The 71,758-nt window shown below is 31.7% G+C and overlaps 7 protein-coding genes across 8 annotated transcripts; 3 read left to right on the top strand and 4 right to left on the bottom strand.

Annotated features, from left to right (window-relative positions):
- The first annotated feature begins 13,648 nt into the window (after positions 1 to 13,648).
- LOC123229838 (probable alkaline/neutral invertase D) lies at positions 13,649 to 19,400 on the top strand. The gene is made up of 5 exons (XM_044655820.1): positions 13,649 to 13,805; positions 14,244 to 14,636; positions 15,215 to 15,646; positions 17,504 to 18,062; positions 18,718 to 19,400. Exons 2-5 carry the CDS (start codon positions 14,259 to 14,261, stop codon positions 19,011 to 19,013), a joined length of 1,665 nt encoding a protein of 554 aa, XP_044511755.1. The 5' UTR covers positions 13,649 to 13,805; positions 14,244 to 14,258; the 3' UTR covers positions 19,014 to 19,400.
- A 557-nt stretch (positions 19,401 to 19,957) lies between these two features.
- Positions 19,958 to 21,786, top strand: LOC123229052 (50S ribosomal protein L18-like). Its single transcript, XM_044654620.1, has 2 exons — positions 19,958 to 20,163; positions 21,262 to 21,786. Exons 1-2 carry the CDS (start codon positions 19,987 to 19,989, stop codon positions 21,655 to 21,657), a joined length of 573 nt encoding a protein of 190 aa, XP_044510555.1. The 5' UTR covers positions 19,958 to 19,986; the 3' UTR covers positions 21,658 to 21,786.
- Positions 21,787 to 23,723: 1,937 nt separating this feature from the next.
- LOC123228958 lies at positions 23,724 to 25,025 on the bottom strand. Of its 2 annotated transcripts, none has more exons than XM_044654484.1 (2): positions 24,853 to 25,025; positions 23,724 to 24,151 (listed from the first exon to the last, which is right to left on the bottom strand). In XM_044654484.1, the coding sequence occupies exons 1-2, from the start codon at positions 24,923 to 24,925 to the stop codon at positions 23,937 to 23,939; spliced, it is 288 nt and encodes a 95-aa protein (XP_044510419.1). In that variant the 5' UTR covers positions 24,926 to 25,025; the 3' UTR covers positions 23,724 to 23,936. The 2 variants fall into 2 exon arrangements, with proteins under 2 accessions (XP_044510419.1, XP_044510418.1); XM_044654483.1 differs by having other exon boundaries at positions 23,724 to 24,163; positions 24,853 to 25,024.
- A 10,317-nt stretch (positions 25,026 to 35,342) lies between these two features.
- On the bottom strand, positions 35,343 to 39,173 carry LOC123230169. The gene is made up of 5 exons (XM_044656316.1): positions 38,563 to 39,173; positions 37,592 to 38,050; positions 37,005 to 37,382; positions 36,852 to 36,919; positions 35,343 to 35,786 (listed from the first exon to the last, which is right to left on the bottom strand). Exons 1-5 carry the CDS (start codon positions 39,034 to 39,036, stop codon positions 35,567 to 35,569), a joined length of 1,599 nt encoding a protein of 532 aa, XP_044512251.1. The 5' UTR covers positions 39,037 to 39,173; the 3' UTR covers positions 35,343 to 35,566.
- A 9,411-nt stretch (positions 39,174 to 48,584) lies between these two features.
- LOC123229979 (transcription factor MYB8-like) lies at positions 48,585 to 50,068 on the bottom strand. Its single transcript, XM_044656050.1, has 3 exons — positions 49,669 to 50,068; positions 49,450 to 49,579; positions 48,585 to 49,249 (listed from the first exon to the last, which is right to left on the bottom strand). The coding sequence occupies exons 1-3, from the start codon at positions 49,799 to 49,801 to the stop codon at positions 48,703 to 48,705; spliced, it is 810 nt and encodes a 269-aa protein (XP_044511985.1). The 5' UTR covers positions 49,802 to 50,068; the 3' UTR covers positions 48,585 to 48,702.
- Positions 50,069 to 56,683: 6,615 nt separating this feature from the next.
- Positions 56,684 to 63,385, bottom strand: LOC123229977 (O-fucosyltransferase 9). The gene is made up of 10 exons (XM_044656049.1): positions 62,730 to 63,385; positions 62,114 to 62,186; positions 61,122 to 61,189; positions 60,687 to 60,775; positions 59,881 to 60,078; positions 58,866 to 59,070; positions 58,621 to 58,788; positions 57,545 to 57,712; positions 57,269 to 57,459; positions 56,684 to 57,070 (listed from the first exon to the last, which is right to left on the bottom strand). The coding sequence occupies exons 1-10, from the start codon at positions 63,117 to 63,119 to the stop codon at positions 56,941 to 56,943; spliced, it is 1,680 nt and encodes a 559-aa protein (XP_044511984.1). The 5' UTR covers positions 63,120 to 63,385; the 3' UTR covers positions 56,684 to 56,940.
- A 3,524-nt stretch (positions 63,386 to 66,909) lies between these two features.
- LOC123229730 lies at positions 66,910 to 70,221 on the top strand. The gene is made up of 2 exons (XM_044655655.1): positions 66,910 to 67,652; positions 70,002 to 70,221. Exons 1-2 carry the CDS (start codon positions 66,910 to 66,912, stop codon positions 70,219 to 70,221), a joined length of 963 nt encoding a protein of 320 aa, XP_044511590.1.
- The last annotated feature ends 1,537 nt before the right edge of the window (positions 70,222 to 71,758 follow it).

Genomic DNA, 71,758 nt, shown 5'->3' with positions numbered 1-71,758 from the left:
TCATAAATAGTCATATGAAGTTTTATCAATATGATGGGAGAAAACATATTTTCACATCTTAATTGTCACATTTGCTTGAATCTTTCGCAAAGTCTCATAACCTTATATGCTTTCCACACTTGCTACATAGATCACAGTGTTACAAAATAAGATCATGACATTATATACTCTCCAAGTGATAAAGTTAAAAATAAATAACTAATGTTGGGGTAACAATCTAGTTCTCTAAAATTAAGGGGTTTGACCTGTTCCTAACTTGACAACTAAAAACCCCCGTAAATAAATAATAATCAAAACCTTTAAAGTCTAATGCATAAATTGCATTTGTTTTGCATGAAAAAGGATTTTAAGTCTATGTTAAGTTCATCTTTTGCCATTTTTAGTCTTCTTTCTATCTCTTTCTCTACATAACTTATCTTCTCATTTAGTGGCACACTTTTTAACCTTTATATATAGCCATTTACACATCCAACTTTCATGAATTCAATTTCATAGTCTTTTTGGTATATCGATTAAGCCAAATAAATCGATGAGCTTAAAGGGAGAAGAACTATAAGAGCTTAAAAAGGGCACTTTATGGTCCATGTTAGTGGTCGTGATCATGAATTTAAAAGGCTTGTAGTTCCTATGTCTCCCATGAAGGTCCCTATTTTCTAATAATTGCTACATTAAGGGTTTGCTTTTTTAAAGGCAAAGGACAATCATCAACCAAAATTTTAGCTCATTCTCAAAAGAACATATGTAACAGTTCAAAAATTTATATACTCACCCATAAGCTAACTTTTGTTAAAATTTTTTATCAAAGATAAGGGTAAAATTTTCATTTTACCACTATATCATTTTACCTCTACAATTTGAAAAACTAACAATTTCTTTCTAGGATTAAGTTTTAAAAACTTACCATTTCTCCTTTAGGGTTCGAAAATCTTTTCCAACCAACAAATCCAACGAGTCGTCGATAGTCGAAACGATAAGAAGACGGCGTCTAGATGACGAAGCGTCATCTCTAAATCAACGAAGCATCATCGATCTAGATGATGTGGAGAAGCGTTGTCCAGATCGACCTTGCGTCATCCAAATCTATGACACTTCTCGACGAAGCATTGTCCAAAAGAATTGTCAGTCTGAAGATGATACTTCATATGAACGATGAAGCATTGTCCTTTGGTGTCTAGACGATAGATGACATTTCGTCGTCCAGACATTGTCCTCCTGTCATTCTGACCATCGACGACTCGTCAAATTTGTTAGTTGAAAAAGATTTTCAAACCCTAGGAGGGGAAATAGTAAGTTGTAAAAACTTGATTATGGGAAAAAATTGTTAGTTTTTCAAAATATAGAGGTAAAATGATATAGTTTTGTATGGTTTAATGGTAAAATGATAATTTTACCCTTATCTGTAACAAAAAATTTTAATAGAATTTAGTCTGTGAATAAATATTTGGATTTTTGAACTATTATTAATATACTTTTGAGATTGAGCTAAAATTTGAATGAAAAATAGTCCTTTGCCCATTTTTTAAACAACAACCTAATCATTCTACCTTGCAATGAACTTGCGTTTTGATGTCTTACTAAACTTCTTTCTAGACATACTTAATAGTGTCACCCCTAACAATGTTTGATACTTAATAATATTTGTCGGTTTTTCCGCATATAGTATGTATGTATGTATGCGTGGCAAATGAATTGTATAAACAATAGCTTGTAATAAGCCAACGAATGTGATAGTGTAAGTTATTGACTATCTGTGATACCTTTTGGCGAATCCCATATCGACAAAGCACGGGAGAGATGTTGGGTCTATCTATGTATCCCACATTGGTTAGTGATGAGAGAATTTGGTTGGTTAAATAGTCTGTGAACTCTTTAACTGTTAAGACGTGTTTTTGGTTGCAAAGCCCAGAAGCAAACCTATGATGGACTGTGTGTCCAAAGTGGACAATATCTTAATAATGGGCCGGATTATTGGACCAGGGATGTTACACTATCTATGTTAATGTAGCATGGATCACCCAAACAATTGCCATCGATATATCACATTTTTCTTCCTTTGGCAATGTGTTGATCTAATGGCTTAAATTAAATTACCACTAAATTTTAAAAAATGAAAAAAGAAATGGGCCCTTATCAGTTTTAATTTTAGGCTTCGGAAAGGCCTCCCATTTGTTTCAACATTAGGCTGAAAGATCCAATTATTTGACCACACCCATCAGGCCTTCTGAAATTAATCCAATGTATCATGAATTTGCCACTGTAACAATATAACCACCAATTTTTTATTAAAGAACATTTTTATTTATTATAAAGATGTTTTTCTCAAATTAATAGAATAAATTTAGTTTTTTCACAAGCTTGGTTGGACTACAGAATGTATTTATTGAAATAAATAAAGCAAAACAAATACAATAATGTCTGTATTATTGTATGATTTAACACTTAAACATATGATACTATATTTTTATTAGAATCCATATTAGTTATTATTATAAGTGTATTAATATTCATTTAACCGATACGGAGAAGCTATCAACTACTCAACAGCCAAACCTAAAGATTTGATTTACTAAAATGGAAATTTTTCATTCATTAAATTTGTAAAAGGCAAAATCTCGCTTGTCATTCACTTTGTTAGTGTTGATCTTAAATGAAAGATTGCATAAATCTTTTTATTATATTTTTCTTTTCAAAATGACTTATATTTGGAGATTAATTATAATTTTTTGAAAATATTAAGAGTGTTAACGAAAGTTTTTAAAGGAATTTAAATTTTAAAAAAGTTCAAGAGTATTTTTGAAAATTTAAAATTTTAAAATATCCCCTCAATAGTTTCAAAAATGACAACTAAACCCCAAAAGAACACAACATTTCAATGTTGATTAAAGTTTTAATATTTTGTATAACTCATAAAAATATAATTATAATTCGACATTTATATTTAGTATTACTGGTAATTTCATAATTTTAATAAAAGGATAAACAATTATTTCTAGAAAAAATAAAATAAAATTCACTAATAAAAATAGATAATTGATAATAATTTACTTTTTTGAAACTTATAAAATGGGAATTTATCATTTCATCGAACCTTGTAGAAGAAATAATCATTTGGCCTTATTTTTTTCAATAATAAAATCTTCATATGTCCACATTTTCATCCAATATTTATTCTTCAACTAGAAGAGAAATAGAAAACAAAATACAATTAAATGGTGAGATGATGAAAGTCAAATTTGTAATGTAGGTATCAATTAATTAATTAATTAAGGTATTGTAAAGTTAGAATATTTCATAGACATAAATGATGAAACATGGTAGCATGCTCCCCACGTCACCCTTTAGAATCAAATATGGATAACATCTCCACTTCACCTTTAGCTGTAATCTTTGATTTCTCCATTCAAACACTCTTCCTATCTCCAACCTTTTTCTTCCTCCTTTAATTTATTCTTTTTATTTATTTTTCCTTTTTCTATGAGGCAAAAGTTGAAGTCGTGTTTAAAAGGAACTTTGAATGAAATGACATAGATACTACAATACCACCCATATATTTATTATGTATAGTTAATTATATACACCTTTAGAGGAAGAATAAATTGGAAACGCCACAATAAATAAACAAAGAAATTATTAAATAATTAATATTTTTTATATTTAATTTCGACACAATATTTTATTTTTAAAATTATTATATAACTTTAAACTAATAAATTAAAAATAAACTTTTAAATATCTAAATTATATAAAAAATTCTTATTTCTTTTTGTGTAAACTTTGCCTTTCTTTTTTTCTTCTATAGTTATACATGTCTTTATTATATAATTGTATATCAATGGGTGAATTATTATTTTAAAAATATTAATAATCTTTTTGAAAATTTTAACGGGTTATTAAAATTAAAAAAAGTTTAGGGTCTTTTGGTAATTTTGATTTTTAATTTGTCCCTAATAGTTTTAAAAATGACAATTATACCTTATGGAAATGAACAAAATATAACAATTATTGGTATAAATGTTAAATTACAATTATTAGGGTTATATAGTAGTTTCAAAATATACAAAGGTTTGAAAATTTTCAAAGATTGATTTATGAGCTTTTAAACATTTTTAAGAGTTAAATTGTTATATTTAAAACGTTTAGTTTAATAGAAAGCTATTGTTTTTTATTTTTTCAAACCTAATGAATGGTAAAATTACTATTTTGCTTTTATATATTAGTCTTTTTTTTAATAAAGTTTGAGTTTAGGTTAAAAAATTTTATTTTTTAAAGTCAAACCTTAAAAGAGAAAATGTAATTCACGTGTGTGTATGTGTATATATATAGTGTAAATCATTCTGTTGTGATTCTAAACTATTCAAATCCTAATTTCAATTATAATTATTGTGAATACGAATTTAGAATTTTGTTAGAGTTAGGGTTAGGGTTTTTATTTTTTTTATTTTTTCAATTAAAGATAGAGGTTTAAGTGATAAATTTAAAAGTTGGTAGGAGAAATATTTTATTTCTTGATATTAAATATTTGAGAACTATTATTTCTTCAAATTTCTTAATAAATTGTTGGAGTAATCAAAGACTTTTAGATGAATTTAATGAATTGTAGGAATATAAACAAAGGATATTCCATTATCCGAGATCTTATATGTGCATGTTTATTAGAAAATGAAGATGATGATGTAAAAATGCATAATAAAATTTTTATCATAGATTACTCAATTATGATGGTAAATTGCAATAAATGGATAAATTAAAGTGATAAATTAACTTTCATTATATTGATTAAATTTTGATTTTCTTGTACCAAGAGTAATTTTGTATATTTAATTAAATAAAATATAAATATATAATTTAATATATATTAGAAAATCAACAGAAGACAGTATTTAGCTTTTTTTTTTTTTAATTTAATGGGTAAAAAATAGCCTTTGACTGATGGAAAAATATTATTTTTCTAAAATTTAAAATATGAAAACTTGTTATTTCAGCAAAATTTAAGTGGGAAATAACCTATCTCCCTTCTGAAAAAAAAAAAAAATTGGAAACATGTGACATGTCACATATTTTAATAAATAAAAAACAACAAAAAAATAAAAATAAAAAAAGCGAGTAATTGAAGAAATAAATTATAAATTATTTTTTGGTCTTTTGTCTTTGATAGGCTGCTCTGCTGCAAGGCTTGAACATTTTGAAGGGGCCCAGGGTCTCTTCAACTGTAATTGTTTCTGTTTACAAATTATAAATTGTTAGGGGAAATATGAGATGAAATCTAATTGGATTGAAGTTTGGTCAATTGATAACGAAAACTAACAATTAAATATATAGGTACGTTGTATTATCAGATCAGACTGATAGGTCGTCGGCCAATTCCACGTGATTAAAATATGCGCAAGACCTTTTCCACGCGTGATTTTTTTGTTTTTATCATGCGAAAACATTTTCTTGTCTATTAAATTACAAATTTGAATAATTAAGGGGACTATTAAAGATCTCCACCGCCTTGCTAATTGTGGTTGGGGAATATTAAATTATACGCTCATTGCCACTTATTTGAGGTTGATTCTAATAATGAAGTATCAATAGGTTAAGGGTGAAAATATTATTTAGTAAACATATTTAAAAAAAATTAAAAATTTATCACATTTCTCTCTTAAATTTAAGAATTTAATAATTTTTTTTTCACTCAAAGTTTTAAAAATGATCATTTCCTCTTATAATTTTTCTAGTCACCACTATCGGTGGCAGGAGGCAATGACCACCGTGTTCTCTCTCTCTCTCTCTCTCTCTCTCTCTCTCTCGACTTTTCTCTTTATCTTTGTTCATCCTCAACTATCACTAACCGAATGAAGATGAAATCGATGATGGTTAGAGATAGACCAAGATGGAGAGAAAAGCTGAGAGGGAGAGAGAACGTGATTGTTGTCATTTTCGACCGTTGGTAGTGGTGACTAGAAAAATCTTAGGGGTAAATGATCATTTTTCAAACTTTAAGTATGGTAAAATTGTTAGATTTTTAAACTTAAAAGAGAATATGATAAATTTTTAGTTTTTTTAAATATTTTTTATTAATAACATTTTTACCTTTATTCTTAACAATAAATTTTAACAAAATGATAAGTATTTGAGTTTTTGAAAATTAACAAGAGACTCCTTCATGCGAAGTTTCATTTCAAATTCAATTTTCATTTCATAATCAGAAAATTGTGAGAAAGTATTATATTTCTCTTAATTGTAAAATTATAAAATCAGACAATCAATATAGGAGACTATGCTGGCTCTTAGATATATTATAAATTATGGCATATATGAAAAAATTAGGTTAATCTTAAAATTCCTTGTTTTATTTTTTTTTTCAATTTATTTAAATAATGTATGGATACAGATTATCATGGGCTTCCATAAGTTTTTAAAATAGACACAAAGCTCCCTATAAATTTGTGAAGTGACCAAGAAGTGTAACGTTACGTTAGAATCATGCAGATTCTGTTACATTCATACAAACCCATAAATTGACAAAGGCAACAAAATCATTGGTGGTTATCTTAACTGAGATCACATCTCACCAATTGACAAATACGTGAGACAGCTACATAAACAATATTATAAATCAGCTGCTCTTTTGCATGTCTGTCAATTTGGAATAATGAATTTATATTTAGTCGGGCCAAACCACTATGTATCACCCAAGGTTTAGTGAAATAACAATTTTCACTCTTTAAAGTTTCAAAAAACTAAATTTTTATTTGTCATTTACTTTCACCAATGAATTATGTTTGGTTTTATTAGAAATGATTTGTCGGAAATATATATTGGGTTTATAAGTATGAAGATTGAAACTCATATTACATAAAACTAATTGACTTGTGTTAAGGTCCAATATACAATATTTATATACCACTTTTTATGTTCTATTCATTAGATGTGAGACTTTTTTTTCTTTTTTGTTTGAGTCTCCAACACCCCCGCTTAAGTGTAAACACCTAAGTTGTTAGATCTACCATTTGGCTTAGCCGGTTTATGGTTAGGTGTATTATCATTTGTATCTAAGAACACTTAGACTGTTAAACCTGTCGTTTGGCTCAACCGGTTTATAGCTGAGCTCATTGTCACTTGTATCCAGGAACATTTAGACTTTTAAATCTGCCGTTTGGCTCGTGCTCTGATACCATATCAAAAATATATATTGGACTTACAAGTGTGAAGATTAAAACTCATATTACACAAAATCAATTTGCTTGTGTTAAGATCCAATTCACAACATTTATATACCACTTTTTTTTATTCTATTCATTAGATGTGAGACTCTTTTTCTTTCTTTTTTATTTGAATTTCCAACATGATTGTTTCGGCATTTTGTTAAAATTATGATACTTAATAAAATTGAAAGTCAAATTATAAACATATTTTTATTTATTTAAAAATTTATTTTCTTAAACCCTTAAAAAAATTTAATATTCTAACCTTAAAATATTATATTTTGTTTAGATTTGTAAGGTATAATTGTTATTTTTTAAATTACTGACCAACACATTAAAATTTTTTAAAAACACCTCTAAATTTTTTTCAAATTTTGATGTCTTGGTTTTGCCCTTTAGTTTCCGTTGTCTTCTTTTTATGATTGAGCAAGTTTAGCTTGTTTTTGTCCTTCTTTGGAACGTTGTTTTTGTTTTATTCATTCCTTTACTTGGCAAAAAAAAAAAAAAAAATTCTAAAAACTCCTTGAAAAATTCTTTAACACTCTTAATACATTTAGAGCAGGAATAGATGATAAGAGAGAATATGATTTTTTTGAAACTTAAATGATAAATATTGTTAGTTCAACAAAGCTTGGGTGGGAAATAGTGTTTTGGCCTTCAATAAATACAAGAAATTAATTCTCTGGTTCCTTCAAGTTTAACAGTGCATTAGCATTTATTTTTGAAAAACTGTGTAAAAAATCCCAATAAGACTTTAAAAAATTATTATCTTTTATCTCTTCATAAAGTATCAAATTTTATATATATTTATAGTCATATATAGTTTTATATATTAAAAACCACTTATTTTAACATTAAGTTACATATGATTAAGATGTCTTATGGAATTTCCATAAACGTTACTACGCATGTCTCACACTATAGAAAATAATCTTCATGGGATTTTATACTATTCATCAAATTATACTTTATAAATATACGCGCCGTGCGTGTATATATAATTACTGTTTCATGAAACAAGGACTAATCAATATAAGTTGGTATCATTATTAATTAAGGGATGGTCATTTAACCATGATTAAGCATGTTAATTCAATTAATTACAGCGATTAAGTCATCGCCTATCAATACCTTCTGGCACAAGAGAAAGACTTTCCAGTATTTGGACATGGCGTTGTGGTTCCGCATTCACAAGTGGGTCAAAGTATGTTGGTAGCATGCCCTGCCGAGTTGATGCCTTCCTAAGTAATTCTTTACGTGGGAATCATTTTAGATTGCGGAAGATTCTCTTCAGACGGGTAATTTCGTCATTTCACATAGATTCTCCCCTAATATTATTTTTCAATTAGCCACGGTATATTCCTAAATATTCCATAAGATTGGGATTTATTTTATTTATTCCTTTTAAAGCAGAAGAAAAACATAATAATTTTGTTTTTAAAAATGTCAAGGATATTTTTACTTATAAAATCATAATATATGAAAGTATAATTTCATAAATAATTTATTTATCAAATTTTTAGTGTTCATCCTTTCTATTAATTATTTATATATTAATCTTGTGTTGGATTTTAAATTGAACCAGTAAAAAAAGAGCCTTGTAATGTATTCAAGAAATAAAATAAGAAAACTAGAATAATTTTCACAAAGTAATTAGATAGTAAATTACAGAAACACCCTTGGGCTTCTCATTCCAGAAATGTGATGCACTAAATAATGTGAAATTTCAAGTCAACTTGGCAACTTCTTCTTTTTGTGGTCCATACACATTTTAGCTCAACTTGTTGTTTTAACATGAACAGATGGTACCTTCACTGTCCTGTTAGTGAAAAACTATATTATATTTTAGGTCAAAAACATATTCCTACCTAAGATTTACTTCACTATCAAAGTACTATCATTAAGTTTTCAAAACTTAAATATTTACCCATTATCCAACTTCTATTAAATTTTACTATTAGTAAAACAGGTAAAACTATTATTTAGTCAGAAAAAATTAAAAAAAATTAAAATTTTATTATATTCTCTCTTTTAATTAAAAAAACAATTTTCTATACAAATTACATTATATTTTTCTTCTTTAACAATATCCCGATCTGATTAACGATGACAAGAAATAATCTTGGCTGTTTATTCACATCAGTGTCACCCAAACTTCTCTCACCTTTCCCTCTACCCGAGTCGTCAATCTGTTCAAACTTGGTCTCGTTGGCTCGTTGACTGAACAGCCTTGCCAACACTAGGAGAAAACCCCCAATAAAGAACAAGAAGAGACCCTCAAGGCAAGCTGTGAAAATCGCAACAACCAAGATTAGAAGTTGGAGGGGAGGATGACGATTTTGTGAATGAATAGACAAGCAAAGTTGGTGGGTCAAGAGACCCTGAGCCAATCCACTACGGTGACTGGCAACGCAAAGGTCACTGTTACGACTTCTAATTTTAGATCATTTTTATTTTACTTGAATAAATTTTGATTGGAGGATTCCCCATTGAAGAACTCAATTGAAAGATCAATTTTAGTATATTTTTTGTGGATGTTTATGATTTTGACTTCATTTAATTGCTAAATTTACTGTCTTTTGATGATGAAATTCTGGTTTATTTACAGTTATACGTCGATTATGGAGAGAATTATATTGTGAAAGCAGAAAATGGAAATGGCTTACTGGGGTTGCTGACCAAACAAATGTAATCTATTATTTGCACTCCTTCTACCATTTCTTCGAATGAAAAATTGTAAATTTTTTAAATTAAAGAGGTTATTTTAACATTTTTAATTAAATTATGTTTTTTCTTTTATACAAAAAAAAGATTTAACAAAAATTTGATAATAGATAAATATTTAAATTTTTAAAATTTAATGGATAAAATTTTGATAATAAATTAAAACGTTAGGTGAGAATAAATCTTTTCACTGTATATTTTAATATTTGCAATAAGTTGGAGATATCAGAACTGGCCATATCATAGGTTATGTTATATTTTTATAATAAGATTAAGAATTTAATAATGATACATTAAGCTTGATTTTAATTTTTGATATATGCTCACGAGTCACTACTGTAGCATGAACCATATGAAATAATAATATATAATGCTTGAATTTCTTACATTTTGGTCATTAAACAGTTTTGACTAATTCAATTCATAAATCATATACTTTTCTTTAAAACTTATTTTTGTTAACAAAAAAAATTCTGACACCATATTAAAAAGTTAAATTATTAGATTATTTCTAATATTTTTTGTTATTATTTTTTAAAATTATCATATTAATTCTAATTAATAAAATTTTTAATAGAAAAGATTAAAATTGTTTTTTACAGATCAAATTTGTTAACAACACTTTTTTGTCTTTTCACTTTCTCATTCTTTTTATTGCGTATGGTTTTGATGAGTGTTGATTTTGATAGATTTATGATTAGATGGGCGACAATTTTAGTGTGATTAGGTTTAAATAGATAATGATTGTGATGGTTAGGGTTTTGCCGATTAAATTTATAATCTCATTTATAGATTTTTAAATACGTAAAAGTCCTAAATTATATAATTTATTATTACATAAAATGTGTTCATCGTAGTGACCACCTTCAAAATCTATCCAAAATTATGTGTTTAGTTTAAATAATTTTTTATTTAAAAAAATAAATATTATCACAAAAATAAGCTTACCTATTCGATAAAAAATGATAAGTATAAATTATTATTTTGTTTGATTAAATTTAATATAAAAAATTAAAATATTATTTTACTTAAATATTATAAATATTATTTGATATAATTATTCAAAAATATTATTGGTCAATAGATTTATTCCCACCCAATGATTACTACTTTTATTTTTAAAATTACATCTCATTCCCCCTTCTCCCTAAATATTAAAAACTAATAATTTTCTCTTATTTTTAAATTTGAAATTTGCCCTTACTTTTGCAATTTATTCTCTTCTTCTCCTATGATCGGAGTTGGCCGAGAACCCAATTCTCTCTCCATCCATCAACAACAACTTATCGAAGAAAGACGAAAAGTTAGCGAATCGACCGATGGCCAAACACAAATCTTAAGGCATGAATGTATTTATTCATGTCTTAAGATTAATTGAAAATATTGTATTATTTATTATATTATTAAAAATAAAAATAAAAAAAAAATATAATTAATTGTAATAAAAAATAAAAATTAATGATAAATTGTAATAAAAGATATTATAATTTATTAATTATTTATATATAAATCAAAGATTAATAATAATTATTAATAAAATTATTATTTATCATATTAAATAAAATATAAATTTAGATATTGATGACAAGTAAAATCTAACTGCATAATTGTTTAAGTAAAGTCCAAGGGGGTGGCGCTGTTGTTTAAGTAAAAGGAATATTTAAAGGAATAATATTTGAGCAGGTTAAAGGGAATTACCAATTAAACTCAAAATTCTTTATAAGCAGATGGCCGAAGCACTCTTTTCCACCGAAGTTTAGATATGTTTTCAAAGTCATATTCACGAAGTTTAAAAAACCTAAAGTCTTATCCATTTATTTAAAATCTCAGTTAAGATTAAAGGTAAAATCATTATTTAATAAAAAATTTAAAAAACTAAAATTTTATTACCTTTACCTCCCTCAATTTAAAAATCTCACAATTCCTCTCCATTTAAAGTTTGAAAAATTAATATCCCCCATAAGGTTTGCAAATCATTACTGGAGATGATGAAATTTGTCTTCTCCAACTACATTGGCTCTTTCTCTCCGCTTATCTCTCTCTATCAATCAAATCTCAAGCATCAACAAAACCTATTTTCTTTGACGAAGATGACTATTGAAGGTCTCAGACAACTACGTCGTCTTCGTTTGAGACCTCTGATGGCATCTTCATCCGAGATGAAAACACTCCGATGAAGACAATTTCTTTTTTGTCAAAGGTAATTGGTTCCACTAGTGTTTTAGATTTTATCAGTAGAGAGAGATAAACTAAAAAAGAGAGCTAACGTGATAAAAGACAGTCTGCTCTGATGATGGTTTGTAAACCCTAAAGGAGAAATGTTGATTTTTCAAATTTTGGGTGAGAGAAAAATGTGAAATTTTTAAATTGAGAGGGGCAAACGTAATAAAACTTTAGTTTTTTAATTTTTTATTAAATAACGATTTTAGTCTTAACTCTAACTGAAATTTTAGATAGATGGATAAAATTTTGAACTTTCAAATCCTATGAATACAATTCAGAGAGCATTCTTAAACTTGGGTGGGAACTAGTCCTTTGGCCTATGCATATCTCAAAGTTGTATGAATTAAATTGGCCAAACGACTATTTCCCACCCAAGGTTTAGCGTTTTCTCAAAAGTCTCCCCTTTAACTATGGAAACACCAAACACCCACCCATGGCCGGTTAGATTTAACCAAACCCTAACGGCTGAAAATTTTATCTCCTTTTGCCCCCCTAAACTTTAAAAACTGAAATTTTCCCCCCGCCTAAGTTTTAAAAAATGACAGTTTCACCCTAGGGTTTGGTTTTGAAATCTCCGGCGACCTCTCCGGCTCCGTTGTCGACGGCCGCTCCCTCCGGAAGCAACCTCTCCTTCCGGCGATCTCTTTCCTCCCATTTGGAGGTTCGATCGGCGCCCAGAGACGCCGTGGGAGACGAAGACTTCGTCGGGAAGACGAAGTTCTTCGTCTTCCCAGACGAAGCCGACGCCGTCGTCTTCGTCTGGGAAGACGATCGTCTTCCCAGAGGTCTCCTACGGCGTCTCCGGGCACCGATCGGACCTCCAAATGGGAGGAAAGAGATCGTCGGAAAGAGAGGTTGCTTCCGGAGGGAGCGGCCGTCGGCAACGGAGTCGGAGAGGTCGTCGGAGATTTCAAAACCAAACCCTAGGGTGAAACTGCCATTTTTTAAAACTTAGGCGGGGGGAAAATTTCAGTTTTTAAAGTTTAGGGGGGCAAAATAGATTCTATTTTAGTTTATTTTTAATATTATAGCTAAAATGACGATTTTACCCCTACCACCGTTAGGGTTTGGTTAAATCTAACTGGCCATGGGTGGGTGTTTGGTGTTTCCATAGTTAAAGGGGGGACTTTTGAGAAAACGCTAAACCTTGGGTGGGAAATAGTCGTTTGGCCAATTAAATTAGTATTTTCCCATCAGACTCAGCCATGGGTCATTCATGACCCCCAACAACCTTGCTTGTACAGCCAAAATCAAAACAAAGCCTTATTTAATTAACGTAATTAAATTCTGATTATCTCACCCAACCAAAATTTATTAGTCAAACGGATAAAACAATCCCAATCGTCTTGGCAGAACCGGCGTCGTTTTCTCCACGTCGACGCTTCTCATATCTCTCCTCGTGCTCCCACCGGCTATTCCCAGTCACCCACCTTCTCTCCCATCTGTCTCTTACTTACAGCATTTTGGATTCAGCTGGTTGATGGTCTTAGCTTCCTCCCCTGTCTCACTATAAATACAACCACTTCTCAGCATGTTTCCTTTTTCTCTCTTCTTCCACTTCTCTCTCTCTTATTATCGTTTGCCTCCTTCGTCTCCTCTCTTTCGCCGACCCTTCTCTGGAAAAAGGGCCGGTCGAAAAACTCTTTCACTCCTTCTGCGCTTTCTCAGGTTCGACTTGTTTTTTTTTTTCTCAGATCTGAGTCAATTTTCTTCGCTCTGGCAAATTCTTGATTGTAGATCTTGCTCTGTTTTATTGAATTTTTATAATATAATGCGTGTTTTTTTAAATATGAAATAATAAGCAGATGATTTTCGTGAAAGAGAAAATATTGCAGCTAGGACAAGCGGAAAAAGTTACATCAACTTATGAATCATTTAATTTTTTTTTTTCGTTTTAAAATTTGCTTGAGAAATGCAGATTTCTTATCCATTTAGGCTTTAGTGTTGTATTTAAGACTTGCTGAATATGAGTTAATAGTGCTAAAAATAGAATAAGATTTCAATATTTCTAAAAATAGTTTTTTTTTTAACTTTTTATGTATTAGGGTAATAATATTATCAAGTGTTCGTTGTTGAATTGTTTGATTTATGTGAGAGTTGCTGCAGGAGGCATAGTTTGCAATGGAGGAATTGGGACTGAAAAATGTGAGTTCACATTGTTCAATATTTGAAATGGACGACTATGATCTGTCGCGCCTTCTTGATAAGCCAAGGCTGAACATCGAGAGGCAGAGATCATTTGATGAGAGGTCACTTAGCGAGCTTTCCATTGGCTTAGCACGTGGAGGCCTTGATAATTATGAGAGCACTTACTCACCTGGGGGCCGGTCAGGGCTGGACACGCCTGCATCCTCTACTAGGAACTCGTTTGAGCCCCATCCCATGGTGGCTGAGGCCTGGGAGGCTCTCAGAAGGTCCCTTGTGCATTTCAGGGGTCAGCCTGTTGGTACCATTGCTGCATATGATCATGCCTCCGAAGAGGTTCTGAACTATGATCAGGTAGGATTTTGATTATTTTAGAGATTATGGTTTGTGTGAAATATGCTATCTTTTGATAAACCAGATAGAGAGTTATGAATTTGGACTGACAGCAAATTAGTTTGTTTTAATTATTTCTTCTAAGTGGATCATGAAAATTTTATAAGTTCTGAATGGTGTGATTTGGGGGATTTCAAAACTATATGTCCAAGTAAATGATACTGAAACTTTTCTAGTTTAATTTTGATATTTGTTTTTGCTTAAAATCTGTCTGAAGTATTCCATATTTTAGAAAACATGGAGAGATTTTTGTAGAATTGATTATTATGATTTGAGTTCAAGGAGTCATATAAACCATTATGTTATAAAGGCTGATGAATTGAATGATATATGGTTGGAAACTCTGATTGAAGTTAAATGGTGTATTAATTATGATAAAGTGAAAGATGGATTTGGAACTACAACAACATAAGAGTTGTTGAATTGAATGGTTTATTCCCCTTATATTTTGGGGATAATTTAAAATTGTTAAGTTCACATTTATTTGTTCAAGTAAATATTGGAACTTTTTTATTTAAAATTGATGTTTTTTAATTTAGGTTTTTGTTCGAGATTTTGTGCCCAGTGCTCTGGCCTTTTTGATGAATGGTGAGCCTGATATAGTGAAGAACTTCCTCTTGAAGACTCTGCAACTTCAAGGATGGGAAAAAAGAATAGACCGATTTAAGCTTGGAGAAGGTGCAATGCCAGCTAGCTTCAAAGTTCTTCATGATCCGGTTCGGAAAATAGATACTATTGTTGCAGATTTTGGTGAGAGTGCAATTGGAAGAGTTGCTCCAGTTGACTCCGGTTTCTGGTGGATTATTCTGCTTCGTGCATATACAAAGTCAACTGGGGATTTATCTTTGGCAGAGAGACCAGAATGTCAAAAGGGGATGAGGCTGATGTTGACACTCTGTTTGTCAGAAGGTTTTGATACATTTCCGACACTGCTTTGTGCTGATGGATGCTCAATGATTGATCGAAGAATGGTAAGCTTCCATCATGATCTTATTTAGATTTGTGTGAATTGTGCATGTGATTTCTCTTTTTTAGCTGTCGTTGGATCTAATGATTTTTTGTCTGGGATTTTATTAAATTTGTTTGCATGTCAAGTTTAAGTGTGAATCGTTGAACCTTTATAAAGAATTACTTTGACTTGTTGATTAGGACCATGCTTGCTGATTTGAGTACTTGGTTTGATTTAAATATGTATACAGTTTAAAGCAACAAATGATCTTATTACTGCAAAATATTGACGATACACTCCTTATTTATAATGTCTCAATAATTAGGCTAAATATTAACACTCATGGTATAAATACTCCATTTTGATTAATTAACCTCTCTTTTTTTTTTTTTTTTGGTTTTTATATGAACAACAGCTATAATGCCTAATGAGCACTAAATTCTTGTGACTGAGAACAGGATTGTGTGTGACCCAAAAAGGATTGTGCTTGTTTATTGCCCCTAATGTGATGTTTACTCTAATCATATCAATAGGATTGTGTCATCTTGTGTCTGAAGTATGTCGTGGACCTGATCTCTTGTGAATTGAAGAAAAGCTAAATTAATTTGCATATTGCTGGATAACTTTTGTGTTTATGTTCTATCATTTTTGTTTTCTTCTTCTTAGTTATTCTAATTTTTGGTCCTGCACCTCTGTACTTGATACTTAAGTGTGAGAACTTGCATTTGATGATGAGTGGGCATGGGGAGAAGGAACTTTCTTATGCCACTAAAAGTATCAAACAGTTCACTTACACTTTCAAGGAAAAATAAGTTAGCATAAAATTCAAAGAATTATGGGGCCTATATGGTCAGCTTTATTTGCTAATTTTCAAAAGAATCACAACACATGCTTATGTGAAGGAAAATGTAAATGTCTCATCAAATTGCAACCTTTAATTCAACAACTGTTACTTAAAACTTACAGGTTTCACCTGTCCCCTATGACTTCAACAGTATTTGTATAAGTAGCAATTCATTGACTTTTTTATCATTCTTTAAATCGGTAATGCTGTTACTGTTTTTTTTTGTCTCATACTTTCAACTGTCATGTTGACAATCAACTTTTTTATTCTTATATTTTTCATTGTAAACATTTCTTAAGCTATTGTGTATTCCCCATCAACATTGAATGTTTAAAATATTTCTTATTGTTTTTCTTTCTTGTTACATTTATAATTTTAAATTGTTATGCCATACTAGCACAAACTTCTTCCAAATTTGCTCAAAGTGTCATTTAATAATTGGTTTTGTTTTCATTTTTTTGGACGGTGAATGTGTTCAGGGGACCCAAATTACATCTTTATCAAAACATTTCTCATGAATAAGTAACTGTATGCAAGAAGTCTTAAATGCACTTAAAGCAATGCCAGTTTTTTTTCTATTGACAGAGAGTTTTCTTGTGTTATTCACTTTAGACTGTCCAATTGATGCAGAAATATTAATGCTTGTCACCATTATTAAAATAAGTTAAAAAATGAACATAATATCCATAAGAATAAGCCACAAGTTTCAGCTCAATATTTGTCTTATAGCCATTTATTCAAGTAAATTATCTAAGTGTTGTTGCCATGTCGAACTTCCCCATAACAAAGACTGCAGAAGCCAAGTGGTTATATAGAACTGTATTCTATTGTTGACATTCTAGTTTGTGCTGCTCCTCCTAAATAAAATAAATAAATAAATGAGAGATAGCATTAATGTTCTCACCATTATCTGAATGTTATTCAACTTTTAGCTATCACTTTTTCTTTTTTAATGTTATTGGATTCTCTTCACTTTTTAAGTTTCAACTAATTTTATTCTTTTCTAAAGTTTTTTATTTAAATTTATTTTTGCAGGGTATTTATGGTTATCCTATTGAAATTCAAGCACTTTTCTTTATGGCATTAAGATGTGCTTTGACACTGCTTAAACATGATGCTGAAGGGAAAGAATGTATTGAGCGAATTGTAAAACGTTTGCATGCCTTGAGTTATCACATGAGAAGTTACTTCTGGCTTGACTTTCAACAACTAAATGACATATACAGATACAAAACTGAGGAATACTCTCACACTGCTGTCAATAAATTTAATGTTATACCTGATTCAATCCCTGAGTGGGTTTTTGACTTTATGCCAACACGTGGTGGCTACTTCATTGGCAATGTGAGTCCTGCAAGGATGGATTTCCGGTGGTTCGCTTTAGGTAACTGTGTTGCGATTCTATCTTCGCTTGCAACTCCTGAACAATCAATGGCAATTATGGATCTTATTGAAGCACGTTGGGAGGAGCTGGTTGGTGAGATGCCAGTAAAAATAACTTATCCTGCTATAGAAAGTCACGAGTGGCGGATAGTAACTGGTTGTGACCCCAAGAATACTAGATGGAGTTACCATAACGGGGGTTCTTGGCCAGGTCTGTTTCTTCCTCATTGATGTGTTTAAGTTGATGGTTTAATATTGGGACACACTTTTTGGATGATACTGAGGTCCTGAGGACAGTTGTCATAGTCCTTTTTATTGATTTTGTTTTATAATTAGGTTATGGTTTAATGCCAGAATATTTTAACTAAGGCTGACCAGCTTTAATAAACTAATTAGCTCTGCTTGCTGGTTTAGATGATCTTGGTCCCTAATTTAGTTGCATGGTGAAGTTTCCTTACGAGCATAGAAATATGGTAAGATTTTTATGGTACTTATTAACAGGCAGTGAGAATGTTGGTGTCATTATGTGAGACATTTCCTTTTTAATTATTTATTTCTGTTTTGATGCCAAGCCTCATTACTGTACAAGCTATTTTATATAATAATGATGGTCTTGTCTTGACTAGTGCTTGATGTGTTCATTTCAGATTGTAATTGATGAAGTTTTCTCTTGTTTACTATTCTTTTGCCATTTCTTATGATTGACTCTTCTACCTTGTTTCTTTCGCTAAACTACTGGTTAGGAGATTGGATTCACAAGCATCTTTTATTTTTTCTCGAATATTGTAGTAAAAATATAAATTTAATGGTTGTCAGCTTTTGCATAATTCAACAATAAAATTTTCTTGCGTTTATCTTAAATGCAGTGCTTTTGTGGTTGCTAACGGCTGCTTGCATCAAGACGGGGCGACCACAAATTGCAAGGCGAGCAATTGATCTTGCTGAGACCCGTTTGCTAAAAGATAGCTGGCCAGAATATTATGACGGGACGCTAGGAAGATATATTGGTAAACAAGCAAGGAAGTACCAAACGTGGTCGATTGCAGGATATTTAGTGGCGAAGATGATGTTGGAGGATCCTTCACACCTAGGAATGATTTCCCTGGAAGAAGACAAACAGATGAAACCAGTAATTAAAAGATCATTTTCCTGGACTTGCTAAACAGTGTAAGTGAGCAAGAGCAAAAGCAAAATTTGAAGAAAAAAGGATGGTGAACAAACTCAGAAGACTAAAAGAAATCTAAAATGTTATTATAAAAAACGGTATTCTTTCGGATCCATCATCCTTCTAGATCAGATTTTGAAAATTCAGTTATTCTGTACAATCGGATCTGCTAAGGTGAGACTGAAGTCTCTACTTACCAAATAAAAGATACATTTTGCTGTTTGTGTTTAAAGTTTTAGAAGTGGCATTATCTTGTGAATGCCATTGTTGTCAAGAAGTTTCATGAGCCTTCAATGGGGAAAATGAAGCAAAATATAGTGTTCATTATTGAAGACTATTTGGAGTGGATAAAAATTTTTACCCATGGACACATTTTGGGATTCACTTGTCTTTGTATTCTTTATGTTAGGGAGCTGTGCTTTATTTATGTTCACTTGTCATGCTAATTCTAATACAATTTTCCAAAGTCTGCATGGCTGCATTATTAGCATGTAATTTACTTGATGTACCATGATGCAACATTGCATTAAGATGATTGGATAAATAATGTTACTCCATAATTTAGCAACCAAAACGATTACTGGAAAACTTACCTTTTGGTAAAGGAAATGATGACCCCTTAATATTATAACACAAATCACTAGTTATTATTTTGTATTAATTTTTAATTTTATATAAAAGAAGGCTATTTTTATTTATGTATTAACTTGAGTTTTATGTAATTAAGTAATTTAAATTAAAAATCAAATAACATTTAATTATATAATAATTTATCCTTTTTTTTTTAGTATTATAGTGGCTTATCTTTATTGATATACTTCTAAAAAATTCAAATAATTTTTTGGGTGGTGATAGAATTGGGCTAGGCCCAGTGAAACAATGGTTGGGGCCCATTGAAACTTGTTGGGCCAGTCCAATCAAACTATAAAAGTAAAAGGGACTAAATTCAGCTGCTGGTTCCTTCGAATAAATGGCGTCTACTTCGTCTTGTTCCTCTTTCTCGTTTGGGTTGCCCCCCAGTCGCTCAACTACGTCTGATAAACTTAAACTTACTTCTCTTTCATGCATCTCTTCATTTCCCACTCTCAGTATCTCCATCAACGTCAAATCTCCACCCCCCATTCACTCCAGCAACAACGTCAACAAGGTATCTTTCTTTTCTTTTTAATTACAATTTTCTAGTTTTTTCATTCTTCGTAACTCAAGGTTCTTTTTTTTTAACTGCTCGTATATACTCTGATTAATTCATTGAATAGAAAAATACTATAACAAATGCTAAATTTAAGCTATGTTTCTATGTCCCATCAAAAACTGTATCCCCATTTAGTAATTGGAATTAGTTAGCATTTTGATGTATGAGAAATTTATGAGATTTAGGTTGAATAGATGAAATTTGAGGGTCCTCAAATGAGGAGTAATTGGATATAGATTTTAATTTCAGAATGCTAAAAATGAGCGCTATTTAAACTAGTTAGAGCTCGTGTATGGTACAGGTGTTGCAGATTTTTTATAAAAATTTTATTTTGTGGGCATTTTGTTTTGGAACGAGAGACGTTTGTGATAGATTTTATGCTTGCTTTGGATTCACAATTTTGTAATTGCTATGCCTTTCTTTTTTTTATCACCAAGTACTAATAAGTTATTTTCAAATGTATTTCTGTGTTGATTCAAGAAGTCATTTTTTCATTTGATATGTAGAATTTTTTACAGTAATGAGCATCAGCATTTGAATTGAATTTTATAAAGGTCTGATTTAGGCTTTTCTAATCTTCAAGCAATGCATACAGAATTAACTATTAGTTTGAAAACCTGAAGCTTTGATCTCCGTATATAAGTGTTAATATTTTAATCACTATGTTCTAAAATGTTGAAGTGCATCCTCATGGCCGTTGAAAACCGATCTTGATGTAATTCAACATAAATATTTACTCGATTCTTGTGATTGGCTACTCGGGGAATCATAGTTTTGAATGGTATAGTTGTTGATTTCCAAAAGAACAATTTTCAATTCAGCTTTGGTTGATTATTTTACTAGTTGTGAAGTATTACAATTGTAGTGGTCCTCTCTTTCAAATCTTTCAATCTTTGGTAATGACCAGATTCGATCACGGGTGTTTGTATGATGCTGAGAGATCTTAGCAGTAAATCATCTGGACCTTCTAAAAATAAGTTACATGCCAATTTTTTCTAAACCAAGGATGAAATTAAGTAATTAACTAATTCTTTTATATGCAACTTCCTTCAGGATTCTTTTATTCAGGCTGCCTGGACTCGAAGATCTCAGGGTGAACTTGCAAAGAGACCCAACAGGAAATCATGGAAACAAAGGACAGATATGTATATGAGGCCCTTTTTACTTAATGTTTTCTTTTCTAGGAGATTTATTCAAGCAAAAGTGATGCATCGGTCTACAAGCAAAGTGATATCAATTGCTAGCACAAATGCCAAGGATCTCCGGAACACTTTACCATCTCTAACTGATCATAATGCATGCAGAATAATAGGGAAGCTAATTGCTGAGCGATCAAAGGATGCTGATGTATATGCAATGTCATATGAACCGAGGAAGGATGAGCGGATAGAAGGTAAACTTGGGATTGTTCTTGATACCATTAAGGAGAACGGTATCATATTTGTTTAAGCAACTTCCTAATCATTGTTCACACCTAGTAAGTGAAAATCAAACCAGAAACATGGACTGTTCCCTAATGCATTTTATGTTAAAAGAAATGACATCAGAGAAATTGAGTAAATATATAATTACTCATCACATCATAAACTCTAGTGGTAAAGCAATGGCTAACTAACATTTGGGAATTTTTATTATTTCTGAAATTTTAGTAGACCATAAACTGCCAAACTTTGGATCTTGTCAATTGTCTTAGTGCAGGATCAAACTTCGTTTTGCTCCTATTTTATTTACCCTAAACTTCTACAATTTTTACGACATGCTATAACTATTTGATTCTATGAAAAGATATGCGGATGGATTATCTCCTTTTTTAACTAATTGAAAATTTCCGAAAGATGTTTCTTAAGGGTTTGTGGTTTTCTTAATTTAGTTTGAACTTGCACTTATATTTATCTCTTTCTTACGTTTGGTATGACTTGATCAATTTTATCATTTGTGTCCAAAATCTTAATTCTGACCTACATTACGTTATTGAATATTGGGTGTGAGCATGGTTTTAAAAACTGGTCCAAAATGGGCAGTTGGACAGGTCGAATCGGCACCGATTAAGAAAAACTATTTTGAGAATTAGACCGGATTAAACACTAGTTTAACCATTTGAATTGCCTCGGTTTGTGGTTTAACTGAGTAAAAACTTGGATTGGACCCTAACCCATCAATTTAAAGCATGTAGACTATTAAACTAAGTTTATTTTTATACTAAAACAATTGAGATTTATTTTTTTAATGTTAATTATATAAAATTATTTTGAATGTTAATTTTAATGTTTACTTAATCAGGCCACTGGTTGGTTCGAACCATCCCTTCACCAGTTTGATAGATGGTTTGGTTAAGAAATGTGAGTTAACATGGTTTCAAAAGAAGCCTGACTCCTAATTTCGTTAAGGCTAAAAGGTTTTTTCCTACCCAAGCTTTGGTTAAATTCCGAACTTTTATCTATGAAATTTTAAAAACCTAAATACCTCCTCTTTTATTAAAAATTTCTGTTAGAGTTAAAAGTAAAAATTCTACGTAACTAAAATTAAAAAAAATACTAAAATTTATTATATTTCATTCTCTTAGTTTAAAAAAGTTAATAATATTTTTTTATTCAAAATTTGAAAAGTGACTAGCTCCCCCTTAAGGTTTGATTTTTTCAATCACCAATTTTCAGCGTTATCTTTGGCTTGGTCTCTCTCCCCCTTGGCTTTCCTCTCCCTCCGGTCTTTCTAGTTTAGTCTCTAGTCTCTCTCATTGGAGATGAAGATTCGTTTCAAATGAAGATGAGTAGACTTCTCTGATGAGAGAGATTGAAGATGAGATGAGAGGCTGGGGGAGAGTATGCGGTTGGAGATAATGTTGAAAAGTAGTAACTAAAAAAATTAAACCCACAAGAAAAAAATGATCATTTTTTAAACTTTAAATTAAGATAAATTATTAATTTTTTAAATTAAAAAGATAAAATATGATAAAATTTTAATTTTTTTAATTTTTTTAATTAAATGTTAACAGATGTTTATTTGGCCTAACGTCTAAACAGACCAGGCTTTGTTTGTTACTAATGAAATATGGTAAAGAACCAAATTTTTATTCCGTACTTGGCGTTCTCTCCATGACAAAATTATTATACCACTCGTTCAAGGTGTGGACTTGGGTTGCTTTAATTATATTTTAAGCTAAACTACAGAAGGCTTTCTTCTGGCAGTTTGTCTATATAATAAGATTAACGAAAATTATACCAGAAGAAAAGCCTCAAAGAAGTATCTCCAGCAAAGACTTAACGGTGCTAAATATATCAGTCTATTCTGAACCTCAGTCATCCGTAATCCATAGAATATGCAACTCGCTGATAAGGCAAATTCTATAACTATGACGAAGAATTCCAGCAGGAATTTCATTTCCTCGGGGTAAAAATCCTTGACAACATGCGCCTGTAAAAATCAGAGCAACCTCTCCATTGCTGGGGATCAATGCATTATTTGGTTCTAAAACAACATACATAAGAATACATGTCAAGCATCGGTAGAACCCAACATTCAATCCAAATTGGATCCAAGATTTGACATTATTATGAAAGCAATATAAGAAATCCTATCAACATTTAACAAAATGGGTGTAGAGCAAAGAAAAGGGAAGCCCCTGAAAATTGTAATATTGTCATCAACTCAAATCATTAACAACAATCAGCAATAGCTGTGTTTCCGAGTTATTTCTGTTATTGCAACCAAGAAAATAAAACCATTGTGACTTAGCTGGAAGCAGCCTTTTTCTGCTGGAAAATGACAGCATACACAGGAAGGCCAACACCAATGCTGAAGGCAGTAAAGACAGTAAGAGACATCTTCAATGCTTGATGTTTCATCCTATCTAAGTTATACATGTGCTTTGCATGCATGTAGAATGGTTCATCATGCCCGTGTCCTCCCATCCTCTTCACCCCAGTTGAGTGGAAACCCCGGTTCACTGTCAATACACCTTAATTCAGACAGATCCATCATAGAATTTCATAACCAGACAATCAAACACAAGATTATTACAAATTTGATTTAAAGCACTAACAATTCTTAAAGATTATTGAGAAAAGGTACATTTTCTATTCGTTAAGCGTTATTTTCAAAGCCTTGAAGCAGATTTTACATTTCACTGGTTTTCACTGATGATTTAAAGCATCAGTGTGAACAATTTGTTTTTTTAACTATTCTACAGATTATCTAATCACCAAGGAAATTATGCTCCTTTTGGGATACTATTGTTTGGTTATTTACAACATATATATATATATATATTTTAACACCTTTTTTCTAAGCATAACCACCACAAAATTTTCAAAAATGAAAATTTCAGTCAACGAATCTTCATAATTCCAACCAAAAAATAAACTAGGAATAATGCTTAAATAAATAAAATTTGATTAAGAAAACTCATTTCTAAAATTTTAATCACGCGTATGATCATCCCGAACAAATCCTTAAAATCTTAACTCAATCGCAACGCAAAGAGTGAACAATCCTTCAATTAATAGATTCGCACATTATGTTCAAGCGCCAAAAAAAAAAAAAAATGATGGCAAAACCTTCCATAGTTGAATGAAAAGAACAAAACATAAATCGATCGGCTGATAAAATTGAATCTAAAGAATGAAAAATCACAAAACAAAAAGTGACCTGAGTTGGAGAGAAGGGATTGAGAAGAGGAGACGAGCTTTGAGGCTGATCTGAGGCCATTGTTCAAAGCCATAGCTGTAGATTTTTTCTACAGAACAAACGAAATCGAGATGTGTATTTTTCTCTCCGTTAGGGCACACTGATGCTAAGTAGACCAAAAGACGCTTGCATGGTGGGCCGAAGTCGGCCCAATTTCTGTTTTTGATTCATTTCATCATATTCACAAAAAGGGCAACGGCGGTCTTCATTATGATATCTTAAAAGCCGAAATTCAGATTTCCCGCCCGGACTTTCCTACAATTTCCCATTTAAGTTTGAAAAGTATATTTTCTGATCCAACCAGTAATTCTGTTTTCTTACCGATTGCACCAAGATAAATTTTTGAAAGATTATTACATATAAATTATTATTATATTTGATAAAAAATTAGTATATATAAATAATTATTGTGTTTAAGTAACAATAAAATATTTGTTGGATGAGTAAACTTAGGACATAGCGATCGGATCAATAATCACTACATTAGATAAGTCAAAGTTTCACATGTATAAAAGAAACTCTAATATAAGTTTTTATCTTAAAAGTTATATTGTTTCATTAGTTTTACTAACCCTTGGAATCTACCTCAATGCTATTTAAAAGACTATTGAGTGTAAATTAATATTGTGTTTCACATTTTCTTTTTGTTCATTGCTCAATTTATCTTTGTTATTAATTGAATCAAATCACCCAACGACAAATGGGTTTTGACAACTGAAAGTCATTAAAACTTTTTAGTTTAACCCCCAAATTTCCGTATTCTCCCTCCTAATTGCTATATTCAACATGGTAAATTTCATATTCAATCGATTCCTTTTCTTGGTCGATCATTAGCTTAATAAGTTTATTGGAACTAGTCAATTTACAATTTTGGGCCATTGTTATGTTCGAGGTTATCATCTCTCTTTAGTTTCTATAAGTCACTAAGTCAGCAAACCCCTTTCACTCTTATTTTTCACAAAATTGAGTTTGTCTATTCTCAAAATTACAACAAAATTGATGTCAAATTTAGAGGTCGAGCACAAATATTATTAATATTTGAAAGAAAACTATCTAGGTTCTCAATTAGCCAAAGCTACCCAAAATACCTTAATAATAATATTTTAATCTTCTTGAGTTAATCACTAGTATTTATCCTACTTAATTAAATATTTTTTAATTAATAATAATAATATTATTATTATTATCCAAGACACCTCCTCGCCCTCAAACCTTCCATGTAGTAAATGTGGTCTTATTTTGGAGCTCTTATTACTCTATATCACATACCAGGCTACTTTCAAGCCATGGATTAAGGTCGGGCCAACATATGAGATGCTGGAAGAAAAGTTCCAATTAGGGTAGGTTCTTTTGCATCCTCTATATTGGGTTCGAGTTGACCCATCATGGGTCAACCCAATCCAGTTTGTTTAACTGCCAAATTTTTATTAGTAGTTGGACTCTTGTTTAAAGTTCAAATTACCTCCCCAAAGAGAATGATGCTATTTTTAATAATAGAAGAAAATTTTTCTTTTCTCTGGAATAAAAAACACAGAGAGATCTCATCTCCCAAAAGGAATGTAGTACGTGGGTAAATGAGTTGTGGAAATGACTCACCTCAACACCTCGTGCTGTATTCAGATGAGTTTTGTTGCAAAATCGAAGCTAGGTACATCGAATTTGATATTTACAGGATTTACATAATTCAATTTGGTATGTTAAATTGTTTTTAACATTGGTATCAGAGCATATGTTACGACTATACCATGTTTTCTGTGAATTAAATTATGTATATTGTCAAAATTATAATTTGAATTTTGATTTTGTGATTGCAATTTTGATTAAAATTCATTTTGGACATGAATTAACTTGGACCAAAATTGCATGAAAATGGAAGTTAGAAACGTGCTAGAATGATTGTTGGACTTATTATACATGTCTTGAATTGAAAAATTGCATCGAATCTAATTTGAATTAACAGTTTTAGAGCCAAAAGTCGTGACTGATGCAACACCATTCAAGCTACCATTTTGTCGGATTCCGATGACATTGGAGGTCACTGTCTATTCGAGAAGAACGGCTGACTACAGAGCTTCAAAAACCCTATAGTGTTGCCACCGATAATTGGCTGGAAATGACAAATTGGACAAAAAAGTTAAGGTTCTTCGTTACAATCGGGTTGGCAAAACTTGATGACCTAACTTGTTTGGTCAACGGGTCAACCCGTGGTCAATCAGGTTCAACTTGAACAGATTAATGCCCACCCAGGTTAGTTGATCGATCAACAACCAAAGCTTGATTGGTCAACAATGGTCAATGGTCAATTTGTAGTCATCGACATATGTAAGCACATGCCAATGTGTGAGAATCTTCTACCAGCGCATATGGCTCACTCTCGATGCATGAACATGTGTGCATATATTGTTTCAACATGTAGAGGCGCGTGTGATGTCGATATGATGCACGAAAGCATGTAGGATCATATTTTGGCACGTGACTCTTTTCGACATGTTTGGGTGCGTAAAACCATTTTTTGGCACTTGATAGTTCTGTGATGCTTGGATTTATGCATGGAATGTGTTCCATGGGTCCTACAACATGTGAAGATATGTAATGCCTTATTCTGACTTCTGAAAACACATTTTGGTGTTTCAAAAATATATATTTCTAATTCATGCAAGACTTTTTACTAGGGATCATCACATTAAGTTATGATGTGATCATCTGATGATCTAATAGTGTATGTTAGGACTATATATATAATTAGTAGTACTCTCTTAATTGGAAAATAGATAGTACATAGTTTAATAATATCCATACATGACTATTAGCCCTATAATCAATAATCTTGTTCGAGATAAAAATCTGAAAAACTTTTGGGATTGAATGGATGCATTACTGCTTGCTAAAAAACGATACTTAATAATGTATGAGAGAAAACCCATCGTTTTGGTGTTATTCACAAATTAACGAAATACGAGATATTTGATCTACCATAAAATTTATAGAGACTTTATCTTAGATAAAATGACTCTGAGAATGATATGGGTCGATGAAATGGTCTTAGTCATAATAAATGATGCATTTATTGTATTGTATATTTAATATATGTGAAATATGAGAATTTTGAGATTAGTAGAATTTAGTGAAATTTTCATCCAAAATTCATATTAGTGTAATTAGATTGAATTTTAAATTATTAAACATTTAAGTCATGGAAGATGATTGAGAATATAGTGAACTTTCAATTTTGTGCCTTACGTGAGATATTTTAAATTTTAATACGTAATTATGATAACTGATGTGTATTTGATTGCATTGATTAAGTTGTATCTAATATATGTTTCTGTGATCTAGTTAACCTATAACATCCTAGGACATGATGACATTTTGAATGAAAATGATACTAAATAGAGAAATTCTAACATATGATATTTAAAATGCACAATATCCTAAATAAGCAAAAGGCTTTAGAGGCCGTAAATTATGATAAGATAGAGTAACAATTGATTGAGGGATAGAGACCCAAATGATGCATTACACAAATGTGTTATGGACACACATCACATATGTAAGAAACATGACTCACTTTGTGCGATATCTTGACTAGTTCCATGAATAATGATTTGGTATATAAGCACCAACAATGCTCAATTGCATATGCCATATGTATGGTTTTGATAGAAAAGTTTGGAGAAACTACAATCCCCAAATAAAGGTAGTTAATCGTTAAATTTGATAGAATGTTAAATATGATTATGAAATTGAAGTCAATTAGGCGTAACTTGACAAATGAACAATAGGTTGATGTTGTAAAGTGATCTCTTCCTAAAAGTGGGAGTGTCTAAAGCTACATATGATCCACAATAAGAATATAAAGACTTTTGTTAGTAGTTCTTTCCACATATAACTAGAGGACAAACACCATTAAGGTAGTCAGACTTGGTACTTATGTATATGTTGCAGAATCGAGTTCTAAAAGTTTCAAAAGTAAATGGCCTAAGTTCAAGTAAGGGAAAAAGGTCATATAATGCTCAAAGAGCAAAAACAAAAAATTAAAACAGGAGAGAGACAAACATATTGGAAGACGAGATGGAAATAAGATGAATTATTACAATAGAAACAACGAGAGTTACTTCGCCTGTGAATGAATAAAACAAAAAATGATAATCTCATTCCACATAAAGTGATGAAACTTTATTTTCTAGTACTATGATATTTATTGAGTATTACCCTACGTAGATTTTAGACTAAGAAGCCACTAAAAAATAGCTCATGATAGAAGATCTTTAGTAGATTTCTGTCGAATTTTGAAAAAAGTGAATTGAATATATATAAGTAACAACACAAGAGGAGTAGACATAAGTAAGTGAGTTTTGTAAGGTAGGTGAATCCTATACATATATGATATTTATTGAGTATTATCCTACGTAGATTTTAGACTAAGAAGCCACCGAAAAATAGCTCATGATAGAAGATCTTTAGTAGATTTCTGTCGAATTTTGAAAAAAGTAAATTAGATATATGTAAGTAACAACACAAGAGGAGTAGACATAAGTAAGTGAGTTTTGTAAGGTAGGTGAATCCTATACATATATGACATTCAATATACGCTAAATATTCAATGAATTTTGGTCAAAATATTTGTTTTTCTTAAACTAGAATATAATTTGAATTTCTTTGGGTGTTTTATGAAAATGTAATATAACTGATTTTTATAGATTTGGTTTGTTAGTTGAATGATTATATGAAGTTTGTCATTATTTGTTAGTTGAATGGTGATTATGATAATATTGGTTTTTCATTATTTGTTTTTCTTATATGCATGAATATGAATGCAAATATGTGACATGCTAAATTACGACACGTTTGGCCAAGATGAATTGAATAAATTGGCCTATGAAAATTTGTAAGAAACTTTTATATAAATATAACTGTTTATGTGTGTGCATTTTGCCCAATTAGAAAAAACTTCTAAAAAGCCATTTGACAAAACTTTAAGAGTTTGACTTCCTTTGCAATTTATATATTTAGGTATATGTTTTCCTATGCCATCATTCGATGCATCAGCTTTAATCTGAAATGGCTGTTTTAGATCAGGTAGCACTAGTACCGGAACTATACAAAGACGATCCTTCAACATCTCAAAGGATTCCTGAGCTTGTGAAGACCATCTACAGCAGTCCTTCTTGAGTAGATCAGTTAGAGGTTGAGCCAACTGCCCATAATTTTTAATAAACCTTCTGTAGTAACTTGAGAGGCTTAAAAACCCTCTTAACTGCTTCATAGTCTTCGGAACAGGCCATTTCCTTACTGCCTGCACTTTTTTGGAATCAGTAGTGACACCCTTCTTGCTGATAACATACCCCAAATACTCAACACTAGATTCCCCAAAGGTACACTTACTCTTTTTTGCAAACAGCTGATGCTTGTGAAGTAACTTTAGCACTTCTTCTAAGTGTTGTAAATGCTCAATTTTACTCTTGCTATAAACAAGTATATCATCAAAGAAAGCCAAAACAAATCTCCTCAAATATGGTCTGAAGATGCAATTCATGATGTTTTGAAATGTGGAATGAGCATTTGTGAGTTCAAATGGCATAACCAAGAACTCATAATGCCCTTCATGTATCTTAAAGGTTGTTTTCTCAATTGAAGACGGATGCATAAGTATTTGCCAATATCTTGAACGAAGATCCAATTTTGAAAATATGGCAGCCCCACTCAACTCATCCAAAAGCTCTTTTATCAAGGGAATGAGGTATCTATCCTTGATAGTCACTTTATTCAATGCCCTATAATCTATACACATTTTCCATGCACCATCATTCTTCTTAACTAACACCACTGGACTTGCATAAGGACTAAAACGATCTCTAATCACCCCCGCCTCTAACATCTCTTTAACCATTTTTTCTATAACATCCTTTTGCATTCCCCCATATCTATAAGGCTTAAGATTTATAGGTTATGCTCCTTCTTGAAAAATAATCTTGTGGTCCTGGAATCTAAAAGGTGGCAGCCCTTTTGGCTCCTCAAATATCCCTTTATATGTGTCCAACAATTTTTCTAATTCTTTCCATTCCCTTGCCCCTGCAGGTTTTGTCACATGGAGTTCATACAATTGTCCTTCGTCTGTTTGACTTCCAGTCCACAATAGTTGAATCGAAGCCAATTAGTGTTGTTTGCAAAAAAGTTTACATAATTGAGGTTCTCTTAGAACACTTAATTCTTCTTTTCTTTCTCCCTGCAAATGGTATTATTGTCCTTCCACAATAAACCTTATTGTTAGTGCTTCAAAATTCCATATGATATCTCTCAATCCGGCCAACCATTGGGTTTCTAATATCAAGTCATAACTTTCCAAGGGTAGTGTATAAACTATGATGGATAACATCTGCCCTTGCACGCTAACATGCAGCCCTCGACAAAGTCCTCTACATTGTAACTTTTGCTCATTGGCCACTGTAACATGCACACCAGTCACCTCTTGAATGGGACAACCAAACCTTTGCGCAGTCTGCTCACTGATAAAATTGTGAGTACTCTTCGAATCCACCAAAATATATAACCTTTTCCTACCGTGCATTCCATTAAACCTCATAGTTCTAGCTCCCATTGATCCTTGTAAGGCTTCCTATCGTGCATTCCATCAACCCATGCTCTTTTAGGACTGATTCTTGTGGCCTGATTTCACTCATTGCTTCCATATCTTCATTACCTTTTATCTCAACATGCAATTGTATCACATAGGCTTGCTTCCTTCTACATTTATGGCTTAAAGTATACTTCTTATCATACCAAAAACATAGTCTTTTACTCTTTTTTTGTCAAAGGTTCTACTGGTAGCTGACTTGGAATTTGTAGGCTGTGGTAGTTTTGGAACATTTAGGTTTGGTAGTAAACCCGTAGAGTTATAGGACTTAGTTTGTGCAGTTCCTACAATAGAATTATGATTTGCACTCTTTAGAGTCGTCAGGATTTAGGGGGTTTTAAATGCAGGTCGGGGTTGGTCATTCACAGTTGCCAATGTAATTTCCTGAAGCCTTGCTAATGAGTAAGCTTCTATTAGCGTTTTTGGCTTAAACATTCTTACAGGCATCTGTAAAGAGTCTTTTAAGCCTGCCAAGAAGAAACTCAAGGCCTGGTCTTGTCTAATTCCCATCCTCGGATATAACTCTTCAAAAGCATCTTGGTAATGTTGAAGAGTGCTCACCTGTTTCAAATTCTTCAAGTCCGACAATGGGTCATCATATCCCTGGTTGCCAAACTTGGCTCTCATTGTCGCAGCATACTCCTCCCATCTCACCGGTGCTCTACCCTTTGCTTTCATGAAACTCTGATGCCACTGAATTGCCTTACCCTCCAGGTGTAAAGCCGCTACTTTCAATCTGTCGTCATTAGGAGTAATGTCAACCTCAAAGTAATATTCTACCTTCAAGATCCATCCCTCAAAATCCTCACCACCGAACTATGGAAAATCTATTCTCATTTGTCTTTCCTATTTTTTCCTCGGATCATAACCACTTCGTGCCCCCCTCCATCTCAGCGATTAGTCGTAGTTGACACTGCCTCAGTATGTTGTAAACTAAAGCCAGTAATCAAATTCTTGAGGTCCTCCATGGATTGCTGCATGTGCATCTGAACCTCCTATAATTTATCTTGCTGTCACGTCTCAGCTTCAGTAACCACTTGGGAGATCATCTGTGCAATTTCCCCACGAAATTTTTGATTACGAGTCTCTGCCATAGCCAAGATAGGAGCTCTGATACCAATGATGCAGCTTACTATAGAATTGACCCAAGAACACACACACAGAAACACAAGAATAACAGAATAAGAGAAAGAAACACAAGACACAAAGAAGAATAAGAGAAGAAGAACAATTTTATTATCCGCCAAAAAAACTGTTTTTCCCACTTCCTTTCTCTACAATTTGTAATGGCCAAGACACAGCATCAATTACATGAAACGATGTCACACACTAATTACAATTCATGCTCCAAACGACGTCGCGCACTATATTCCTACTCAACGACAATGATTTCTGCGTTTTTAGTTTTATTCAACTGCTTCTTCTCTTTATTCTACTGCTCAACTGCTTCTTCCCTTCATTCCACTGCTTCTGCTTCACTGTTTCTACTTCCTCTATCGTTCAGTTTGTATCATTATCGTTGTAGCACTAAGCTCTTGTTGGCTTCTCTTCTTGAAACTTGTTTTTATAGGAACTTTGATAGACGTTCAAAAGGAATTGGCCTCATGCTGTATAGCTTATTTTTGGTAGTTATGCCAATTGTTAACTTGCTCTTGCTATCCTTTGCTTATGAAGGATGAGCTTAGGTTGTTCTCGGGTGTTCCTTGGCCCTTTGTTTTTTGTTTATATGTACTTATTTACCCAAAAAAGGAAAATAAGTTAGAGACGATCATGCTATTGACACACCTATTTTTAGAAAAAAATTTACTTTCACCAAGACTGATTTCATTGCCAAGTATTTCCTGCACACAAATGATACAGCTTTAAGATTATCTCTTATTGCATTTCCACACTTCCAGGCATTTCCCTCCAGAGTTCATAGAGCAAATCATTCTTATAGACCAAGGATGCTGATTGACATGACACAACATTTGCAAGGACGAAAATTTTCAAGTGACAGCAGAATTTTCTTTGCTGTGGTTTCCTCTCAATTACAAGATTAGTTTTCTGCTAATATATTTTATAGTGATTACTTATAACTTTACCTAATGGATTTAGGTTGGGTTTCTTCAGGCAAGTGCTTGGGAATTCAAACTTTTGAACAAAGTGAGAATGATAACAAAGGTAATTGATCTTTTACTTACATGGCCTGCCCTTTCAAACTTGTATTCAGGAGGATTTCTAATGTTTGTTCAGTTCAATTACCGCTAGATCATATAAATCAAAGTGCTAGTGGGCTATCAAAGCTAACTATTTCAAATATATTGCATTGCTGGAATCTTATAAATTTGTTTATACTTGATGTCACTTGTACCTATAATCCAAATTTTAGCTATAAGGTGAGTGGTTGAAACATTTCATTATGATACGGGCACTGAAAGGATTTTATAGATAATGGTAGTTTTGCAGTTCGCCCGATTGAAATGTACCTGCAGTATGTTAAGCATCGATATGAATTCATCAACAGAGTCTCCCGTTTATTGCCTTCTTCATCCAGATAATTTGTAATGGTTGTTCAGAATACTCACAATCCAACAATATATGTTTTTGACAAGTCTATATTGAAGTTCCCGTGGCAGATTCGTTTATTTTGGATAACTCTGAAGGATCCAGTTTAAACACCAAGAAGAAGCATAACATGCCTCAATTCTGGAGCAAAAAACAATATATGTTTTTGGTTCAGGTTTTGTATCTGTTGATGCTCTGCGAAAGGTCGTAATTGTATCTCTTCCTGCTCTTCACATTCAAGAATTACCTCATTCTAAAATTACAAGTGGTAGCAGCACACTGCTGCTGAATCATCTTAGGGAAGATTCTTTCCATTTGAAGACTCTTGACAAATACTATGATGAACTTGGTATGGAAGCTAACACTGTTGTAGAACAACCAACTTCCCAGCCAATATGCATAAAAAGTGTTCTCTCCAAATATCCAGTCCCAATTTTTAAGCCCAGTAAGGTACAGTAGTTGATAGATTTGAGAAAATTTGAAAATCCTAATTTGAACAGAAATCAATTAAATGAAGGAGTTGTAACTGATGAGATATTGCTTCCTCATTATGTTTTTGGTAAGATTATATACTATAGCTGGTTACTGAATTCAGGTAAAAGGAAACCAGTAGACAATCTCAGATTATTCATCGAGAAGGAAGCACAGTATGTTAATTCATATTAATAGAAAGCATAAAAAAAAATAAAACGATTTATGTTCAAAACCTTCCACCTGGATAATAATCTCATATTGTTTCTGTACTAAGAAAAGGGGTGATATTAAATTTCTTGCCTAAGCTGCTAAGCTGGATTATTGTTTGGACGGTACTTTAGATGGTGATACTTGCCTTGAAGGAAGGGCTGGTAATATTGTAGAACCATTGCAAATGGCATCTGAAACATCTTTATTACCCAATGAAAATGTCTTTGTAGCCGAGGCAGATAAGTGATTAAAGGAGAAAAATTCTATTATGTTTTGAAATTTCACATTCTTGAATATTACTCCTAAGAAACAGTCTGGACAATTTCTGCTTTGCTAAATTTCTTCATCAGTCTTCTCATACTTGGATATCATGAACTGCTTACGATATTTGGTAGCATACTAAAATAAAGTACATTTCCTTAATATTATATCATTTTAAACTTTCAATTGCTTTTTATTTTAAGTAATTACTTGATAATATAAAAAAGATAAAATTTTATTTTACAAATCAATACATGTTAAGAGAAGAATGAGCCATGAGGGCAAAGAAAAAAGTAATGTTAGAGCCCTTGCAATCTCAAACCACTGTCAGAAAACAGAAATTTATAGAACATGATAACAGTACAACTTTCACAACAAATCAGCAGATCATCATCACAGCATTCACCAGTCAACAAGTTTTTTCTACATCTCTAAAGGTTAAGGGTTAACTTTCTTACATTCACATGAGAATTAGACAGCTCCTACAGACAATCTCACAAACACCGTTTTAAACAAATCTAGGTTGAGGGAAACATGCTACTAGCAACTTCATTGCTGACCAGACATGATTGACATGGCGCGTCTGAAGTCCAGAGACCTGAGGGCTGACTCTGGGAAATGTTTGCCATCTGGTAACCAAAATCCACCTGTATTGGGAAGCAAGACTTGTGGTTGGGTACCTTTTGCTCCACCTTCAGCAGGTTGTGTGGGTTGATCTTCTTTCTTTTTCTTCACAAATTCAAAAAATTCTGCAACTTGGCGGGCATACCTTCACAATATGCAAATTATGATGCTTTAATTTACAAAAATATGGGATTAGGAATCGAAGTATACAGATGCTTCAGAATATATCAATTAATAAACATTTCAAAATTAAGAATGATTTAAACTCCACTCATGTAGTCACAGATCTGCTGGCATCAGATTTCTAAGAAAAAATGCTTTTATCTATATATTCATTTGCCAAAAGGTATAGTGTATCGATGATTCTTAGTGAAACTTAAAAATAGAGACATAAACACCCAAAAATCAGTGATAAGCCCTTCTAAAACTCGTGAATGGTTCCCAAAGACTATAAATGGATAAGTATTGTTTATTCATAAGACAGGTAGGAGGCAAAGCCCAAGAGATATTCAACTGTTTAGCTCAATTATAGCACAACCAACCAGCAGTGGTTCATTGAATGTGATTCAAGGGAACATAAAAAGGTAAAATAGGTGCTTGTTTAAGCTTGGCCGAAATGCAGACATCTTGACCAAAGTTGAAATTGAAATAGAAAGAAAGTAGAACTCATTTTATAGCTAGACAAAAACATGCAACTCTAAAGCACAACCATAAATGGAATTTCCAATAGATGGCCAGAAAAATCTACAGCCATTTCGAAACAATGGCAACCCAAAAAAAAAAAACGCACCATATGATTGGTATAAACATGATTCTGCAAACAAATACTGATGAATACATTCTACATAAGAAATTTTTTTTTCAAAAAATGTAGTAAATCGCACAAATCAACCAACAAATTGCACACACCTATGCTACTGTTACTTGATAGAATGACAAACAATGGAAGCTTATTATTCTGCTTTATCGAGAAACTAAAAAAAATCCCCCCAGCTATGCAGCAAATAGAAAAGAAACAAATTCGGCAGTATCATCAACAAATAGTCCAAACCACAACAATGATTCATCAAAACATATTCATGGTTACACAATGTAGGGCGACACACCACAAAAAATGATTTGTGAGTAGCAGTAAGGAAAATTGATCCAAACATATTGTTTTATTAATGCAGGTAAGAATCAAAAACTTAATAGGGCATAATTATCTTACTTCTCCTTTGCTTCAATATCTCTACTGAAATCAATGTTGGGTTCACAGTCGAGAACTAAAGCAGGAACCTGGTCATACCAATAGAAAAGTAAGCCCAAATTCATTCAGAGAAGTTATACGAATTTCACAAAATAAAAGATGCATAAGCAATACCTTCTGAATACTGGAATGCATATGTGCACCCTCTAAATAGAATACACGGTCTCTTATCTCAGGATGCAAAGAGTTGTCCATGTGCAGAGGGAGCTTACTGACAGACAAAACCCCATGATTGCCACTTTCAAATGGGAAAAGCCAGTTCTCATGCTTTTCATGCAAGGAATGCAGGTAGTCTAGGGAGACTCCACCCTCTTCTGCTCTCTTACGCAGCATCATTCTCTTATGGCAAGTATCAGGGGTTGCCCTAAGATATATGAAGCCGTCAGGGACAAGACCAGGCAAGACTGATACAACAGGATCAAACCATGAATCATAAATGCTTATTTCCATCTCATTCATATATTTTGCTTCATGAACAGCACGAACAAAGACCTACATTAAGTAGCCATGAGAAAATAAATAATCAGCAACTTAGTTCATATCTTTCTTCCGATTAAAACAGTAAACAAACTAAGGAAATATGATTTCAGGTCTATGATGCTGTGTTATAAAAGTAAAAGCCAACAACAACAATAAAAGATGTCACACCATAACATTGTTATATTTCTTCAATTGTGAGCAAAAAAATAACAAATTCTTACCATCCTGTCACTGAAAACACTCCTCTCCATAAGCCTGAGTGGCTTAATTCCAACAGATGACTCCCTCTCCTGCATAACCCTTGTAACAAATACATAATTCTGGAAGGTATAAGCATACCTTTCTGGCTCGTCATAATAAGCACCTAATATATTAAAGTGATCAGGTCCAACATTCTGCCACTTATCAATTGGCTCAGGAACAATCTCAACAAGGTCACGAAGCTCAAGTGTTTCATTTGCTATCCTCTGAAGGAAAGTAGTTTTCCCAACACTAATATTTCCTTCAACACAGAGAGTGATTCTTTTTCGGGGATTGGGCTTATCATCTGAGTTTGAATCCTTTAGCTCTTCATCCACACTCTCTTTAATGAAAGTTGTTATACTCTCAGCATGATTTTTGTGGATAATCCCCACTGAACTCTGTAAATACTCCACCATCTTCCCACTAGCCTTCCAGAACTGAACTAAAAAAAAGCCTTAGTCAGTTACTCAAACTCAGGGTTTCAACATCATAGCAAAATAAAACTAATTTTGTATTGCAAAGGGCACCAAAGTTAAACACGGTAATAAAAATCGACACAATTCAGGACAGACCTATTTCCACCCCATAAAAACTCTCAATACCCGTCTTCCAATCACACCAATCATTTTTAAGCGTATCCGAAATGTGTTTACTATAATAGTCTGAAACGATATAAGAACATGAAAACAAATCTTTTATTATTATTACGTAAAACTATAGATAAACAACAAAATTAAGTACACAAATATTACACATTTCAAGACAAAAAAAAAAAAAAAGAAGAAGAAGCTAAGTAAGCGCTACCTTCTATTACGCAAATTTAAAACAATTAAAATTTTATTTCTTAATTCCATCATCATGAACAATAATACATGTGAGTTTTCTGACACTGAAAAGTTAAAAATACTAAGATATACAAAAACAAAAAATATATTTAAAAGATTTATACCTTATCCTTATACAACTGCTTGAGTTCAGCAACTCCCCCTATTCCATTGTCAACAAGCTTCCTTAAATTCCTTGGACCTACCCCTGGAATTGTCAACAAATCTGGGTCTAACCCACTTCCACTCTTTTGCCTTCTATTATTCAACTTCAAGCCCTTCTCTTGACTCTTCTCGTTCTCGGCTTTCACGCCCTCCGCGGCCACCGTGTGGTACCACGCCCGTCCCTCCTTCAAGACCACCCAAGCCCTCGTCGACTGCGTTTTGTCTCCCACCGAGCAACGGAAGTTAAAGCGAGAAGAGATAGTGGGTTTTTTACCCGCCGACACGGCGACGGCGAAAGCTTTGGCGCCGCTGGTTGCGGCTGCCGTTAGGGGCATTTTGGGAAGTGGGTTGCGATTTAGTTTGGAGAAAGAGTAAGGGGTGGACTTAGTGCAGAGAAAGGCGCTTGAAGGGTTTAGGCGCAGAAGCTTCTGCATAGCTCAATAAGGGCATTTCAGTTGGGCTGAGCGGGAAGCTGAAGAGAGTTGGTGTGTCTAGCTGTAAGCCTTTGATGTTTTTAGGCAAGTTTCAAAAATGAAGGAGAAGGTTTTCATGTACTGCTCACTGCTAAAAGCAGAATGATTTTAGGGGTTTTTTTTTATTCCAATAAATTATTACGATTTTTGTCGACCTCTAATCTAGGGTTAAAACATTTTTACCTGCCGAAGTTTGGGGAAGAAATTGAACCCCATGTATTTTAAATTGACTTTATAATTCACATATTTAAAAAAATGCATTATAACCCTCTCGGTAGGGTGTCAGCTTCGATGTTTGTTCATATAGATAGTTTATAGTTTGGAATTATTGAATGATAAATGAAAAAAATTAAATTTGTTTCAATTAAAAAAGAATCTAAATTTTCTATTAATTAAAATTGGATAAGTTATTTAATTGATTGCGACAATTAATTTATTTCTTTTATAAACTAATATTTAAAACAGGGGTTTAAGTGTCACTTTTTAAAGTCATGAGTATATTCGGTAATTCACCAACCTTTTGAAAGCTGGTGGACAGTCCCACGGATTTAGCAAGAAAGATATTTATCAATATTATTATTAAATGTTCTCCCTTAAAAGGAGTGATTATACCGTATAACACGTCTCTATCACTCACCGTGCTGCGCGTTTTATCTTTCTTATACTACTTCTCTGATTGGGTAATCCTCACTATGCGATACGCCGCTCTTCAGTTAAATCAAACTATTTAAATATAAATAGATTGGGTTCCCGCCACACTAGATTCTATCCCTGGTTGCACGTGTAACCATTCAATCTTTTTAAATATAAATTATTTTGTTTTTATTAAGGAAGTTATCCTGCAGATTGGCCTTGATAAGTGCCAATAAATTTTCCCTTTCCTTTTTCTCAATGATTTAGGGTCGAAATAATCATTAAATTATGTTAATTATTACATATAAAATAATAATAGTAGTAATTAATACACTGATATACTAATTTTTATCTTTTAATTTTTTAAACTTGATTTTTAACCTATTCAAAATATAAATTGTACAACATTTAAAAATACACAAAATTAAAATATATGATATTTAAAAAATTATTAAAATATGTTAAATACTACTAAATTAAAAAAGGATGAAATATTATTTGAAAATTTTCCATCAAGAATAAAAATGAAAAATCATGATTTGTTATGGGTTCTTTCTTTTTAAGCCGTCAAATTGAAATTTAAAATGTTGGTTGGGGCTTTACAATATGGGCTACTTAAATGGATTTTGTCCATGAAGCCCATCAAAGAGGAATTAAATAAACTTTGGGCTTCATCAATAGAGAGCCTATACACTATTCTACTATTAATAAAACTATATATATTAATTTTTGGTATATAATTCATATATATATATAAATAATATGATATATCATTATATAATTAAATAATTTTTAAATTAATGATAATATAAAAAATAAATTCTTTTTTTTAGTGATATAATTAAAAAAAATTGTCTAAACTTGAAATTCCGTCATCCTAATTATCTTCCAATTGTTTAGAATTAATTATTGTCAATACTTTAATTAGAATTTCAAAAGTAGTTATAACTTCAAACAAACTCTTTTAATTAATAGAAAAGCAAAATCAAATAAGCTCTAAATTTTTTTTTTGAAAATCCTTTATAAAACTTAAAAAAAAACCCGTAATTATATAATAATTTCCAAAAATTGTGAAGTGTCAAAAGAATCGAACGAGTCTTACCCATATTTTAAAAAGTAATTAATTTGAACTTGGCACTTATAATATAGAAATATAAATATGGATGACACAAAATCCAAAATAGAAAGCAAAACTTTATATGTTAATTGGAGAAATAGTGATTTGAACAACTTGAGTTAGGTTTTCATGTGATTAGGTTAAAAGTAAATAAATGATTACAAAAGGAGTTGTCTCAATCTATAATTTGGCTAGAAAAGGCCAAATTAGGTAAGACCAACGTGGGTCTTGCCCACCCCAACCCTTCTAGAATCCAAACCTACCTTTTCCGTTGGGATTTTAGCATTATATTATATAAACTATAATTTAATGGAAGATTAGATAAAATAGTGGCCGTGGATTGATGAGAAGTGACGGAATTAGTTGCAAAAAAATTTGTCCAAGCCAAACACTTCCTATTCTCATTGTGTTTGTCTTTATATTTATTTTTGTGGATGCTGTCTCAGTGCTTTTGCTTGTCCCCCATTGCTCTCTCTTTCTCTCTCTCTCTCAATCTCAGTCTCAACTTCTCATTGTGATTAATTTTTTAAAGTTAAAAAAATGTACATATAATATTGTTTTCCTAATAGTCATAGATTGAAAACATGAATTAAATTTTTTGAAATAGAATCGCTTACTGGTTTTCAATAAACCATTATAAAGGAGTTCGAGTGTTAGTTGATTAGTTATATATTAGAATGAGAAGGTTTATTTTGACCATTAAAAGTAGATAAGCCATATATAATATATCATGAAATCCTTTAAAATAAGTAGAAGGATTTCAAACTTTACATTAGTGTGGATAACGAGTACTTGAAAGGGTAAGTGTAAGTTTAACAACGAAAGATCCCATAGATGTAAAACTTCTATTCTAATAAAAAAAGAAATCTTTCTTATAGCATTTTGTGTGAACAACAAAAGAATATTTTATGATATTAGTTAATACTTTATAATTAAACAATCAAAATAATAAATATTGATTGATGTATTCGAATTAAAGCAAGAGTAACAGTAAAGCATTTCTGTCAATTGCAATTCTATGCTGGAATCCCAATCCCCTACTCATGCAAAAGTTTTGTACAACAATTATGTAACCTACTACTATTTTATATATTTTTTAAATATAAACAATAAAGTAACTATTTTACTCTTATTTCTAACAGAAAAAATTGACAAAAGTTAGAGTATAGGTGAGAATTTGGGTTTTTCAACTACTGTGAGTGTGATTTTGAATTTCAGTTAAAACTTGAGTGGAAATAGTCATTTTCCCAACTATATGTATCAACAAAACTCTAATATAAAGTTTTGTCTCTATCAATATCAATATCTCATTTATAGTATCTTAACGCTGAAAACATGAAGTCAAACAATAAAAAACATTACATCTTAAAGTTAAGACATCCATTTCTAAAATGAATATGTATTGTTATCATGTTGATTAATTGTTACTGTGCACGTGATTTGCTTAATCATAACAAAAATGGGCAACATTACTTGTGTGCAAGAAATGAGTGTAAACATTTTACATTAAGAGGGGTGAATATAGGGGTAAGTGCACGAAATTTACATCAAGAGGGTTTATTAATTTGCCACTTGGCATATTATTTGCAATTAGCACAAAATCTTGGGTTAACTACTATTGCTAGATTCATAAAAATGACAAATGTGGTTGCTTTGGTTGGGTACGAAAGATAGTGAACAATGATAAAGAATAATATAGTAAACTATGTTGGAGAAAAATAGAAAATAATTAAAATCAATCATAATATGGCATACAATGGGTTGGTTAAGTTGTTGAGATACCATTTCCGTATTGATCATAAACATGATTATATCCATGAAGCTATAAAACCTAAAAACTGAAATAATGAGATGTCTTACGAAAGGTTGGTTAAGTTGTTGAGTTACCATTTCTATATTGATCATAAACATGATTCTATCCACATAGCTATAAAACCTAAAAACTGAATTAATGAGACGTCTTATAATGTCAAGGATGATGATGATGTTACTTATAACATCACCTTTTCTCAAAGATGAACAACTTTATTCATCTATTTGTATTAGTTGCTCTAAATTTAAGAATAAAATCACTAGTTCTTGGTTTCAAAGCAAAAAGATTTTGAAGTGATTACAATCTATATAACGGGTCAATACATATGATTGTTCAAACTGCCAATCTAGTTCATGGGGAACAATATCAATTTCTTGTAAGGATTAATATTGAAGATGGTAGTGAATCTTAACGAAATTAACAAAGTGAGAGTAATGCCAATATTGATGTCCTTTGTGTTTGGTTTGGGGAACAAATGTTCCATTACTTAGAATGGGTGTCCAAATTGTTTGGTCATAACAATAGGTGTTCCTTTGATTGGAACAATTGTTACATTAGAAATGATCATTTCGAGGTAACAGAACAAGTGTTCCAGACATCTTACCAATCAAAGTTAGTCAAATTTTGAACAACAATTGAAATGAGATCATTTCAAAAGGGATTTTGGAGAAGGGAATGAGCATTCTCTCTTCAAAATAGGTGTTTCACGTTTCTTATGAAATTCATAATGCAAAAAAAGACCACATGGAATTGTTGTTCCATGTGAAACAACTATTCAATCCACTACAAACAATCATTTAATTTGGAAGTATGACTGTTTTTATGAATAGAATGACCATTTTGCCTTTAATGAATCCCTCTTGCTATTCCATTGGATATGTACCTGCAAAACTAGCCAAACACAATCCAATCTTCCAAAAATATATCTCATTAACCAAAGAGATTATGAGAATGAATTTTGTTTTATTGATATTGTGGAACAAAGAACAATTTGTGGCAATGCTGCAATAACTAATTTACCAGTCCAACCAAGCTTCAACTTGGTGTTGTTGCCACAAGAGAAAATCTCCCCGATCACCCTTTTTTAATACATTATTTTCCCTACCCTAAAAGTGCAGCCTAATTATCTAGCTTTTCCCTTCCTAGTGTTGTCATGTTGCTTGCTACCACATTGCTCAAAGAATATCCCTAAACAATTTTTCCTTTCTCCACTTTTTTCTATTGATATGCCTCTTTATTTTTTGTAGAATAAACCTTGAGAGATCTATCAATATTCTCTCGACTAGTTTGATCTTGTCCTAAAGCTAAAAGTTTGGAAATTGATCATTGATGGTGGTAGAATTCTCCCATGAACTTTCAAAGTTTGGTAACCCCTACGATTGAAAAAGATCTTGTACTATCCCTCTTACCCTATCTCTTACAACCTTTACAGTTGCTAATTGAAGTTTCAACTCCATGTCACTAGAGAGACAAAAGGGTAAAGGCTGAGTTTTATGTTGACTTCCAATGACATTTTTAAGTTGGAAGAGTAATATGGAAATAGACATGGAAACGTGGAAACACATTTTCTAAAAAATATAGGAAACAGAAACATAAGAAAACTTATAAGTATAAAAAATATAAAGATTTTTTTTTTATAAATACCAAATTTTTTATAACAAAAATACATAAACTTATATAATACAAAAATAAATAATAAAAAAATGAAGAGGGAAAATATTATAAAATAGAATCATAGAATTTATTGTAAATTGTTTTTGCATAAACACATATAAATATTTAAAAAGAAAGCAATAATACATATCAATCTATATAACATGTTAGAGAAGAGATGGGTAACACATCAAAGAGTAAAAAATACATGAATTCAGTATGAGATTTAAAGACATTTGGAGTTTGAAAATATAAAATATGTGTGTTTAATTGATTTCACGAATTTTCTTTTAAAAAAAAATACATTTCACAATTTTTCAAAAATTTTGAAACCCCCTTGAAACATTTTGTACAAGTTTCAAGGAGTTTCAAAAATAGAAAAGTTTTCAATATATGGAAAAGCAACTTATTGTGAGTTTTCGTGCTTTCTAGTGTGGAGCACTAAGTGAATTTTAGCATCACTAGGAAAGGGCTAGTATATAGGCAACTTTCCCAACACACTCAAGTATATCATATGGACCACAAAACTTAGGGTTGATTCTTTCATCTAGTCACTTTGCTAAGGAGTGTAGGTGATGAGGTTCAACTTTGAGAAACACCCATTCACTCACCTTCAATGATTAGTGTCTGCATATTTTTTCATTCAGTCCTAGGCTTCCAATAAATTTGCTTTGAATTCATAAAAAATGAGGTTACACTCTCGAAGTTGACAATTTACCTTTTCATTCAAATAAGGCTCATCCGTAAGGTAAAAGAGAGAGGAAAATATTGTCTTTTACATAACTTAGACTGTAGGCAGCCTCAACTAATTAGGAGGTCTCTGACACCTTGAATGGTCTAGAATAAGAGGTCTTTGTTTATAAAATTATCAGTTTATCTATTGTAAACCCCCTTTATTAATAAAATCTTTTTTATTCTCTTTATTATTTGTGTTTTTGCTATAACTAGGAGAAATAATTGGCTAGGAACCTGTCAATCTCCTAATCTAAAATGTAATAGTGACATGAATATGAAAAATGGGATGATTTTTATCACTAAAAAGGGTGTATAGGGCATAAAATGTCCAAATCCTTTATGGGTTGATTAACACCACTCACAACTATGCATAGTGGCACAAATTTGACATGAAACCATACAATTAGTAGGTTTTTATCTTTCACATACTCTTTATCATTTAAGTGGTTATAATGTTTTGCCAGATGTCACTTTTGATATGTGATTATCAACATGATAGGGAACTTATAGGTCATAAACAAAAGAGGATTAATTTTGTTATCTAGGAGTGATATAGTGGAACTAGGATTGAAGAACGTGAGAGAAAGAAAAAGAGAATTATTCTATGAAAGAGAATGACCTATTGGTTAAATTAAGGAATGCATATACCATATAATGGAACACATGTTCTATGCATGAATGAAACTGCTAACATGTCATTAGTTCCTTTTGCCTTATTCGTTGCATTGTGGTGTTGTAGTTCCCTCTATATGGATGAGTTGAGGCCATCCTATACATGGATCGAATTATGGAGGATTTCATCAGAGAAATTGTAAAGTGAAGGAGCCACAATGTTGGTATGCTTTGTATCCTTCTCTTTTGTATTTTATTTTCTCGTTGATTTGCACCCCTCATCTTGGGTTAGGGTTGGTTTTGTGCCAATTTTGATATAAAAATTTTAATTTCTATTACTTTTTATCTAATGATTTATGCACAAAACCCTACATCATCTCTTCTTTTATGTAAAAATATTTATATTTTCACCTTGATCTCCTTATATGTCAGATCAATTCTATACTCGAGATTTTAAGTAACTTGTGCGAAAGTTCACAAGGTGTCAAATTAAATAACCTCTTCTTAGCATAAATTTCTTATGCTTACCTCCCTATATATGCTAAGAAAATTACCTATAACCTTTTAAATAGGGTTGGATTCCGCTTGGTTCACATATAGTTGAGCTCGAGCTCGATGAGCTCGTGAAAGTAAAGCTCAAACTCTGCTTAAATTTGGGTTAGCTCCTTTTTCGTTATTAAAATGACGTCGTTTTAATACATATTAGTCGAAACGACATCGTTTTATATCAAAATTTTTAATTAAAAAATCATGCAAGTAGCTCAAGCTAGGCTAGGGCCAGCTCGTTTCGGGTTCGTCCGAACTGAGCTCGAACTAGCTCAAGTCGAATCTAGCTCTACCTTTAAGACATAAAATTTTTACAGTTACATCCCTTAACATAAGGAAAGTCATTTTCATTCCTAAGATTTAATGTGATTCACGTACATTTACGCCAAGTGAAAGTCCAACAACTGTTCACCTATGTTGCTCAAATCATCTAAAAATTAATTTAGTCTCATTCAAATATGTTCTTACTATCTTTAATTCAAACCAAATCCACAACTTAATCACCAAAACGGTAGTTGAATTAAAACCTAAACTCTAAAACCCAATTGTGTTAAAAAAACCATATAATCATAAATAATTGTATTATCATAAGTTGAAATTATAAAATTTGTACAATGTAGCCAAGAAAGAACCATAACTAAGAAGAACAATTATGAAGGAGGACAACGAGAGAATGACTAATAAGTTGGATGTTGCTGGTTTATGACTTTTTTTGTCAGAAAGAAAGTGAAAGAAATTGAGTTGAAATTTTCAAAATGGAATATAATGGACAAAAAATTACTTTGAATAATATTATGTATATAAACTTTTGAATATATAATTAGATATATAAATAATGTACCATCATATAATTGATTATTACTCTATTTTTAATTTAAAATTATTTAATCATATAATAATACATCATCTGTATATCTAATTATATATAATTAAAATTATATATATATAGTTTTATTCAATCACTTTATATTCGGAGACTCTTTCATCAAACCTAAATTTGATCATCATATAGATATAAAAGTTGGAACCATATATATATATATATATATATAAAAGTTTTTTTCCGCATAAACACTTCAAAAAGTTGAACCCCCTCTTCTCACAAGCATGTCCCACTTAAAACTAAACAACTGTTGTCCCATTTTGTGATAACATTAAGATGAAGATTGGGTTACCTACCTCCCGTACATGTCACATGCTTCCCCCGATAAAAAAGATTCCTATAGTCCTTTTCACCCTTTTTTAAATTATAATTTTTTTGAACAATATTATTCTTAATTAGTTGTCTTACTAAATTTCCAACAATTTTCTTCTTCTTCTTCTTCTAAAATTGGATTAAATTAGGAAAGAATCCCACCATAATAACACCTTCTTCTTCATTCGAAGGAGCACTTAAAATTAATTGATGGAGATATGCCATTCTTGCGGAACCTTTAATAATTTTTTTATAATTATATTAAAGTCTCTTTTTCATGTGATAATCAAATTATTGCGTCTTAAGTTGAACTACAAATTTCTTCTAAATATTATGTGATTGAGAGATTAGTAGTTCAACTTTGAGTTAGTAGTTAAAAATTATATACACCCACTTTGAGTACACATTTATGTGTATTAGTATATGAATGAAAGATTTTGAATTAGTGTATACTTATTTTATACTGAAAATGAGTATGTATAGTATTTCTCTATCATGTATGAATTAGTGTTTTCCGTAAAGTGAGTCAGATGGATGATACTAACCAAGTTTAAAGTAGGAAAGAGTTTGGGATTTTACAAAGAGTATCTTACTTGAATATATTTGACCATCTCTACTCAAACTTTTGGTAATAGTATTGTTGTTTATCCACCCATATGACTAATATCATACAAGGATGCAGGTTTTTTAAGTTAATGAGTTGACCAAAATAAAAAATGGTTCGTGTGTGTTTTATTAATTTTTTTATATTTAATTTATTTCACAACATAATGGGTCATAAAAATTCATTAACAAATTATTAATATTGTTATTATAATTTATTTTATTTAACATTTTAACAAATTTTAAAATTTTTTATTAATTGGTTACGAAAAATTTAATTAATAAAACTATTTTAAAATAGAAAACAATAAGATTAAGCACGTTTTCATGGGATTTCTTTTTTTTTTATAAACTCTACTCTTGAAAATAAAGAAATTATATATCAAAGATTTGAATGCTCCTCTGGATTTCAATTAAAAGTTTGAGTGGAGATTTGACTTCTTTCCTGAGGTGAAAAAAAATAGTAAATGGGTAATTGAGATGACTTTTTAAAAAACCATAGGCGCCGGAGGAATTTTGGTGTTAGCTGTGGAACCCAAAGCCCCCATGTGGTATTTTAAAATTTTAACTAATGCCATGTGACTGAATTTTTATATACATAATTAACAAACAATAATTAATTTCAAATTCACCTAAAATCTTTTTACAATTAATTCATGCTATAAGTTTTTTCTCAATATATCACTAAATTAAAACCCAAAAAAAAAAAATGTAAGAATCTTAAGGCCTGTAATATGTGGACAGTCCGCCAGAATTCAGATTACAATTTCTACACAATTCATCGGTTCTTTGAAGCCCCAATTGCCAGCACAAACAAATTCCCTCTTTCATCTCCAGAAACTCGTAATTGTAAAGAACTTTAACTGGGTTTGACTCGGCGGAGTTTGAAGATGGCCGACTTAACTCCGATTGATATGTGGGACCAACACCAATGGAGAGCTCCAAATTAATCTTCTGATTACACTCTTCTTGCCCATAATTTTCTTTCTGTTTTCGCTGCTGATGTTGTTGTTGTTGTTGTTCTTCGTCGGTCGTCACGCCGCTGCTGGTGCAGTTGATTTCTTCGATGGACTCTGTTTTCCTGATGGGGAGAGCGAGATTGCGAGGCGGAGATTTGAAGTCCAAATGGATTGAGTTCTTATTGATAGGGCGGTGAGTTTGAGGGTCGAGTCCGCGGCTTATTAATTTCCTCTTGATGTGAGTGTTCCAGTAGTTCTTTATTTCATTGTCTGTCCTTCCTGGTAGTCTTCCTGCAATCAATGACCACCTGCAAATGAACATGTTTCCAGTTCAGAATTTACTGGCTTGTTCGAGCAGAGTTTATAGAAAAATAGAAAAAAAAAAGAAGAAGATTTACTATTTGGGTTATTCAAACAAAGGTAATTGAAGAAGATTTAGTTGTTGGGTTTATTAGAGCAGAGATTATAGAAAAATTGAAAAGGGAAAAGAAGGGGTGGCCGGGCGTACTTGTTTCCGATTAAGCTATGGAGTTTGATAATGAGTTCATCTTCTTCAGGAGTGAAATTTCCTCGCTTGAGATCAGGTCGAAGGTAGTTTATCCATCTCAATCTGCAACTCTTCCCACATCGAAGAAGCCCTTTATAGAAATAAAAATCAGACGACATTAATTAAGAAGACAATTAGCAAGTTAATTGTGATGAAATAAGGAAGGAAAGAATTAGTTACCAGCGGCTTTAGGGAGAGAACGCCAGCAGCCTTCGCCATGAACACGAATGTATTCAATGAGTCGCTGGTCTTCCTCTTTGGTCCAGGCGCCCTTGTTGGTGTGAGCCTTTTCGCAGCAAGGAGAACGTCCCATGATGAAATTGTACCGAGGGAAATAATAACGGAGAATTTTTGTTGATAAGATGAAGAGACGGAGAGATTTGGGTTGAAAAGTGGGAGAATTGAGATTGAAGAGTAGAGATATATATACGAGGAGAAAGAGAAGGAAAAAGAGGGAAAGATGGACGATGCAATCAAAATTTGGATTGACCAAAGTTTGTGAGAAATAGAGGTGGTTTTGGCAAGACGGAGGAGCTGCTTTCGGATTTGGTAGGTAGCTCTACTTCTGCGTCACATTTCTCGCTCTCTTTCTTTTTGGTTTTTAATGTCACTTTTCCTTTCCTTTTTTATATATGTTAAGGCCAAAAGCCTTATTCCCAACCAAGTTGGTTGACCCTTGAAGTGATATTAAAATTTTTTATTTATAAAATGTTAAAATTAATCAAATGAACTAGTTCTAAGGATATCATTATCATTTAACTTATAATATATTACAAATAATATAACTTTATCTTGATTTAAAAAATTAATAATTTTTTTATAAGATTAAATTTTAAAAAATTACATTTTTTTCTATTAGGTTTTCATTTTTCAGTGAATTTTTCCTAGTGCTCTCTCCCTCCAATGAGCTTCTCTCCCCTCTCCCTCTTCTCTAGAGTTTTGTTTTTTATAAAGACGTCATCTTTGTCATCGATAAAGACGATGTGTTCATAACGATGACTCCAGAGAATAGAAAATGCGAGAAAAGGTCGCTAGAGGGAGAAAAGGCCAAACAAAATTTGCTGGAAATTGGAAACCTAGTAGGGGAAAAATGTAATTTTTCAAAGTTTAATTTTAAGAAAAAATTGTTAATTTTCCAAACTAAAAGAAGAAATGAATAAAATTTTATTATTTTTAATATATTACTAGTTAAATGATAGTTTTACCCTATATTTAGCTTCAATTGTTAATTTTAATACTCCAAAAGTAGGAATTTGGGTTTTCAATATTTAATGGTTATTAGTATGAAAATTCAGCAAACATTAGGTGAGAATAAGTCTTTTGGCTATATATTAATTAAGAGAGTAATACTATGCATATACATTTTTGGTACACGATTTAATTATACATTCTCTATGTATCAAAATTACGTAGACATAATTTTATTGTAATTAAGATAATAAGCTTCCGGGGTTTTATAAAAATAACCACATCTCTCTTTTTTATGTTTATATAGCCAAAAAGGTTTAAATAGGAACAAGCTATCCTCACATATGAACTAAATTTTCAATCGTTCTTCATCAATTTTTTTAAAAAATTGTTCTCAACAACTTTATAATATAATTTCTGATAAAAGTCTGACCGTATCCACGAATCAAGCTTTTGCATTCAAAACTTATTTTGTATTTCAAATTTATGTTTGTTGATCTTCGCCGTTGTTCATTATTTGTCATCATCATCCTTTGTTTAGTGTTTGAAGAATTTTTTATTTAACAAAATGAGAAAGAAAGTTACTTGTGATTGTTTTCTACTACATTGTATAAATTTTATATTAAATATTGATTTGAATGCAATTTTTAAGGTTGTTAGTATTTTGAAAAATTTAGGGTGTGAGGTTTGTACGTTTGATTTGTTGGAATTGGTGTTTCGGTGTTAGATGTTGTAAATAGGTCAAAAGACTTATTTCCACCTAAGGTTTGGGTGAAATCTCAAACTTATACTCGTTAGTTTTTAAGAACCTAAATATTCACTCTTTTACTAAAATTTATTGTTAGAATCAAAGATAAAAATATTATTTAATTAAAAATTTATGATATTTTTCTCTTTAGATTTAAAAATCTAACAATTTCTTTTTATCTAAAGTTTAAAAAGTAATAATTTTCCTTTTAGAGTTTCATTTTTCTCTTTCATTCTCTAGTGACTATTCTTTGGCCTCTAGTCTCTTAGATAAAAACAAATTATTGGTAAATCAGAGGTTAACCGATGATTCATCAACAAAAAATTATACAATGCATAGATTTGGTTGTTAGCGGATCCATAAATTATTGGTTTTATAATCCACTTTAAATTTTATGTATTTAATTTAATTTCTCTCGTGGTATACATATATGTAGTGCTTCAAATTAAATTTCATTACTAAATTTAAAGATATGTAATGCACTTGTCACTTGAATGTCACTAAGTATTATAAAATTTATATAGTTAAGTTTTGAATAGGAGTGTGCATAGTTTGGTTTAAACCGTAAAATCAAATTGAAGTCTATAAAAATTATAGTTTAGTTTGATTTAGTTTATAAAATAATTTAATTTGGGTTGAAAAATTTTCAAACTATTTTCTTTTAATTTGAGTTGTGGTTTATATGATTTTCAAACTAAATCAAACTGTAAACTACATTTTTTAAAAAATAAATATATATATAACTATATTTGACAAAATTTTCTAATAAGCAATTAGATATACAACTTATTTTTTATATTTATTTTGTCATTTTTCTTATATATATTGTATATATATTTCATATTTATTTTATATGTTTATATTATGTTTTATAAAATTATAATTCATTTAATTTTATTAAATGATAGATATATTTTAAAATGAATAATTTTAAAATGTTCAAACAATGACAGTTGAATCGTATATCGAAAACCTAATTTTTTATATTGTATATTATATCGTATGATATGTATTTTAAAAAATAAAATAATAAAAAATTAAATTGACACATCATCATTTTGAAAAATATCACAAACACCCTTAACATTTAAAAAATTTTCACATACACCTTACTACACTATCAATTTCTTTAAAAAAATGTATCAATTAGTATCGATAATATATATCATATTGTAGAATATATATTATATCATATGATATGTTTATTGTATCGTATTAATTTAATACATCTTATGATACGTATTGTGTATTATACGATATTGATTACTATGATTAAAATTGAACAAAACAAATATTTTTTTAGTTTGGTTTGAAACTTAAAATTGTTTAGTTTGGTTTGAAAATTTTTTAAACTGTTTTTTCAGTTTAATTTAAAAAAACTCTCAAATCATATTAAATCAAATCATGTACACCCCTCGTGTTGAAAATGGTTAACATGATGAGTTCTTCCATAACAATATACCTAAAAAGTACAAATTCTCTATAGATATAGATGACCTAATTAGAATCTGGAAAGCAGATTTAATTAGTAATTAAGTTAATTGGCCCCAGAAAAATCTGATTGTTTTTTGGTAAGTCTTGAAAACTTTTTTGGCAGGTCTTTATAATCGCTTGTGGACCTTATTCATGAATGTTCCTCTTTACATATAAATAATTGTAATACACTGCAAAGCACTTGCACCATAAAAACACTTTCAAACAGTTTTAAAAAATGGCCAAGGGCTTCATATTTTATTATTATTATATTGTTCTCATCCTTGTAATTTTTTCATCAGGTAATAATCTTCCATTTTAATGACTTATAGTATATTTTGTTGCTAATGTAATTCATGCTATACATTATTATGCCATAAATTTTTAATTTCTCAATATATTTTTTTACTTATTTATTAATTTTATGATATGGTACTTTGTTTAAAACATTTTTATAAAAATATTTGCAACTAAAAATGCATTAATATATGAGAAATTCTATTATTTCATTTTGAGTTAATCTTTATATGAAATCTAATTTGATATAAATGGTGACAAATGCAATAGGAAAATTCTTTTGCAAGGTTCAAGGTGATTTATGCAAGGAAGATTTGGGTCCCTGTGATGCCAACTGCAATTCAAAGTGTGCATCAAAACATCCAACTGGGTTCGGAAATTGTATTGCTTCAGTATGCAAATGCGTATATGAATGCAAAATATGTTCATCACCCATTGGAAGATGCAGTTCTAGTTGTAACAATGACTGTTGTAATAAAAACTGTGCAACTAAATATGCAGGACCATTTGTGCATGGCATTTGTCGTGGTAGCGACAATATGTGTATTTGCTCATTTTTATGCACTTCAATTTGAAATAAAGGATGCTTTAATCATTGAATAATATTTCAAGTTTTTTATTTATTATTCATTATTTTCTTATTTTAGTAACATATTGATCCTAGACAGGTTTTTATAGAGTTGATTTAAATTTTCCCACCCAGATGAACTTTCCACCACTTGATGATAGAAATTACACTTTCTCACATAAGTTTTTATAGAGTGGTATGTTGGTTATTGTTGATTGAGTAGTGCAGGGATAATATGTTATCATTAATTTGTATCTTTAGATTAAATTCAAATCTAGGGTTTATATAATAAAGTTGTATTTTTAGGTCCAAACCGCTAGAGTTGATTAGATTTCAAGTTTGGACTAGAAAAAAAAAAGGTAAAGAATAGAGCATAGGGAAAGTTGATTAAAAAGATGGTGTCAACTAGGGTTAGATTCGAATTGAGCTTGTTCAAACTTGATTCAAATGAGCTTGAAATGAGTTAAGCTTAATTGAGCTTGAGTTTAAGAGTTTGATATTTTTTAACTCAAATTTTAGGGTGTTTGGCTTGTAAAACTTACGAGTTTAAAAAAATCGATATGAATAGATTAAAATAACGTCATTTTGACCAATACACATTAAAACAATATTATTTTAATATCGAACTAAGCTCAAACTTGATTCAAACTTGGCTCCTCTCAAACAAGTTGAGTTCAAACACTTTTGAAGTGAGCTCAATGAGCTTTATTAAAGTCAAACGAGCTCTGTTGTAAGCCAAATCACTAAAATTTGGCTTAAATGCAAGAATGTAGCAAACATCGACCAAATTTTGATCACATTGCCATATTGTTTCATTTAAGGAAAAAATGAATTTCAACCATAATCAATTGAAATTCATTTGATCTCTGGGGTGCTTTTTTACCTTAAAATGCATGGTGTCTAATGCTTTATGAGCAATGAGAACATGAGTCATGGTGTTGGTTGAATGGTTGATGAAGACCCAATTACTAGGTTTCGACCAAAATGGATCAAATTGGCTTAATACTATGATGCCTGAATCCTAATATATTCAATTGACATCCTTTTTCAGGCAAGATTCACTTTTCCGTTTCTCATGGACCATTAAACAATTTGCATAGATGACTTTTTACATTGAGCAATTACGTTGAGGTGTACTCAACTATGCCAACTACACTTGTTTGCTTAATTTTATTTTTTATCAATCTTGCAATAATAATATATAAGATATTGATATTAAGAGCAATCACCTAGTATAAGAAGTCGTCCATGCAAGTTGGCTAAGGATTCATGAACTACGAGACGATCATGTACCATCTCACTGAGCATGATCACACTAAAGTAGTTCTCATCTATGATTGGTTGTTGAATGAGTGGGTGGAATGGCTTAGTGTTTTTGAATTTCATTTTGTATTATGAATCATATGCTCTACTAGAGACTGAATCCCATGGTTGAAGTTCACATTTGCAATGTTATTAGCAAATGAACTAGGAAGGCATATTGAGAATTTCTTATTTATTGGAGTAAAGGGTTGTGCACCTCTAATGCATTGCAGCTCAAAAGCCTGTCCTTATTATTACACATTTGGGTCAAATGACTGATAGTGTAAACTTTAATATACACACTTATGCACCACAAAATTTAATAATGCAAACTTAAATTATACAAAGATCTCATGTCTATAGCCGTGATATTTTTGACATTTATAGTGAAGGAACTGATGAATCCTTAAAAAAGCTAGTGTTAAGATATTATTAGTTAAATACGATCATCTACGTTGAAGAACAATTATAATGATTGTAGTTGAATTATTTGATAATATAGTTAGTTGGGTTATAATGATTTCTCTTAATAATACTAACCATTCTCTCTAGTGTTGGAGTTAATTTAAGACATTCTTCTTTTAATTCCTTTATCTCTCAATAATTAATTACATCTAATATGACTAAGGTGCATAAGAAGACAACATAATCTTGTGCATTGCATAAAAATTGAACTTGTCTTCATGGCCAATGAAACTCGACCTTTTAAACACAGAGATAAGAGTATTGGGTTTGTCTTTGTTTTATAATAATATATTAAATAGTGTTATATATTTAATTTTGTATACAAATAACGATATATTATCATGTTATAAGATAGTTAAAAATTAAAGATAAAACCATACTTAATCACATAATGATACATTCTTATTTGTATATATAATTTTATTACAATATATTTGAAGTTTTGGTAATGTGATTGTCTTTGCCTCCATGGTATGATTGAAACCACTTTATAAAAATTCTTAAACACCCACCGGTTGGGCGCAAGTTTAAAAGATGATTTATGCGATTCGATTGTGAGAACTTTGAGACCAATGACGTTGAGCTTGATTATGATCGGTCAAACAGATACCATTGGAACCAAATAAAAAAAAGCCCGACTTTGTAAGTAAGCATATACTGCTTGACTTCCATGTGGATACCTTCGGATGAGACTAGAGAGGAAGAAATTTTAGGTAGTAAAAACTCTGGTTGACATCTTGACAAATATGAATAAAAATAGTAGACGGTTTTCAGATTTGTCCTCAGAATTCAATTCAACATTTTGATGAATACAGGACCAAGTAATAACAATTAGCCAATCACCCACCGAATTTCATATTCCGAAGGTTTGCTCACAGAATTAATGTTAATGTTCAAGATGTGCACAAATTCTCCACGAAAATCATTAACATGACATCTCAATAGAGACATGAAATACCCGCAAAATTAAACAAATATTATATGGTATGACATCTATATTTATATGGTAAACATTCTGTATATTTCGATTTCTAATTTATGATAGCCACCAAATAAACTACCAAAAAAATAAAGAAAGGATATTACAAATTAATAATCTTCCCCCAGTTAGGCCCCTCCTTTTGAAACTTACGCCAAAATGAGAGATCATGAACTTCTCAAATTCAAATCACTTTATTGTTATCGTGTCATGTACAATGAATTTTGCGAGGACAACTACAGGATGTAATGGAGTCAATTTTAAAGAATTAGAACCTACAACTTCTCTCTCAACTGAAATGAAAGAATTAGATTCAGAATCTAATAATAGGGGTATAAATTACAAGTAAAAAGAACTTGGGTAACCCTGGATTCTATATTCAGATTTTGAAGTTGGTTTATTTGTGTTAATGTATTAATTAATGTTGGTGGTTCAAGTGGTTTTACACATGCAATCTGGCATGGGAAATGTGTAAAGTGACCCACTGGGTTTTCTTAATTCAATTCCCTTTTGATCACTGTGGGCAAGCATATCTTTCATTTGTTTCTTTAAGTCATCCCATCTGCCAAAGACCAAAAGATCCAAAGTCATATACAGAAACATCAGAAGATGCTTCTAATTCACAACAAATGACTGTGAAATGAACACCTGACCACATAATATGATATGAAAAATTCTCAATAAGATAACTCATTCTATTTCCACAATTTGTCATATGCAAATCCAAGAGCATATACTTATGCGATGGGCAACAACATACCTGATATCGGGACTATCAAATAATAGTGCCAACTTTCTCTTATCCGGTTTAACAGTCTTAGCATGTCCTCTATAAAAATAACGCCTATGGCCCATCAAGAAGTGAGGAAAATTTCCACCTTGGGTCGTGACAAACACTTCACTGTGTAGGCAAACTGTATAGTCAAGAGCAGCCAATCTCGACGAGTGGCCCTAAATAAAAAACTTTGGGTATTAGAAACATTAACTTGTTCCCAGTATAACAATTGGAAAAAACATGCACTAGAGAATGCAATACCTTAAATGCAGCAAGTTCCTCAGAGGTAGCTAGTGTATCTTTTGTTTCTAAGCGCGGAAAAATTTGTCTAAGTGGAGCCATGAACTTCTCAGCTTTGTAAATTTTGCCAGCTGCAACATACACTGAGGTCGTGTTATCAAAACCCATGCCCCTAAGCATCATTCCGACCTGCAGAAATCATCATTGGATATAAGTACAAGGAAAAGAGATACTAGACCGATGATGTACAAAGTCAAAACAACATAGATGAGTATTTACTCAGTCAATCAACAAATTAACAAGTGATGGAAGAAGACGTTGGAATAAAGCATTAATGATACAGATATTCTAAAGAACTAAAACTGAGCAGTACATAAATTAATCACTATCTTCTACCATTCAAGTATCAAGGTCAAATAACTTGGTGTCTTTTGAGTATTCGTATCCATCATAAGGTCTGTCATAATACATGTATTAAGAAGCATGCCAGAAATTCAAGTTAGTCAGTCCTGTAATGAATTGCTACAAAATTGAGTTGTAATTCTCATGTAAATAATATCATGCTCATTAAGGACTTGTGAAGAATTGAAGATTGAGATCAGATGAGTTGAAGGATGAAGTTGATCCAAAGTTCTTAGATTTGTGCTGATTGAGACTTGGAAAAGCGGGCCCAGAGGCCTTAAACCAAAATGTTTTGACATGGGTTGTTGCACATTAAATTATGAACTTAGAATCTGTGCCTGATGGAGGATTTATTAGATTTTAAAAAAGATATGTATCATTTATGGAGAAAAAAAAAAAAGAAAAATCAAAATCACGTTGAAATTAAATTTGCATTAGAAATTAAAGAGAAATAAAAAAACAAGAAAGCAATAAATCGCATGATTAAGTTGATCTTAGGGTCATATGTTCATTTGGGTTTGATTATAACAAATGGATTTATATATATAACTTCAGATATCCAGTTAATAGAAATCACAATTGCTTTGAAAGCAGGTTGCGGTAAGCCCCACAAAAAGATCCTAACTTGAAACTTAAGGATATAACAGAGATATATCAAACCCAGTAAAGGGAAGGAGACAATCATAATTTTATACCTCCAATGGAGTCAATGGGCATTTTCCATCAACACGATTTGCACCTGGTCTTATTATTCTTCCCCTTTTCCTGAATTTCCCCCTCCAGCTTCTTTCTCGAGCTATATCCATCTCACGTTTCTCTTCCTTGCCACCATCATATTCACAACATGAGAATGCAACCATATCCTTTAGAGAAGAAACAAAGGATTAGAAATACAACATTGGGAGGCATCAATAGAAAAGTAGAAAGAAAAGTACAGTACTGTCTCAAAGCGAAGGTGCACAGAAACATATTTCCCCCCACTTTGAGAGCTGTTCTTAACCATCCGCTCAACCATTTTCTCTGCAAGCATTCTTATAGGTTCAGAAAATCTTAGGGCTTCAAAATTGGCCAGGCATCTAAGTCCTTGAATATTTGAAGGAACTCCATGAGCCAATCTGTTGGAGAAAGGAGCAATTCGTACAGCCCTGCATTGTGAAATGACGATATTTAATACTTTTCATGTATGATATGCTACAAGCTTGTGGCTAAAGGTTCCACATTATTTCCTAAAAATTGGGAACCAACTAGTTTCAGGGTTTAAGAGCAGTGAGGAAAGAAAGAAAGATGCAGTAACCGTTAATTGCATTCATGAATTCAGAATGCTTATATTGCTGGTGTGTGTTTCTGAAAGAATAAGAGAGCTTGTGTTCATGTATGTCTATTCATGGAGTCATATAAATCAATAAAACTTTCAGAAATCAGACCCTACACATACAAAAGGCATACATATTGAATCACCTTTATTTTCGGTTTAAATTTTGCATTTTCCTTCAGCATACTCCAAATTATTTTGCCTGAAAAATGTTCTGCACCATTGTGATGATACTCAAAACTGAGTAAAAATTAAATATCCCATGAACCATGTGGGGGATAATTATAAGCCCATTTACAAGCAATAATTCTTTAGCTGTTCTAGAAGATCTAGAGAATAGCTGAGCTTATTATGATGATGAAATTCAAGATTATTTGCCATACAATACTTGAAGCAAAAATGAACCAAATTCTTCTCCTTCTCCGATATAATATCAAATGGTAATAGTAATCCAATATTAGGCTTCCAATTCAGAAGTGTCCAATCTATAATAGGTAGAACAGGAAAAATATATATTATTATATTAGTGCAATAAAGAGGGTTTTGAATAAAAAAACTCCAAAACAAGTTGAAAACAATTCCATTGAAATTCAGCCTACTCTTGAGAAGTAACAACATAACAGATTAAGTTTAAACTGCATACCCCATCTGCAGCAGTTTTGGCAGGACCTTTTGAAGATAATAGGTTGGACTGGACCAAGCTTTCACTCTTAAATTTACAATGCTGCTTATATTGTGGTCAAACTGTTCAAGTATATCCTCTGGCAGTTCTTTGACAACATTCACATTATTTCTAAGTGCATGTATGAAAAAATCTTCATCAAATATGTCACCAAAATTGCTGCACCAAACAGAAAAAAGTTAGATAAATGGAAAATCAAACTAACTATTTCAATAATCTAGAAAAATAATACAAATGAAAAGTGAGATATACCAATGTCAATGGAAGATATCACATTATATTTGCATATGAAGAAACTTTACTTATCTAATTATATAATTATTTATATAATTATATGGGGGGAAAATAACATAAATATCATAGATTTTTCTTGCAATTATATGGTGGGAAATAGTTATGGAATCGGGTCTGTCTCAAAGCAGTATGACGTTCAATTATGGAATAGTTCAGTATAACAGATATGTTGCATGTGAAGAAACTTTACAGAAGTCTATGGAACCAAGAAACCAAACCAAATTAGGATTGGTTCTGTTTTCTAATTACAGTGCAGTCTTTGTTTCAAATGATTAGAATCAATCAAGATCAGTTTGGTTTAAGGAAAATGGACCTCTGAACAAACCTGAGCCACAATTTCAAATCTAAGCACATTAATTATATTAACTTATGGATCCATTAAACTAATCCCAAAGCTCACAGACAGACATCAAGATGTTCACTAACATGCAAGAATAGCTCTTTACAGTTATAATAACAGAAATAACAATCACCTGGAATCTCGCCAAACACTATTGAAGTGAAAAATTGGAATGACAAGAGTTGCATTCAGCAGTCCTGCCACTGCCACTGCATCACATATCTATATTAAAATAACAAAGAAAAGTTAAAACAAAAGATAGGTAACTTTAAGGCAGAGTTGACACCATATGAAGGCATAGAATTCTTCTTCTTCACATATATATGAAACTAGAAATTTTGTTTCAATAGATAAAATTAATCACCAGTTAATTGAAAACTTACACTAATACAATTTGTAATGAAGAGAATCTCACACAGTAAAATCTTAATTCACAACATTTAGTTCATCTTGCATGGGGAAGCATGTAAAGATCATTGAATGCCAAGACATAAAGTAATCTACCATTTTTACTTCCAATATTGCTAAAAGAACAGCAAGAAAAATTAACTTAATGAACAAAACATACCGATAATCGTTGCTGGTTCAACCCACCGTTAGCTTCAATTATAAGGAAACCATTAGACCTGGGCAACTCTGAGAACTCAAAACAGAGAACATCAGTTAGTTTTCCACAGCTTCTAAAGCACAAAAATAAACAGAAATAGAGAATAAAATTCATTTTGAATCATTGTTCAGAAAATATTGATACATTGAAAACACATAGAAATATAAAGCTATAGGTATCAAACATTCATTTTCCAACATAATATGCCAAATACTGCCTTCCAAAAAGAATCTGTTCATAATCCTGTAATTCTAAGACTCTACGTTAGATCAACTTAGGGTTATCTATAAAATGGTTACCATAAATATTTCATACACAAGGTGAAGAATCCTAACATGGTAAAATTAAAGCAAGAGTCTTAGCAAATTCTTAAAAGTGAATTAAGGGACAGATCATGCACCATTTCTAGCTACCACGCTAGATATTTCAAACTAATTTTCCTCATTGTCCTGCTAGATGGCATAACCTTGTGTCCTCAGCGTACATTAGTCACAGAAACCTAATGATTTAGCCCTAACGGAAAAAATGGAGTGTTTATTGACCTTTCGGATGGATCTGATATTATAAAGTTAGGATATGATTCTCAATTGTCTATCATGTGTTTTATTATCCACTCTAGCGAATCTTGATACGTACAATTACTTGATCATTTGATAACTTATAATTTTATAATACAATATGCCAGACTGACTGTCATGCTAACGTAAGTAGTATTTATTTAAACTTGAAGATAACAAGACTCAAACCCGAGACCGGGATGTAGGAAGGCACAAGCACCATTAGGCTGGAAACATTTATTATTCAACATTATTGAATAAATATATCAATATGCTCTTCAAATTTGTAATTATATCATGCTGATGTTATTGGTCTACCCGGTTAGCTAGAATGATTGAGCCGTGGACTGGCCCTAGGCCCAATCCAGGTCTAAAAACATTGAATCAAACTCAAACCTGCTTTAGAAATACTTGTATTGGTACAAGGCTTCCAACTCTGATGGACTTTTGAGTTCCATGCTGTCATCAACTGCATGATTTCCATTTGAGTATTTTTGTCAGTCAATTGTAGTTCACATCAGCTGTACAAATAAGACAGAAACTTGAGGAAGTATATTATATGCACCACAAAAAGATAACTAATTCCTGAAGTCTGCAATATGTTAAAACCACATAAGATGCAGTCAGGCCATTTTTCTTATTTTATTTCGTTAAGTATGTGTACAAAATCCACATCCATCCACCAAGTCAACAGTTCCTGTCACATATCTCTAACAAATATACGAAAAAGGGTAGTTTTATTGAGATAAAAGCGAATATCCCAACCAATACATATAAAAAAAATAATACGGGATAGCTTATTTACATCTAAATCATTCTCCGGAACTATAATAATATCTCTATTTCACAATCTGTAAAATGCAATAAACATAAGCAACCAAGCAGTCTAACTACATTACGAGTGCTTACCATCAGTAAGCATCCATGTAAGAGGAACTAAACCAACAAAAACAAAAGGTAAATGTATTCAACGAAAGAGCAGTAAACTACTAATTCCTCAAAAAGAGAGTACCGCATTGTCGGTGGCGTTGGCTTCAGCCTCCATAAACGGCCAAAGCTTCTCAAAAACCTGCGGACTTCTATAAACCGAGCCAGGAAGCGCATGCTTATGCACAACAACAACACTCTTCAAATCAACAACATCGAACCCCAACGACCCCATATACAACAACATTACAGATATGTACAACAAAGGCGCCAACAGAAGCACGCCTTTCCGCTTGAACACAGCCGAAATGAAAACAAGCACCAACTTCTCCACCAAACTCTGCTTCGCACCTCTCCCGCCAAATCCTCCCCCACCGGCGACGATCTTGGTGCGGCCGTGTCGGAAGCGAGGAGAGGAAGGCGGAGACGCCGCCGTAGTGGAGCGGGCGGTTCCGAAGCGGCTGAGGCCGTGCATGATATGAGAAACCCTAGAAAACGATGAAGATGTAGTGAGAAAAGTTAAAAAATAGTAATGTTTTTGTGGTGGCTTGTTTGAGTAAGTGGGAGAGTGGAAATTAGAAGGGAAAAAGGGAAGAATAGAGAAAGAAGATTGGGGTAAAGTGCAAAAAGTAAAAGTAGAATAGAGGAAGTTTACAGACAGTTTATCGGTGATGCGGGCTGAATGAGCGGAGTCCTTTAATATGAAGTGGTGGGAGTGGGACAGTACACTAATGAAGAGAGGATTTAGAGGAGTTATGACTGTAAAAGGACTTTGATTCTTTCAAGTCGAAGAAAGGTGCTGACGTGGTATTGAAAGTTAATTTAATATAAATGTCTGTTTGTCAGTACGCCTGTGTCTCTGTCACAGATATCACAAGATTTAAGAGTTTTAGATATTTTATACTACTCGGAAAATAGATTATTTTATTAATGCCGTCAGCGCTCCGTTTTGATTACAATGATGTACACCGGTTAAGATTAAGATGTGCATTTGGTTTATCTTTACATCTGAATAAGAAGACGGTACATCTTTGGGATATTTGGTCTATATAAGGGCAGAGTAATATTATAACATAAATAATAAATATAAATTTATATACAAATAATAATATATTATTATATTATTATCTATTAATTTATTTTTTATTCAAAGTTATCATATAAATAAAAAATCATTATTTATATTTATTATTTATGTATTTGTATATATAATTTTATTAGATATTTTTGTGTCCAAGTTATTAATTTATGGCCAAAAGAGTTTTTTCCACTCATTAGTAAAAACGTCTATTATTCATATTTAATTTGACTTTCTTTTTAATTTTTGTATTAAATATATCGTTTTGAATTTTTAAACCTAAATCATATTACATGTGCATTTTATATATTTCTCGTATTAAATACATATTTTTAATGTTTTAAACATTTTCCCTTTTTAATGTATTTTTAAAATACAAAAATATTCTTCATATTTTCGGTTAATCAATATAATACCATAATTATATAAAATAAAAAATTTAATTTTTTGTCATCAAAATCTCTAACTTATATTTTATATTTTCAATGACACTATAAAACTATTTTATGGATCTTCGACACACGTTTAATATTTGGGTGATGATTTGATAAAAAGTTCATGAAATAATAATTTAAAACTTGTTTAGTAATTGATTAGATACTTTATATTTGATAAAAAATTCATAAAATGATTTTTTTTTGTGATAATTAAATCATGATTATATATCATGTTATTTTAGATTTAATGGTCAATCTAATTTTTAGTTTGAATTGTCATATTGATTTTAACTATAAGATCTACAGAAAATGTTAAAATTATGATTGATGTTGCCGTATTTTTGAAAATGATTATTGATAATGTATCATATTAAACTTGCATATACATGTTCTATATCATTTATGTATTCGAATTTTATAACCATTTTTTTACAAACATGTTTTTTATTATTTCTCATATTATATCCAAATAATTTTCGTATCGTATTTTTTTAATTTCTGTATTTACTAAGTATGCTCTAACCTAAGGTTCAATCATTGACAAAACCATATCCGATGATTGACAAAACACTTACCTTTCAACCATTATTGTTAAAAAAATATGTTAATCATAAAAATAAAAAATTTATTTAACCAATAATATTTCTAATTTAATTTGGAAAAGCCGAAAGACTTATTCTCACCCCAAGTTTACTCTATTAATAAAGTCCTATCTATTATGATAAAGTTACCCTCATGAATTAGTGTCGTCCTCCCTCATTCCTCAACCTAAAATCAAATTAATTTGAAACTCTAACTTTCTTGGAATCCAAACATGAATTCCATGAAGAAAATACTTTGCTCTGAAGATCCCAATCTGCGAGTTTTCAAAAGCCTATTATTAAAGTTAACCACAAGCAAAGACGTCGTGCAAAAAAAAAAAAAAAATATTGACGTTAATATAAGGGAAAAAGCAGAGAAAAAATATGTTTGAGACTTGGAAGAATTTATCAATCGGCAAAGGAGAACAGTGCAAAGCAGTAGTTGGAGTAAGAAACAGAATAAAAATCAGATTATTTCTATTTTAAATTAATATTAATATCTTATTGTAGAATTTTAAATTAATTTCATAAAAACATTTAATGAATATAAAGCACAAAAATATGAAAAAATAATAAAGAATTATATCAATGTACGTAGTTGGAGTGACTGAGATACAAGGAGATTAAGTATCGTTTATAGAAAAGGAAATGCTTCGATTTAACTACTTTTTTATTTTTTAATTACTCTTTGTTGTAACTATCTACCTGTATTCAATGGTAAAATTGAAAAAAGGTAAATAAATAAAAAATTTAACAAACAGTTGAAAGTAAAATTACTGTGCAAACGACATTTATAAATAAATTAAGAGTTAGCTACTAATCTTTGAATCAAAGCCAGATATGTTGCCAACGGCCCTTCAAAGCAGTCCTCCATCTCTGCAACTTCTCTGGATCATCCTTAAACCTTTCTTCATGCTTAGAAAATGCTTTTCCAAAAGTGCCAGTTTGGTTTCTTACATTGGTTGGATCCGTTTCATAGAACGCCAAGATTATGAGTGTAATTTTGTTTTTTGGTCAGGAAAGTGAATAGAAAGTCAGAGTTTTGAATTAATTTGATTTCTGGTTTGAGTACCAAGGGAGGAAATTACCAATTTATGACAGTAATCTGGTAAAAAGAGTAAATTAGGAATTTGCAATTAAACTAATATAGGATGCTAATATAATTTGATGACAGGTAGATATTTTGATTTTTCAAAATTAATGGATGAGACTTTATCAATAGGGTAACCTTTGGGTGGGAATAAGTCTTCTGGCCTTTTGAAAACATATAATTTCCTAAGTTTAGTTTTAAAAACTTATATTTCCTCTTTTTAGAATTTTATTTTTTCATTTATTACATTATAGCCATCCCTCCTTATGAGGAGAACATAGGAGGTGATGTGTATTGACACATGGACACGATACCTCGAATGCAATGAGTGTTGTCAAGAGACTTTCTGTGTAAACGTGCACATGCCAAGGAGGGATTTGAAGGACTCCATTCACGAACTTGATATTTAATAAATTTTCTGTCCTTGCCCTCATCAACTTAACTCCTCTAGCTTCTTGCAGCTGGGTTGCGCTTAGAAGACTCTGTCAAGTAGTATCTTTCTTTCCGTTGATTCTTGGAATTGTTGGGAGAAAACAATGGCGGATCAAGTCAAGTAAGTGGTTTCTCTCTTGGCTAAACTTCTCAGGAGTAAGTTTATAGTCTCCTGCTATTATCCCCTTCGGAAACTTAGTTGTGGTGGATGAAAAGGACAAAGTAGGCAGTGTGAAAGGGAAGAAGAATAAGAGGAAAGGCTTGAGAGGTAAAGCCTTGGGCAACTCTTCTTTTTAATTTTCCATGTTTAATTTTGGTCGTTCGAATGTTAGGGGTCTAAATGCCCCTTTTAAACAAAAGGAGTTAAGATTCTGACCTCGTAACAATAAATTAAGTATGGCAGGTGTTTTGGAAACTAGGGTTAAGAGATGTAATTTTGATATGATTGCTTGATTGGTGGACAAGACTTGGGGTTTTGCTAATAACTATGACTACTGTGATGGGGTAAGATTTGGGTTATTTGGAATCTGGATCATGTTAATGTGTTGGTCCATAAGATTTCCTGTCAAGTCATTTTTGTTAAGGTTAATGTGATATCCCTTGGTAGATACTTTTGGTGATCTTTTGTCCATGCTTGTAACAATCCGATGGACAGAAAACAGGCTTGGGCTGACATTTTGGATTCAGCTAAGGCTTGCTTAAATTCTCCTTGGATTGTGTTGGGTGATTTTAATTCCATTCGGAACTCGGCTGAAAAGTTTGGTGGTAATAACATAGAGAACTCTTATAGTGAGAATTTAAGCAACATGTGCAGAGAGGCAAATTTGGAGGATCTCCGGTTCAGTGGCAATTTCTTTTCTTGGAGTAATATGAGCAGTGCAACTAGAAGAATTTGTTGTAAGCTCAATAGAGCCCTTGTGAATGATGCTTGGTTGTTGCAAATGCTTTTTTTGACGAACCTTTATTCTTGGATCACTTCCTTTGTATTGTCTCTAGTGGGGAAATTGAGGTACCTCAGACAACTCCCTTTAAGTTTTTTGAACTTTTGGGCTAATCATGAGGGGTTTTTGCCTATGATTGAGGAGGTGTGGATGACAGATATTGTTGGTTGCTTTATGTTTAGGTTACTTTCCAAACTAAAGAAACTCAAAGTGGAGTTGAGAAATCTCAATAAAAGGGAATTTTGGAACATCTCAGAAAGGGTCAAGGAGGCTAGAGTTGAGCTATCTTGTACTCAAGTTTTGTTAAATAGAGATAGGAGCAATGATGCTTTGAGGACTATGGAAAAAGATCAAATTGGTAAGCTTATTTTCCTAAGCAAAGCGGCGGAGAGCCTTGCGAAGCAAAAGTCTAGAGTTAATTGGCTTAAGAAGGGTGATAACAACTCCAAGTATTTCTTCAAGTGTGTGAATGGAAGATGAAATAGAAACACCATCTCTTGCATCAAAAGCATCGATAGGAACATGGTGAGATATGCTTCTTGTGTAAAAAGGGACCTTCATTGAGTACTTCAAAGAGAGTTTTAATGGGCAACCATGTGTTGATAATTTTTTGGGCTTTGAAAGAGTAATAAAAAAGATAATCCCGCTTGAGTTGGTGTCGGCCCTTGTTAAAGAAGTTACTAAGGAAGAAATTAAGAATACTTTTTTTAGCATGTCTAACGATAAAGCCCTAGGGCTTGATGAGTATGGTGTGTTCTTTTTTAAGAAAGCTTAGAGTATTGTTGGAGGGGATGTTGTTGAAGCTATTAAAAACTTTTTTGGGACCGGTACGCTTCTCAAAGAGTTGAATTGCACTTCCATAACTCTTGTGCCCAAATGTGTCAATCCCTCATCTTGAAATGATTTTAGATCCATTTCTTGTTGCAACACCATTTACAAGTGTATCACTAAAATCATGACCAATAGAATTAAGCATATCTTACCACTTACCACATATCATTAATGTTTCCTAAGGCACTTTTGTGGAAGGAAGGAAGATTGGGGACAACATCCTTCTTTGCTAAAGCTTGCTTCATAATTACCACCATCCTTCAAATCAAAGCAAGGATTGCACCCTCAAGATTGATTTTCGTAAGGCGCATGATTGTGTTAGTTGGAAGTTCTTGCTCTCCTCCTTAGCCCTATTTGGTTTTTCTCCTACTATGATTGGTTGGATTAAGGAGTGAATCCCCCCCCCCCCCCCCCCCCCTGAGTTCTCTATCGTCCTCAATGGTGAAATGGTGGGTTTCTTTGGTAGAAACCATGGCCTTCGACAAGGTGACCCTTTGTCCCTTTACCTTTTTTTCATTGTCATGGAAGTTCTCTTAGGTCTCCTTGATTTGGTAGCTTCCAAGTGATCCTTATTGTTCCATTTTGGTTGTAAAAAGATAAAGATTAACCATGTATGTTTTGCAGACAATGTGATGAGTTTTTGCAAGGCAAATAAGGACTCTATCTCTTTGGTAAAAATGCCCTTGATGTGTTCTCTTATTGGTTCGAGTTGGGTGCTAATCATTTTAAGAGTCAAAATTTATTTTCAAGCATTTTTAATGAGGAGAAGAGAAGCACTGCTGACATGATGGAGTTTGAAATAGGCCACCTTCCTATAAAATGTAAGAATTTTTATGGCTCAAATGACATTAAAATTTTATTTTATCGTGTATAATAATATTTATTTGATAAAATAAATTAATATAAAATTTTCAATATCAAAATTCTATCGGCTAATATAAAGATGTGATTTCTTATGATAAAAAGATATGACTCTTTATAATGAAAAGAAACAACTCTTTTTAATGAAAATATATGACTTTTGATGGAAAGTTACCATTAATTCTATGAATAGGAGTTGATCTTCTTTCTACCTCTTACACACATTTTTTCACAATACTTACAAATTTTGCTACACATCGAACACACTAATAGTAACAACTTATATATAGAAAAACTTTAAGTTATTTTTATTCATCATTAAGTCAAGGGGTCAAGTGAAAGAAATCAACATCCTCTAAATTTTTGCATGAATTCTCTTTATGATTAGTACATTATGAAATATGATAGGATTAAGGTATGTTTTTCTATTTTCATTTAATTTGATTTCTGGTTTGAGTACCAAGGGAGGAAAGTACCAATTTATGAGAGTAATCTTGTAAAAAGAGTAAATTAGGAATTTACAATTAAACTAATATAGGATGCTAATATAATTTGATGACGATTAGATATTTTGATTTTCGAAGTTAACGGATGAGATTTTATCAATAGAGTAACCCTGGGGTGGGAATAAGTCTCTTGGCCTTTTGAAAACATATAATTTCCCAAGCTTAGTTTTAAAAGCTTATATTTCCTCTCTTTAAGATTTAATTTTTTCATTTATAACATTATAGCCATCCCCTCCTTATGAGGAGAACATAGAAGGTGATGTGTATTGCCACATGTTGCAGAACAACTTAGAAAAAAAAATTTTTATTGTAACGGTAGGATTGAATAAGTCTTTAGTAGATTAGATTTCTGTTATAATAAACATATTCTTCAGTTGATAGTGGAGTTGAATAACTAGCTTAGACCTATTCTTCAATCATTAGTTAAGCGGAAGTAGTTTCAGATTTCTCGTGAGTTATCCTCACATTACTTGGTGTCTGTAAGCCTATAAATAGGCCATCTTGTTCTAGCTCGATGAGGAACAATCGTTTGCACACATGATTTGTTGTGAAGTGCTCATCACAATGGAAACATAGACCTTGACGTTGACGTTGTTACAGCTCAGACGGAGTGAATCGTCTGACAGTAGGGGAGGAAGTGGTCCTTGTTGAAGAGGTGTTTATAGGATCTTTGTTACCTGAAAACATGGGCATGCTTGGTTCCAGGGAACTCTTTCTTGCTCCTTGTGAGATTGATACAAAGCGAGAATCATGTTTCTGTGCCTTGCTTTTCAAAATTCGAGCTAATCCTATTGCATCACTTAAAGAGGTGGGTCTTTAAGGCTGAATGTCAGCTCTCAAATGTTCTTTAAGCCCACTTATAAAACACCCTATGTAACAACTCTGGTCCAATAACCTGACCCACTGTCAAGATATTGTCTACTTTGGACACACAGTCCATCATGGGTTTGCTTCTGGGCTTTACAACCCAAAACGCGTCTTAACAGTTAAGGAGCTCACAGGCTATTTAACCACTCAAATTCTCCCACCACTAACCAATGTGAGATACATACACAGACCTAGTATCTCTCCCGTGCTTTGTCGATGTGAGATTCGCCTAAGGGTATCACACCCTACTTCTTGAATATCTGTAAGTTTACCTACCTTTGCTAGCAATTTATCAAATTGTGCTTGGTATTCACGAATAGTTCCTACTTGCTTGAGTTTGCATAGGTCAGCGAAATAATTTTCGAATCTAGAGGTACCAAATCACTCCAATAGCTTGTTTTGTAAATCCTTCTAAGATAGATCCCAATTCAAATGCCTCTACCATTGGAACTAGAGTTGTGCATCTCCTTCGAGGTGGTAGGTAGCGAGTCAAACTTGATCTTCTAGTGGAGTGGCTTGAAACTCGAAAAATTGTTCAACTCGACATATTCAAGTAGTAGGATCGTCGAACCCATTGAATTTAGGAAAATCAAGCTTAACAAGTTTAGGGGCGAATCCTCAACTTGTTCCTTCTCTGTTCGGACTAGGTCGTGGAGGTCGCAACCGATTTGTTGAAGCTTCCTCATAGACATGAGCCGGCTTGAATAATTCTACCATCTGCCTCATCATTCGTTCTTCCATTCGTCGAAACATCCGCTCTTGCCTAGAACTCAATATAAACATATTAAACATATTAAACCCAAAACACATTAAACATGTATTTTATACGTTTCTCGTATTAAATACATATTTTTACTGTTTTAAACATTTTCCCTTTTTAATGTATTTTTAAAGTACAAAAATATTCTTTATATTTCCATTTAATCAATATAATACCATAATTACATAAAATAAAAAATTAAATTTTTTGTCATCCAAATCTCTACCTTATATTTTATATTTTCAATGACACTATAAAGCTATTTTATGGATCTCCCACACACGTTTAATATTTGGGTGATGATTTGATAAAAAGTTCATGAAATAATAATTTAAAGCTTGTTTAGTAGTTAGTTAGATACTTTATATTTGATAAAAAGTTCATGAAATGATTTTTTTTGTGATGATTATATCATGATTATATGTTATGTTATTTTAGGTTTAATGGTCAATCAAATATTTTAGTTTGAACTGTTATATTGATTTTAACTATAAAATTTATGGAAAGTGTTAAAATTATGATTGATGTTGCCGTATTTTTTAAAACAATTATTGATGATGTGTCATATTAAACTCATATATACATGTTCTATATAATTTTTGTATTCAAATTTTATAACCGTTTTTTTACAAACAAGTTTTTTATTATTTCCATATTATATCTGTATAATTTCATATCCTATTTTTTCCATTTTTGTATTTACTAACTATGCTTTAACCTAAGGTTTAGT

The sequence above is a fragment of the Mangifera indica genome, chromosome 11, assembly GCF_011075055.1.
Source record: "Mangifera indica cultivar Alphonso chromosome 11, CATAS_Mindica_2.1, whole genome shotgun sequence".
Taxonomy (NCBI): domain Eukaryota; kingdom Viridiplantae; phylum Streptophyta; class Magnoliopsida; order Sapindales; family Anacardiaceae; genus Mangifera; species Mangifera indica.
Note: the sequence above shows the minus strand (reverse complement) of the source record. Positions and strands in the feature narration are given on the sequence as shown.

Coding starts and splice junctions, on each gene's coding strand:
- LOC123229838 (XM_044655820.1), top strand. CDS start 14,259: ATGGAGGAATTGGGACTGAAAAATGTGAGTTCACATTGTTCAATATTT. Junction 14,637..15,214: donor AGGTTCTGAACTATGATCAG/GTAGGATTTTGA, acceptor TTTTTAATTTAG/GTTTTTGTTCGAGATTTTGT. Junction 15,647..17,503: donor CAATGATTGATCGAAGAATG/GTAAGCTTCCAT, acceptor TTATTTTTGCAG/GGTATTTATGGTTATCCTAT.
- LOC123229979 (XM_044656050.1), bottom strand. CDS start 49,801: ATGGGACGTTCTCCTTGCTGCGAAAAGGCTCACACCAACAAGGGCGCC. Junction 49,580..49,668: donor TTCTCTCCCTAAAGCCGCTG/GTAACTAATTCT, acceptor ATTTCTATAAAG/GGCTTCTTCGATGTGGGAAG. Junction 49,250..49,449: donor CATAGCTTAATCGGAAACAA/GTACGCCCGGCC, acceptor GTTCATTTGCAG/GTGGTCATTGATTGCAGGAA.
- LOC123228958 (XM_044654483.1), bottom strand. CDS start 24,925: ATGGCTTTGAACAATGGCCTCAGATCAGCCTCAAAGCTCGTCTCCTCT. Junction 24,164..24,852: donor ATCCCTTCTCTCCAACTCAG/GTCACTTTTTGT, acceptor GTCTGAATTAAG/GTGTATTGACAGTGAACCGG.
- LOC123229730 (XM_044655655.1), top strand. CDS start 66,910: ATGGACAGAAAACAGGCTTGGGCTGACATTTTGGATTCAGCTAAGGCT. Junction 67,653..70,001: donor AAGGGTGATAACAACTCCAA/GTATTTCTTCAA, acceptor ACGTTGTTACAG/CTCAGACGGAGTGAATCGTC.
- LOC123229052 (XM_044654620.1), top strand. CDS start 19,987: ATGGCGTCTACTTCGTCTTGTTCCTCTTTCTCGTTTGGGTTGCCCCCC. Junction 20,164..21,261: donor CCAGCAACAACGTCAACAAG/GTATCTTTCTTT, acceptor AACTTCCTTCAG/GATTCTTTTATTCAGGCTGC.
- LOC123230169 (XM_044656316.1), bottom strand. CDS start 39,036: ATGCAGAAGCTTCTGCGCCTAAACCCTTCAAGCGCCTTTCTCTGCACT. Junction 37,383..37,591: donor GTGTTTTCAGTGACAGGATG/GTAAGAATTTGT, acceptor TACTTAATGTAG/GTCTTTGTTCGTGCTGTTCA. Junction 36,920..37,004: donor TGCATTCCAGTATTCAGAAG/GTATTGCTTATG, acceptor TGGTATGACCAG/GTTCCTGCTTTAGTTCTCGA.
- LOC123229977 (XM_044656049.1), bottom strand. CDS start 63,119: ATGCACGGCCTCAGCCGCTTCGGAACCGCCCGCTCCACTACGGCGGCG. Junction 62,187..62,729: donor CCAACGCCACCGACAATGCG/GTACTCTCTTTT, acceptor GAAATCATGCAG/TTGATGACAGCATGGAACTC. Junction 61,190..62,113: donor TACAAGTATTTCTAAAGCAG/GTTTGAGTTTGA, acceptor TTGAGTTCTCAG/AGTTGCCCAGGTCTAATGGT.